This window comes from Ornithodoros turicata, chromosome 4, assembly GCF_037126465.1.
Source record: "Ornithodoros turicata isolate Travis chromosome 4, ASM3712646v1, whole genome shotgun sequence".
Lineage (NCBI taxonomy): Eukaryota > Metazoa > Arthropoda > Arachnida > Ixodida > Argasidae > Ornithodoros > Ornithodoros turicata.
The window spans coordinates 62,664,079-62,736,167 of NC_088204.1; the positions used below are offsets into that span (position 1 = coordinate 62,664,079).

Sequence of the window (72,089 nt, forward strand, 5' to 3'; positions counted from 1 at the left end):
TGAAAACCAAAACCAAACTTCGAGGGACGTACATCATAGCGGCAATTTCACCTTTAGCCTCTTCCCAGCTAGGTATTCATATTTCAGTTAAGCACATTTGATATGATAGTAGTCCCTTTCCTTTACGGTCTATTCATTCTCAAGGCTCCTTTACGTTCCCGATGATCTCAGTATCTACGGCCAACGTCCCTTTGTGGAAGAAGAAGAAGCATCATTCCAATTCGATGCTGTCGATTCTAGGCTTCATTACACCTGTGTTCTGTAACTGCTTGTACCGCTTCACGATGACTGGTGAGTTTCTGTACGCCACACTGCCTCTAATTATATATATGGGTGAAACGTGGTCAGATTATATCTAACACCCATAAACGCAGAGCAGCCGAATTCTGCGGCCAGTGAACCGGCACCACAGAGCGCCCTCCTCACACCCCCGGTGTTGTCCTCCGGGAATGCGAGCAGTCAGCACACGATGACATCTGTCCGATGGGGAACATCTAGCGCGAAATATAGTCTAGCACGCTGTCCTGTCTACCTGCCTTGGCATCTGCTTGTGCTCATAGGAGCTCTCGTGGTATTGTCGATCCTGCTCGCTCTCTTGTTTCCACGGTCCCCGGAGAATGCACCTGGACCCATAGTCATAGATTGGTAAGACTTGCACAAAGATGTAGATGGGTAGAAATCCAGCGAACCGGTAGAGATGTAGGAAGGGAGTTGCCTCAGGACAGAAGCCGCCGATATTTCGAACAGAGACTGTTCTTCTTCTGGGCACCGTCCTCATCATTGGCATGGTATTTAAAGGGTTAGGTGTGACGTGTTTAAAGGTTCATGCGAATTGTGGGTCAACAGCCCGGAGGGAAGTACGGGTTTTTACGGCGGGAGTGAATGGCTGCTTTGTTAGAGTGTGGAGGGGATTATGTGAACGTAGTGATCTATAGGCTACAGACCGGTTGCAGAAAAATGGAAGGTTCACGAACACGTGGACGAAACGGGACAACAGGCAAGAATTCGCAAGCATAGCGAAAGATAAGGAGGTTAGTGGTTACGTGGGGAAACGTGAGGGTTACGTGGGGGTTACGGTGGGGGTTACGTGGGGCACGAAGATGTGGTTTTTATGGGAATCAGGCAGGCTGTGTCATGTGCCGTTGTTTCCATGCTCTTCTTTCTCTTGCCCTGCTCTTTTGCCATGAAGGCAACACTGGACAAGGTGTTTCTCTTGTACGCTGCAGACTGATGTCGACGCGACGCTGGCAGTTGTTCTGTGGCTGCGTCGCAATGAAGCCAAAATAGGCGCATACACCTTGTGTTTAAGCAAAGGACAGATATTCCTGCGATTAGAGTGCCGATACGAACAAAAAAAAAAGTATTTCGTATAATGGACCAACGCCGCTCAAAGCTTCTGTACGCAAAAATATAAACCCCATCTGTGAACATTACGCGCTTGCACGAATCCTCGAAGAAGCTGCAACGGTCCATAGATTCAGGCTCTTCAGGAGTGGGTGATGTCGTCAAGCGCTGGCATATATGTCGCCGAGTCAACCGGACCACCTTCTCCTCTGTTCACCCAACATTGGAGCTCCGCAAGCAACTGTGGTGAAGGGACGGAAATTGTCTTTTCACTAGTAACGTTGCCAGGCGTGTTACAGATTGTGAATCCTGTAACGTCACACTTCTCAAAAATAGAAAACTTTATGGTAATTCTGCTTCACATAGAGAAGCAATATTGTTGAGATAATGCAGTGTGAGGCACATGGATTGAAATAGCATGCGTTCGGTAAGATTCTGAAGACAGGAGATTTAGCCGGTAGTGGCGCGATAGTCTTCGCTGATAGCTCTTCTTCATCCGGGACACATGTAACCCCCGGGCTCGAATGTACTGTCCCTTTTTCGACTGGGGCGGACGCAGGCGAGGCGGTGGTTCATCGCGTTCATCCCAGTAAAGGCGCGGGTAGTGAAGTTATACCCCTGTCACACGGGGAAACTGAATGTCATTCCCAACGAACGACATTCGTAAGAATGTGATTTGTTCAGTGCTACACGGTTACGCAGAATGACATTGCACGCGACTGACATTCGCTAAGCGAATGTGTTCCAGGAACACGTTCACTCTTCCCCCTCGCGCGAACTGCATACCCTGGACGGCAGAGAAGCAGTGAGAAACAACAACATCAAGCATTCAGAACGACAGAAATGCGACCGAAAAAAATAATCATTAAATAATTCAATCATTAATTTTTGTAAAAATGGTGACATCTGAGAGGAGGAAAGCAGATGTAAAGTAATGTTGACCGGATACTACCGAACTACTCTTGTCCGCTGTCAACACGGACGCCATGCTCAGCGCTATGGCGGACATCATGGCAGGAGTTTCGTCTACAGCCACTGTAGTTCCAGCCATATCAGCTGTTGCGTGTGCGGAAAAAGGACGGACCCAGTGGACAGATCACGAGACAGATCAGCTGTTGCACGTGGCATTGTTCATCGCGAGCCGCAAAATCGTTCTCGGCGCGATCAGCCATCTTGTTTTGTGTAACCTCCTCCGTCTAGATGCATTCTCGACTTGGCTTCGGCCTTGTACGACATGCAAAGCACGGACTCAAAGCAAAGCGCAATCTCGAAGGGGCGATGCTGAACGCAGTTTTCAGAAGCACGCAAAAGTATATAAAGATTGAGTTCATGCACAGTCGTATAAAGCTGTCCAACTATTTCACGAATCGCCATTATCATCAGCACGGAATGTCATTTCTCTTTGCCGTGTAGCTACGCATAGCCTTCGCGAATGACATTCATACGAATGTCGTTCGTTGAGAATGACGTTCACTTTCCCCGTGTGACTGGGGTATTAGTCGGAAGTTTTAGGAACCCTCGTAGAGCGTGTTTGGAAGTTTTGGTTCCTCGCGCTGTCTGCTCTTTGAGACTTGCATAAGTTTCCAGGTTTAGCGAATGGAGCGGCGGAGCTTTGTCCGTGACTCAAACTATGTGCCGGTAAGCGGCACTGCGAAAGGGCAATTATGCCATTGTGGAAGTGAACTCGGAATTTTCACTCTGTATCCTTACACTGTGCAGCCCGACCGGCGTCCTACTTGGTATCGAGGCTGTGGCTGGAGACTACGGCTCGGTGTACGCCTTTCTCGGTATCTCTTATGCTGTTGCACCCGAAAGGGCACTAAGGTTCAGAGCACCCATCACCAAGCCCCGTGAGGTGAAACCTGTGGATGCCGCAAAGATAAAACTACCGTGCGTGCAAGCGCCATCGATTCACGGACCTCCAGTACATGGTAAAACCATTTCGCATTTGCCTAAAAATATCACGGTAAGAGGATCACTTGAAACAACGCTTAATTCACCGTGTGGTCTCATAGGTGCGCCCATACAAAATATTTTCAGTGTACACTCTTAGCCCGGTTACTTCTAGTAAAGGTAAAACAATTGCAATATTGTTACCTGTACACTAGATGGGTACAGCGTTACCTCTGCCGAGGTTACCTCTCTAAAAGTAACCAGATGCATCGTGCATTTAGAAGTAACACCGTTCCCGGGGCTCCGGGGCTGCACCCGCCCGTTCCTCGCGTCCGTGCATGCATGCAGCAAATTGCATGCAGGCACACACGAAACACGACACAGGTGACATACCAAAATACAATGACCATGGCCTTTCCTGGGCACGTATTTTATTGTGAATATCAGGAAAACACAACCGAGCATTGGCAACGTAAGATAACGAAGATGTCGTTTCTCAATGTGGTGGCATATGTGAGACTATGTATAACGAACACAGCTCCAAAGGGGCTTTGATGTGTTCACAGAATCGCGTGCAATATTGTGTTGCAAAAATTGCAGGGGCGGCATGCATGCATACGGACCTTGTCCTCATTCTTGCTTGTTGCTGTGGGGACGGTGCCGCTTTCCCCACCATAAATATCTAAAATGGAATGGGCACTCCTTATTTATCATTCTCACGTTGTTTGGGTACATCATTAATAGCAAAAGCAGACCTTAATTACACTTGTGCAAGCACGAGTAATGAATGCAAAAAATGTAGATACCTGATATGTTGGAAGACTCGGTGTTCGGTATCGTAGCGTGGTGGTGGTCGGTAAAATAACAAGGGTAGGTTGACTTCGCGCAAGCGTCGTTTGCCGAGAACGGGGGATTTTCCAATTCACGAGCTTCCATATTTGTACATGTAGCGGCAGTGATGAAACCAGCCACAGTATGGAGTTTACATTGAACATCCTCAAGGCAAGGTGTAATGCAGCATAATTGTGAGGCCAGCGATACATGCACATAAAAAGAAGAGTACTGAAATGTTAACTTCCAACAAACACAGATGGCAAAATATCTTGTGGATGGCAGGTCGTTATGTAAGAAAATAAATACCATGGAAAACGTTACAGCTATGTCCTGTTTCCTCTGGCTGGAAGTTCACGTCCTGAACATGTTCTTCACCACCTGAGGAAAACCAGTCGACATTAGTTTGCAGGCCCTTGACATATTAATTACCACCAGCCCACCCGCTCCTCCGCTGCCTGACTCATCGGGATGGCGATTTAGGTTGCCTGGTAGATAAATTCATCTGAATGTAATTTAGTAGCAGATGTGATCGATTTCTTATTTTTTAGCATTGATTGATTGATTGTCTTGACTTTCTTCATTGGTATAATTCGCGAGATGCTATCTGGTGGTCAGTTGTACTAGCAAACCACTGATAACAACCAATTAAGGCATCAATGTGGGCAACCATTCCGGTCAATTAACCACATAGACCAATCACAGTGTCTCAAGTCATACCGTGCAATCAGTCGACCCATTCACCACGAAGTCAGTGAAATTTACGAAGGCAATCAGACAGAAAATGACTGAGTCAATTCATCAACCAGCCAGTAAGACGACGAAATAACCTGTCATTGACAACCCGACCCTGAACAAGTCAAAATCAAGCCGTATCAAGAAGTAGAGAAAATAGTAATCGCCCACGCACCCACACACCTGGGCATAAAGAAACGCAATCATAAAATTACTGTAGTGGTCAATCAGTTGCCTATTCATGAGGAACTACATATCGCGCATCGTTTCATTAGTGAGTCGACTAGGCTTTAGTTTTTTAGCAGTTAGCCCATACACCAAAATAGATTAAGTCCGTCAGAAAAACACGAAATGAAAAGTATAACCCCACGATAAGAGAACTAAATACTTCTCAGAACAATGTAACTACGAAAAATCCAGTTTCTTTTCGTTGTCATTGCTACGACACACAGACTATAGCGCTTATCACTCTTCTTCAACGCTGAATGAAAACAATTTGCTCGTAGTTAAATTTCATTACACAAAACCCAATGTCAAAATGGCTCTATAGGTATCGTATATCTTTCAGCGTATGAAAGATGCTGGGACAAGAAGGCGACACGGAGAGATACAAAGTAAAGTCGATGTAGAGAGCAAACCTGGCAAGAGAAAGCAGAATGCGCTAAGGCCGAGCGTTATCACTGCGACCAACAGCTTACACGTGCGCAGACAGCACATCATGTATGACTTGCCATAAGACAGAAATCAACAGCGAATCTACCTAGAACGATCCTGATGAAATACGCACTTACCTATTTCACGTATCCTGTTACGTGAAACCGGGCTGTGCGCACAGTATTCATATTTTAGATGACGACTGCCGGACTCCACCATGTATTTCTTGCAGTCCTTGCACTCTTTGCATCTGCCTCTCGGCACACCCCAGAAGTCCTTGTTTGTAAACACCATTTGGAAGCAGTTCACAACACATCTACAACCACGAGCGTGATTTAACTTGTCAGCCACAGAGGTGTCACATTTCAAAAGATGCAACCGACAAAACACGAGGACGCGATGTAGCGTCCCTTCTCGTGTGATACTGTAAACTGTTGCCAGATGAGCGACCAAAAAAGCGATCAAAAGCGGCTGTGATTGTTTGCGAACGCATTACGACGTAGAAGTAACGGACTCCCACTACAAGTAACACGTACAAGTAACCAGGAGAAGACAGGGGTTTTCCCCACAGGTTACCTCTACCCCAGCTCTTCGAGACCCAATTTACTTCTAAAATTCGCAATTTCCTGTGTTACCTCTTCCTTTGAGCCGATGTTACTTCTAAATACACGTAACAACGGTCTAAAAGTAACAATAGAAGTAACTCCGGTAAGAGTGTAGTGTGTCCCATTATATTGAACAAAGATATGCGAAAATTGGCATTGCATAGAGCACCGAAATGTGAGGCTTGGGGTGGGGGAGGAGAGATCAGCTCCGATTTCCACTAAAAATTCGTCTACTAGAAGGATCCTGAGCGATGCGACTCCATGTTAAGCAGCTTAAAGGGAAAGTGCAAGCCACTCTGCAAATATTTCGGTCATAGCTACGCCAGGTCCTGCGGAGCCAGCAGTCGCGCAAGCAGCCATTGCTTGGACGGTGCAGGAAACCGGGCCACCAGTCAACACTGAGTGACTTTCTGCCGTTACGGGCGCTGTTGCGGAAGCTCGACAGGTAGAGGGAACGTGGCTTGATGCTCCGAGGCGCCTTACACAGTGGCGCAGTGGCTTCTAGAGCCGTGAGCATGAAAGATATCTCTCACGGGCTACAGTTCCGCTACGGGGCATCTATTTGTCGCACAACCTGCCGTAGCTAAAACCGAAGGGGACTTGCACTGTCCCTTTACGCTTCTTGTAAGGTTCCACTTTTATCAATAAGCGGGTAAACGCTCTGAATTCCCCAAAGCCATCAAATTGTTCCCAGTCTCTCACTCGAACGTCCTTGCTTCTTCTTTTTCCTCCCCTTCCTATTCTTCCTCGTCCCTGTCCTTTCCCGGTCTCTTACACTTCTTGACATCAATTCGCATCGCTCAGGATTCTTCTCGATGGATAGGGATGGATTGCTAGGTCTAATATGTGGACACTCTGCACTAGGGCTCAGCCGTGAGGTGCACAATACTACGTCTTAATGGTGCCGCAGCCTATCTTTCAATTTACTTACGCAACTTTCAGAACTTGCAGACAGCCAGCAGAGTGAAGATTGCCTGCACCTGAACGTATGGACGCCGACGCTTTCTTGTTCTGGCCGCGGCGAGAAGGCCGCTTGCGCCACTAAGACCATACTAGTACTTTTCTTCGGGCAAGACTTCGAATACGGAGGCAATGACGAGCCTATGACCAACGGTCGCTTCCTCTCTGCCATAGGAGACATGGTCGTCGTTGTGCCGAATTACAGGTCAATTTCGGATTCATTTTAAAATCAGTCTTTGAAACTTTGGTGATATCCGTACGAACCCACACAATACTGACTGAAGCTCAGTGTATACCGTTAGACTTCTAAACTGTATGAGGACGCCGACACGTAGCTGAATTGCAAATTTTGCGACTTACAGACATGGTCCCTTCGGGTTCTTGAGCACGGGCAACACCCAACGTGCTCCGGGCAACGTGGGTCTCATGGATCAAGTAGCTGCTTTCGAATGGACGCTACGGAATGCGCCCAGCTTCGGAGGGAACGTGTCCCGTATTGCGCTGGCCGGTTACAACGACGGCGCTGCATCCGTAGGGTACATGTTGACGGGGCATGCCAGTAATGTCCGAAGGGCAGTGCTGTTGGGCGCCACGCCTTTCACGCGGTTCTTTGAGAACACGGCAAGTTGCAAGTTCTTTCAGTCAACAAGAGAATATAGCGCAGATGTGGTCCGGCACGTGAATTGTCATACCTTGGAAGTATTTGCCAGTTGTTCGTTGAATGAGCTTTTTTTAGTTGAGAGTCTGCACCGCGTAGTTTCTGCTTTGTAGGCCGCTACCTTCCTAGCTTGTGCTGTTTACCTCTGAAACTCTGTCAGAGCACGTTTCTAAATGAATCAGCTCTGTAAGACTCAACAGTGTTACACTGCAACTTGGTAGATAGCTCGTGGAAACTGTAGACAGGATATTATAGGATATATTGGGACTCTGTATTTGGAGGAAGCCGGGGTTCCATTTATCTTTCGTATATTTTAATTTTCATCATTATTTTCATTCATTATTGCACTTTGTCCTATAAGACATTCTACGCCACTGGTAATAGTCCGAAGCAATTTGCAGTAATTTGCAGTTTGACGCGTCTTTATTTTTGTAGAATTTAGTCCACTGATAAGCATCCTATACCTTCCTGCTCCTGTGATGGCTTTCTCATTTCCTGTTTACGTCATGTTCTTTTTGTTCTCTCCCGTGTAGATTAATCCGTTGCTCAACGCCAAGCACTTGGCACAAGAGCTGTGCTGCGAGCGCTGGAACAGCTGTTTAGCACGGGGCAACACATCCTTCGAAGCCTCTCCAGACGACATCATCGATTGTCTTCGCGATGTCCCTGCCCGCGACCTGAGTAACCAGGCTGCTGTTCGGGTGCAGCTTTCGTGGAAAGGATTTGGACCCACTTTCTCCAGAGACCCGGTGTTAGAGGATCCTTTTGTTCATGTGGGCTACGCAGCCCCGACAGGGGTACACATTCTTCTAGGGATCACAGCTGACGTAGGTACGTGGAGGCCTATACATGGCGAAATGTCACATCTCGTCAATATGTCGTCTGTCTGTCAATGTGTATCTCTCCAATTCCATGGTGGCACCAGCATACCGAAGGCATGAGTAGTGAAAGGGAAAAGTGAAGGAACTAACAACCCTACTACATGATCTGGAGCCATCTACTAATTAAGGCGAATATAGAATTTAAACAGTGTCTTTCGCAACGTGAATTAAGGTCGTAATAGACAGACCTCTGTCGAAGAAATGTCACCATGACGTAATGATGACGTTGGTATAGGCATGTCGAAACTGAAACAGCGCTCGTGGAGGACATCGCCGTTTCACAAAGCCGTATTCCTCCACGAAGGTCACGGGTGGCTTCTTTCTAGTAGTGGTACACTCTATATCCGGCACCCAATATGTACGCATGAAAGAGGACCTGCACCTGGGCCAAGCGGTACACATCAGGTACAGCCCTCAACGAGCAGGTACAGTTCGCGACCACTGCGTATTTCCGGCGCATGAGTACGAACGCCTTCTCACGATCTCCATGCGCTGCAAAAATATTTCGCGTGATTCTGAATACCAGTCAATAAATTCCCTTATGCAAGAATGATGTAATGGATCAGCACTATCTTTCTATCAAAGAAGTGAATGACTAGAACCCGTGACCGTGAGGGATCGCACGTTTGAGAAGAATGCGTTTCTTGCAAGCGCTGGCAAATCTGTTTGTTTTGAAACTGGAGCGAGGACGAATCTGCTAGGTCTTTGAAGAAACCCGTTCGACGCTTCCAAGATTGGAGTCATTTAAGGTGCGTACTATATCTATGAAGTAATTATTCGTCCGCACGACGCATTTTCGTTCATCTTCGCTCTGATTCCCAGTGGTCCTCCTGATCACCAGCAGGTTGGACGCAACGACTGAGGGACGGAGACAACGAAATTTGCGCTTCATGCACGAACGTTGACGCGTGAACTACAGAAGCCTAGATTGTGCTTTATACATGGATTACACAAGCAAGTAGGCATGTTTTTCAGGCAAGCTATTTCGTTTGTTGGATTTTTTTTTTACATTGTATTTTCTCCTAGGTTACGTCCATGCGATGTCGTAAATGGGTGAGTCAATCATCTTCTGTGGTTGGTGTTACGTTCTGCGTAAGGAACGGAAGTTTGGGGAAGAACAGCGATCCAAAGGTGTGGAAGAGATAAAGAAGCCTGACCACAGAGCAGCTGCAATGGCGAAGGAGAGATGCAGTGGTCAGCGTTCATCCATATACGTTGTGCCCCGTGTGGTCGGCGTTTGCGCATCATGACAATGCACGCTCGCGATGGACAAGCATCACCCCTGAAATGGATGTAATTTTCGAATAAAGGTATTTGTTTGTGATATTTATCGTACAGCGTAGCTTCCTGGGGCTGTTAATATATCGTCGAGAAGGAGAACCACCCCGACGGGTAGGCCTAGATCGCTGCGCGCTATCCGTTGCATGTACCGCATGTGAGGGAGCGTCTACCTCTTAAATTTAAGAGGTATATTTAAAAAAAATGTACCTCTTGGCCAAACTGTACTTAACCGTTACATATGCGTTACCTGGTTTAGAGTGTACACACAAATGAGGTAACGTTTTGATGTCAATGTCGTAATGTTGTTTGGAATGTGGTTGGTTATTACGACTTACTTCGTGCTTGCTTTATATAGAGACACCACGTGCACTCCGGAAGAAATTCGTGCCCTTCAGGCTCCCGAAGATGGAAGAGCCCGGTAGCCATCTTTTGAAAGGGCTACAGAAAAGATAGGGCTACCGGTAGAATGGAGTAGAGGAAGGCCATACAACTAATAATATATGAGGAATCAAAATAAAATACAATATGAGAAGCCGCATTTAAACATGGCTTCCTTGTGACTTATAGATTTTTTGATATAGTAGTTCCAACAGTCTACCAAGTAGGCGGCGCTGCTGTACCATCTGAAGTCATTTGTTTGTAAACGGGGAGAGGCCCGTTCTCTACTTTCTCAGCGCACTTCAAAGTGTAATGTTGTGAAACAATTAATGTTATATTGAAATGCTATCGAAAGAGTTCACTGTCATGAAGAGCAAACAGAAAGGCTTTAGAGACAATACACAGTTCGTCCTATAAAGGAACGCACCATGCGCGTTGATGACATTACTTCTGAAGTTGTCTCCTACGGTGATGTAGTGTACACGCCATATGGCAGTCACAAATTGGCCATACCGTTGGACAGGCTTCGACTTCGGCATGACGTGAACATTATAAATCCTCGTGTGTACCACGGGTAGTCTGTAAGGTCAGCAACGGTTTTGGAAACTTTAGTCTCTGATGAAATGGCATAAAGGCATGCGAGCTGGTGCAGGAACTCCATGCTGCAAAACAAACCGGAGTTTGTGCACAAAAGAGACTGACGACACAGAAGGACTTTTGTCTCCCGGCTGAGGTAACGACATTTCACAGGGTAAATACAAGGAACTGTGTAGCAGCATGACGGAATAAATCCACTGGCACCACAATGAAAATATTTCCTGAGATCTCTATTCAAAGGTTTGCTATGGCAGACCGCTGAAATTCACTTGGTCCTCGTGTAAAGCTCTCTTTGAGCATTCTGAACGACTCCTGAGGCATCGAAAGTAATATTTGCGCGAAAATGAATCAGCGTTTCTGCTTTGGTTTCCAATTAGGGCTGTCAGTTGTACCTTCAGTGCCAGTTGTTATAACCTTCTGTGGAGACACCAGCCTACATCAGCTGTTCAGACACCATGTTCTTATACTACAATACAAACACGGTAAAAACATGCTATGAACAACGAAAAATAATCAATGAGGGATGTAGGCTGATAACGCAGTGGTTGCGCCTATTTTTCGTACAGCAACGCCACTCTGTTGCTGTTAGGCAGGTATTCCTCCAGTTATCAGGTCTTCTATACCTTGCTCTCTCCGCTTCTGTTTGTTATACGTGACGTCATTTATTATGCGCAGGAGCATACGCTCTGTACCGTCTGAACTCTTTGCTGAACACCACAGATCGACCGCAAGAGCTGCTCCATTTCCTAGGCAAGTTTCTGGAAAAACAGTACGGCTTCTGGTGTGGGTCTGGAATCGTGAAGCATTTCCTTCGCTCTCACGGAGACCAGCCCAACCCCATATCGGAAGGCTTTCTTAAAGAGCTTCTTTCCTGTGTCTTCTACATCTGCCCTATGCAATACTACAGGGAGTAAGTGCATCCTGTTTTTGTATGCTTTGTTTCAACTGAATGAGTCCCGTATCGCGTTAACCCTTGCTCTCCTGTCTCCAGCGCTCTGCAGAAGCGACAGAGTCGCTCATCGATTTACGTCTTCTGGCCGAAGCTTTCCTACCGTGTCTCATCCATTTCGAGCGCCAAAGCAGCCACCCGATTGGAGGACCTGGGCTACTTCATGGGCGACGTCTTAAAAGGGTCTCATGGAGCCTCCACAGAGGAAAGGGCGCTCGGTCTTAGGCTGGTGCGTGCACTCGCCAGCTTCGTTGCCAACGGGTGCGAACTCGTTCACTACCTCCTTTAATCAATCATTCAGATTTGGATAGAGTTAAAGATAACTGCCATGACCTACGTGCCTCACTTGAACCGCCTTCGGTTTCACTTTTCTCGGCAGCGTCGGGACTGTTGCCGAGATCTGCTGAAAACGTATTAGGGTCGAAGTTAGATGGACACTGGCGCGTCGGAACTGCAATTACGCACCTAACTGCCGTCGGAACTCCTAATCAGTGCGTCCTGTGGTGAACAACGTAGTTCAGGGGATACAATCACTTTTTGGGGTGGTTATTCTTTGTTTTTTTTGTTTTTTTTTGCGAATGTCAATGTCAACACGTTTTGGAGTAAGGTTGCGACTATAGAGAAGAGACACGTGAAGAAACAATTTCTCTGTAGTGACTCCCTTAGCTCGTCGTTGCCCGACGCGATGACGCTTAGTATGGTGGAGTACAGTTGGTGTCATTTTATAACCTCTTAGAAATGAACTTCACGGCGTAGCACGCTCCTAACCAACCATCACCTCGAATGATATCGTTATCTGTCCCCAATTGTTGAAAGCTGTAGGTTTACGCCTTTTTGTGACAATTATGATTATAATTATGATTATTATATAAATTATGATTTATAATTATTTAGTGTCACAAAAAAGGCGTATGCCTCAAGTTTTCAAGAAATCAGGACAGATAGCTATAGCATTCGAGATTATGGCTGACTAGGAGCGTGCTATGCGGCGAAGTTCATTTCGAAGAGTGCAGTTTCCGAAGTATTTCTAGAAAGTCATCGCTATTCCTCTAAATATCAAAGCCAACACGCAGCTGCCTTGAGGTTCGCGTCTAAGGCCGTGCCGAAATGTTTGGACCAAGTTTTCAAGGCTGCAAAGAGAAGCGATCATAATTAATCTTAATTATTTTCTAGAAGTTGAATTCATGCAGTTTCATTGCTGGCTTTCTGAAGACTTGCGACGCGAAAGTTGGGCAACGCATAGCTCAAATATGCTTCTATCCCGAACTGTGCATGCGTCTGCAGATAAGTTCAGGTATTTATTAGTTACGCGTTCAGCTTAGGTTCCTTTAAGAAAGGCTGCACATGGTAGCTTAACACGTCTCAAACACGATCCTAGCGGACATCATATCTCCTAACACAGTATCTCTCAAACCAACCCAGGACACTTCCTCCAGTCGAAGGACAACCATGGCCGACAGGTAATGGAGAACGATCCACAGTCCACATCCATCTGGACACCTTAACTCTGGGTTCCCTCCCAGGCAGCAACCACTGTGACGCACTCTACAGACATGTCACCGGACACCCCTCTCCATTGCTAGAGATCTATTGAATATTGAATGTCACTACTTTTGATAGTACAGGCAAAACATAATCAGGTTTCACTTCTAATAAACATATGGTAATTGAATGCGAAATAGCAAGAGCTGGGTAGTGCTATCATTATGGCAAGAATTGTGTCGAGAGCCACTTGGGTGTTTACACATGAGTTGCGTACACAAATATTGAAAATCGGGATGTCTTTCGATCTACCTCAGAGGAGCAATGACGTGACACTTAACATGGCTCGAAACCCTGCCTCATCTGTGAAGCTGTCCACCAGGAGTGACCATGCAAAATATTTTCGCTGTGCGGTGTGTCGTCACGGCGCCATAGTATTTCTAAAGTGACTTGAAAAAGCAGCCGTGGCCGACGGACACGATCGTCTCATGACGTAGAAACGGCTCTGTGCCTTTTTGTTTGTTTTGTTTTTATTCTCAGCCCGCACGTGGCTTATACATGTTGCAGTGGTAATGGCATGGACTATCGTTTATCTGACGTCAGAACACTACGCCAACTACGCTACGTGGAAATATAGTTCTTGTCCGTTTACGTTACAACCGTATTAGTGATTGTTCTGCTGTGTTAGGAGATGTTGCGCTTGTTGACAATTCGAAGGCAAATAATATAGAAAAGTTGTGCAGTACATTACGCCGCTAATTGTATTCAACGCGGATGCTTCTGTATTCCTGAGGTGCCAAAAATATGCGCATCATAGGGTGACATTGTTAGCAATGCGTGCCAAAGTTCATCGTTGCTGCAAGTTGCCCAGCTGGTATCAAATCGGTCATGTCACGATCCTGCCTGCTAGCGACAGAAGATGCTTCTTCTCAGCAACCGACCTCCTCCTCCGGCCGTAACCATGGTACCCGATTTTGTCCTGCGGGGCCTTTTCTTTTTGCTTTTCTTCATTGAGCGTGTCAGCCAGAGCATGGACATGGCAAGTGGCCAAGTTACAACCGCCGCCTTGTTTTCCTACTTGTGAGTTGGCACACCTGTGACCTATACTACACACAACCTAACCTATAAAATTAGTTCTTTTTGCTCAGAAAGATTTCACACTGTTTCTTATTGTAAGGTACTTCCGTTTTTATATTTTTTGTTTGTTTTTGTTTGTTGTTCGGTTTTCGTGTGGTATTCCGCGGTTCTCGTTCGTTATTGCGTGGTTTGGTGTTGTATGGTTCTCGTTTGACTTTTTCCATTATGGTATTATGTTCTACGAGTGTATCTGTGTGTGTTCTACAATAAGACCTCGATCCTTATTGTGAAGGGGCTCATTATTTTATTCACCACATCACTACCAGCAATGGGGTGGAGTATAGCCCCTGGCGATCAAACTCCCCAGGTAGCACGAAATGTCAGAACAACGTTGCCTGAATGTTCCCGAGAAACGTTGCCAGAATGTTGATAATGTCCGCCATTTTAACGTTGCTGCAACATTGTGTGTAACATTATGTCAACAGCAATTTTTGTAAATGCAATGTTGTCACAACATTCATTTTGCAATGTTGCATCGTCATCCACACTGAACATTTCATACACGTTGCATTCCTAATATCCCCCAGGTGTTACTTTGCAACATTCCATTGCTGATGTCAACATGTACTGGAAGCCTACAGAGCACGCAAATTTTGCATTTAAATTCTCGCAGCCACCCTGGCAGCTTTACGGGAAGAGTAGTTGAACAGATTGTGTGAGCTGATGAACGGTTCTGTTCAACATACATTCCCCTAAGGCCGTCAGGGTAACTGGGAGAACTGAAATACAAGATTTACGTGTTCTGCAGTCTTCTGGCACAAGCTGAACCCATGACGGTGCCTCCACGTTTTTGGTGTGGGCTTTGCCTCATCTGCTGCAATGAGAAAGTTACCAATACGAGCATCACGATGTCCAACGAAATAAAGCTTTTGTGCCATGAACAAAAGCCGTTCAGTAAGCTAAGGTACTCGGTCGCTGGCAGCTGCCCAGGCCATGACAAAGATGGAAAGGTTGCCATGTTGTGCCCAATTTTTCCTGGGACTTCCCCCGAAACAATCCTGAGAAATGTTGGGAATTCTGCATGAACTTTGTGCAGGACACACACTGGCCCCTTTATGTGGTGCCCAACATGGAATTTCAAAAACCTCATAGTCAAATGCCCACTATTAAGTGGGCTGTCTTCTGTCATATCTCTAAAGCAATACCATGCCCTCGGCTGGTTTGTAGTAGTGGTCAGGGGTAGGCAAATCGTAGTAGGCAAATATTTAATAACTTATGAAGAACAGAATATCACAGTCTTGTGTGCTTCGTTGTAGCAAAATAGTATGAACAGCAGCTTGCTTGTATGCTTGGACTGAGGTGGGCTCTATGCCGCTGGGTCGTCTTCGTGGTGCCTATAAATTGAAAAGCAAACAAAAAAGCATCTAAGCATTCCGTCTGTCAGCAATGGCCATTTTGTACACAGGACAGGACAAATTTGCGTCGCTTCTGCAATGCGAGCCATTAGATCGGCATTACTGTAGTTAAAGTAACCACCTTGTACACATGGAAGTATTGCAAAACTGAAGTAAGAACATGAAGGGAAGTTCTCATGATGCCGAATATCTAGCAGGGCACACACAAGCCAGGTCTGAGTACCGTCATTGCGTTTGCAGGGCAGCAGTGTACAGCTTATACCAAAGGTCCACAGAACATCGGCAATCTGCATTTATATTCTCCCAGACGCAGCAACGAACCTTGCGGAGCGCTTGTTGAACACTAGGGTTCGGTTCAACAAGCATTCCTCAAGGGTCGTTGGTGCAGCTAGGACAATGTAGATGCGGAGTTTCCGTGTTCCATGGAGCCTCGGCGCAGGTCGTACAAAACACTCACTTTACAGCGGAGGCATAAGTGCACGTTCCTTGTTGGGCCTAACATTACGGCACAATGCACAACATAGCCTTGAAGATTTGCTACGTTTAACAAAGGTGAACAGGTACAGCTTCCATCAAAAGTCCGCGGAACACGGGAACTCTTCATTTACACCCTCCGAGACGCACTAACGGCCCTTGGGAAACGCTTGTTGAACGGAATCCTTGAGTTGAATTATTCCAAGGGTTCTGTTCAACAAGCAATCCACAATGGCCGTTGGTATGGCTGGGAGGATGTAAATGCGGAGTTCACGTGTTTCGCGGACTTTTGATGCAAGCTGTACGTGTGTTTCAACATGACTGGCCCAAGGTACACAGTCCCATGTAGAAGATTTCTCTTCCATAAGCAAGGGATGCCACATACCGTCTCTTTATACGAGTTGGGGCGTGCCTCAACCAATCAGCAATAAGGCCGTTTATGGACACGTCTGTTGCCGAGGGGAAGGACTTGCGGAGTGCTCCTGTGAACAATAATGACAGTGAGGCAAACTACAGAGCTGAATATGGCAATACTGCATGGAAAAGAGCAGGAAATAATTTGGTCGGAATGGTAACATATCAAGGCAAACCTGAAGTGGAATAAAACGTGAACTTGTGAGGGCAAGCAACCAACTTTTTTTTTCAAAAACTCTGGAAAATTCAGCTATTCCGACTGAACCTGATCTAACCTAGAATGACTGGGGGGGGGGGGGGGGATATGCAAGTTTATCAAAAGGAAGGTGCGCGGCTATCCCAATGAGTCCCAAGTACTCGTTCTCATTCTCAATACCTTTGCCAGCGCATTATGTGCGCGCTAACCGCACATGCACTAAGCACTACCAAAGCTACTGAGAATGAGAACAAGTACATGCTCAAAGTTTTATGCACACGGGCCCAGGCCCAAAGTGTGTTATGCAAGACTGGAAATGGGGGCAGCATACCAATAATGACAGACAGCAGCCTAAATCCCGAAAATGGCAACTTCCCCTTTCTGCCCGTCATGGAGTAGCAGCTGGCAATGTTGTCATCCACGCATCGATTCATGATGTGGCGCACAGCATCCTTTAGTGACGAACCGCCAATTAAAGAAAGTTGCATGGTCTGAAAAGGTATAGTGTAAGGTGGATGAATGGAAGGAGATGCAAAGACCGCAACCATTATGGAAAACTTCAGCGATACGCACACTCACATGAAAGGCTTTATCTCATGCTACATTATTTTTAGATATACTTTCCGCATCACCGCGCATTATCCGGCATGCGGGGAAATCCCATATTTCCCGGCATGCTGAGAACTGTAGCTGAAACCAGGCGGCCAGGTGATAAAATCTGGTCAACCTCGGAATATGCAGCGTGCTGGATAATGCGCAGTAACGCGTGACCTACTTTGGCAATCCATGTCATAGACATCCAAGGCATCCAACTCAGCATAATTTGTGGTACATTTGGGCAAACCACGAAGTGCGTTCTGCTTTTGTAGACGAAAAGTGAGCCTTTCTTGGCAATTCCTAGTACAAAACTCAAGAAATTAGTTGTCCCCACAAAGATAAGTGTGGCAATGCTTAGCCTTGTAAGTATTTCTTGTCTTTCTTACACGTTAGGTGGGACAGTGCAGTTGTGACACTCTGTCCCACAATCACCCATGGATGATACTCAGACGCCGAAGTTATGGGGTTTGACTCTATTTTTCCCGGAAATGAGGCTCCCCCATTAAGGTTTAAACCCAATTACTGGCCATAAGACCGCACCCAAGTATGGTGCCTCAAGTCTACAACATACTAATCTTTCACAAAATATGCAGTTTACCTCAACTTCTGGTACTTTTAAAGCTCCTTATGGCAAACATTACTTCTACCATAGATCCTGATTTCTTCTTGAATTAAGTGTAATGATAATTTTTCCACCTGAATTTTCATGAATTGTTCGCATCCAGTGATTTGCCAGATTTTTACCCACTGAGTTTGAAAATACATAAATTAGGAAATCATGAGAACTTCAGGGTCTGACTGGCTGGGTTAGTCATTGTGAGAAAGAACGAAACATGTCTTTTCATCACACTTCTGTAAACTGCATGCACCCCCAAGTGCAAAGTTTACAGCAAGCCAGCATGCACAGTGTGGATAAGTTACCAGCGCAGTTTTTTTCTGGGGGCACTCCAGCAAACGCTCGAGCTCCTGAAGTGCTGTTTGAGAGGTCACAGGAAGAAGCGCAATTAAAGCCTCAGTATCCCCAGAAACTGATGAAGTAGGATCCGTGCGCAAATGCTTCAGAATCTTCATCTGGTCATCCAGCTTCGTTGACACACGTTCCAAAAGGTCCAACAGTTTGATCTGCAATGCTGGTGAAAGAGAAAAGTGCATTTGAAAACAACTATATTGAGACCTGGTGTGCTTTTTCTACGGTACTGTATGCCGTGCAATGGATGCAAATTATTGCTTGTAAAATCATCCGATGACAGTGAAAATGATGCTTTTGTCTGTACTGTTAATGGCAAGAGACACAACTAAGCTGGTCTTCAGGTGGCGGCTGCGGCGTAACAAGACAGACAGACTATTCTAAGATGCACCATGTGCTGCCACCAAATCTGATGCATTAGTATTCACCTCACCTCTGCACTCATCATGAGGATCATCTCTGCGGGCAACATGCAGTTGTGATGCCGGCTGTGATGTCAGCTGTTCACGGTATGTAGCTTGTGGTGGAGTAGGCTGAAGGTCTCGACACGCAAGCTTTCTTGGCGGTGGAGGTCTGACAAAGGCAGCAGTTGATCCTCCAGCCACGGTGTCACTGAAGTAATCAATTTCCACTTCATCTGTGGTATCATCCTCTGAGGACGACAGCAGCCGTTGGGGTATCCTTTTTGTTCGTTTCTGGGCAGTCTCTTCATCAGTTGTGAGGTCCGACATTTCTTCAGCCTTTCTCTCTTTCTTCTTCGCTTCCTCGTATGTGTCTACATGAATAACAATTTGGCGGTATACCGTTATGGGTGGATACGGGGCGGCTGAAAGGGGGGGGGGGGCAGATTGTCCTCTCCTGAATTGCTTAAGGAGGTTGCAAAATTCGCAAGAAGGTAGTTCGCCAGTCCATTGGTTCAAACGGTCTCAGGCCATATCATGTCGAATATGCTTCCGAATGACCAATTCAGTGTTTTACTTGGGACTTATATACAGAATATTTTTTTATTACAAAAAACCTCTATTGCCTAAAGAAGACACCCTGTATAGTACATAGTCAGTGGGAATTGATTATTCAGGTTGTGACTGAAATTGGTGAGTTATGTCAGACGGTCTCAAATCAATCCACCTTGCCAATGTGTCAGCCCCTTTCCCACCGGTTTGAGCCAAAAGGTGATTGATGTTTACTCAGGGGCAAGTGGTGATAAAAACAGGAACTATGTAATTCACATTTCCCAAATGAGTACAGCTCTGTCATGTCGGGTGAACTTACCTGCATAGGAAAGCACTCTGCACCTGTATCGAGGCCAGTTTGGCCCTGGAGCTAACCTGTGCTTGATGGCCTTTGTGATTTTTTCAGTACTCTTGAAGGGCGGCCATGCTGAGGTTCCATTGGATATCCACTCACGGGGAATTGCAGCAACATTGTTTCTCTCAGTGTAATGCACGATACCATACATGCTGGGAACCTGCAATCAGAACAGCAGATTCAGTAAACTGCCATAAAGATATATAATGGACATGAACAGCGCAGGACTACTCTTACCTTTGGTTCATGCACTGAGCCTCTCAGGTTCATTAAATATTTACAGTATATACAACTGCAGCATGCGTGCGTCATGTACTAAGGCATCTCAGGAGGTCGAAGATGCAGCAAAGGAAATACTGCACAACACCCACGGCGGCCGTACGGTAGGCAGATGCATTTATGCTGAATGTCCTCGACCCTCCACAGAGATATGTTTGCAGACAGTCTTGCAGCTTTGTATATGTCTAGTTCTGATGATGGTAATGTGCTTCTGAAGAAATCTTGCAACGTTAGGAAGAATCTTCCACATATCATCACAGTACCATGTTCCTGAAGAATGTTTTTTTATGATGACAATGTTGCCGTCCTTGACTTGCACGCAGTAGTCAGATGGTTGGAGAGAAAGGAACATTTTCTTGATAATAAGGGTGTCATATTGGGTACCTTCAAAACCGTCTGGTGACGGCCCCCTACTGTGCTCGTTCAACAGCTGGATTTGGTTCTCCTGGCTTGGTTCTGCTGGGCGCGTTGGTTCAGCTTCTGAGAGCAGTCTGATGACCTGTTGCAATGGAAGAGCCCGAGATCTTAGAAGCCTTTTGAGGTGACCGAGAAAGCTTTCAAACGGAAAGGCTGCAAAGTTGTCCACAGGTCCCTATAGGCGGACGTCTTCAGCCAAGTGCACGAGGGAATGAACACTGTAAACGTAAATTCCTTCGCCATACAAAGCTCCAGCTGCACGAACGAACTGCGTCAACAGGCGCTCTGCTAGAGCCCAGTGTGTCGTGGAAAACAGCGGACTGGCCAAGATAGTCATGGCAGTGCTGAACATCATGAAGTGATCGTACAAGTGCCTCCGCATGCGATTTTTCAGTGCGACGGGACCAAAATACAGCAGGAAATTCCGAAATTCTGTAGCTTTCCAATACTCCAATACTTCCAATACTCAGTAAGGGCACTGGGCTGACGGTTGATGTCACATGGAGTTCGTGGCCGGAAACTTGTTAAGCTTTCCGAGATATCTGTCCTGCACTGAACAGGTAGCTTGCAAGGAGAGGGCTTGCTGCCAGCCCAATAACTTACAAGGAGCCTTCTCATTACTCCAAGGCACACCAGGTGCATGTATTCAACTGGGAATTGGCTAACAAGGCCAATGTTCAGTGGAAGCAAGGGCGATGTGCTGTGGTGATGACCTGGTTGATCCTGCCTAACAAAGCTTTCGTCCGTGCGGAGAGGGCAGTCTGTATCAAGAAACAGCACCTTCCTGTGCTCTGTGGAGTACGTACCATGCACAGTACATTTCTCACATCCGAGAGGGGCATTGTGCCCCTTTATACATTTCACGTACGCCCTCGCTGGGGCATCACAAATAAAGGCGTTGATTTTCACACGGTACCTCACATCGCCATACACCAGTCCTTCGGTAGTTAACGCAGTCATCTCCTCGACAAAGTCCTTGAGGTAATCCGTAACACTTTCAGGCTTGCTGTTTCCAACGTATAACGCGGCTACCAATGGCTTCTTCGCTGCGCTCTCCTTCACCAGAACAAGTATTGGCCAAAATTGAGATCTCGAGCTTCGGCATATAGGCAGCCCGTCGATATTCACTGACAACGTGATTGTCCTGCATCCGTCCGAGAAACATCCTTCTGAGGCGAGACTTAGCAACGAAAGGGTCACACCAAAATAAATGTACAAACCGGTGCCCATTTTTTTCGCATCAGTAACCCTCACAGTGTGCAGCAGTGTCCGTGCGTCGACCGGCAGCTCCGGGTGATACGGTTTTAAAACCTTCAGGAGCTTCGTCACGTGCGACGCGCAGTTCTTTGTCTCCAGGGCCCACCTACGGAGCTTACTACGCAACTGAGCGCCCTGTAGTTCCGAGCTCTGTGCTACAGATGAATTTGACTCCTCAGCGTGCACATCATCCGACTGCGCTTCCAGATTCAAGATGGCTCCCTCGGGCAGAAGGAGATGTGAGCCGGTACCACTGGCGCCAAAAAGCACGTCACCCGATGCATCAAAACTTTCATCGGAATCAGTACACGCAGGCGAACGTGTCGATTCTAGGAGTGCTGCACCAACGTCGTCAGCCCTGTCACGTTGTTCCTCATCGAAGAAACTGTCTGAACTGTCCTCATGTGTATCACTGAGCACAGACGCGAGATGCGAACGCACGTTTTCGGCTATAGGCCAGTTGCAAAATGTGGTCGGCAACACTGTGGTAGCCTCGGGAATTCGAGCAACACTGTGCAGATGCCGCCATTGTGGATGAATGGTGTACTCGAGACGCTTCACTCACAACCCAACGCAGTGGTGCGAGCAGTTTTGGTGTCGCGATGGCGTGTCCACTACCTTTGCGACCTTTGCAGAATGCTGTTTTCCCAATAACGGGATGGAGCAGGGACCTTTCCGTCATACCGACGTTGTCCCACAAAAGCATCCGAGACTTCTATGTCCGCAGATCGGGCACCGAGAGGAGTTTTGATCGTGGATACAACTTTCACGTGGAATCGTACGTCGACCTCAGTTCACTGAAGATGAACACTTGTCAAAGAAGGTAAAGTAGCTCATATTGCTTTTTCCTGGCTTATCCTGCGTAAGCCTCTGCTTGAAGTGTTCTTGGCTGCGCTAAGTAGATATTTACATCGCCTAATTACGTGTGAAAAAGACTCCTGCTTGCAATCACTTTTATGTAGCAGAGCACGTTTAATGAGGGGGAGGGGGAACACAATCGTAAGGCTCTTTATTGTCCTCTGCTTTGTTAATGCTAGCAAAGATTCCACAGCAAATGATTGTTTGCAGCTAAGTTTAATTAAAGATTGTAACTTATTTCATGCAACGGGCTTGTCTTCGTCAAGGCAGCGTGCTCCCGAAGTAAGAAGAAGAATGCACCGCCGTACAGCATCATGATTGCATTGGACAAGGACAGTGGGATCACTGATGGGAACTGTGACTGCCCTGTTGGGAAAGTGGCCTGCAATCACCTTGTAGGGGTACTGAAAACACTATTGCTCCTGCAGTCAAAGGGGTTTTCAGAGGCACCGAACCAACTTTCATGTACAGATTTACCACAACAGTGGAGGGTTCCTCGTGGCAAAAAGATAACAGGCACCTCCATTCAATCCGTCGATTGGAGGAAGGTGAAAGAGGGTGGTGCAGTCCTTCCAAAAGTTGCGAGACCTAGGGAGCGGCGTGTGTACCCTAGAGACGAGCACGAACAAGAAAATACAAAGCAAATGCTTGCAACTCGCTTGCTCTCAATTGACCCTGAAAATCAGTTTGCAAAGGCCCTTCTAATGACACCTGCACATGAGCACACAAAAACGAGATTTGGCTCGGCATCAGTCCTATCACCCCTGAGCTACCAGCAGTCAATTTTACCACAAAATTTTGATGCACTAGTGTCTGGTATCGTTTCTGCTTGCCAAACCACAACGACCATCCCACCCATTAAATTTTTTGAAACTGCCACAGCTTGGGACCCTCCACTTTTCCCTTGCCTCAGGGAAAGCCTTGTTGTGCAGGTAACTTTAATATTTCATAGCTTCAAGCAAATTGGCACATGAAGCACTAATTTCTCCAGAATACTTGCATGTTTCACAATTATTTATTACAAACATTGCATGGTGTCTGTGTTCCAGAAGCTACTGAAAACACGTGAAGCAGCAGGGGCTCTTGAAAAAGACACCCGGCAACAGTCTAAAAGCTCGATGTGGCACCACGAGAGGATGCACCGTGTGACATCTTCGCAGTTTGGTGTTGTCTTGAAGCGCAGAGAGTGGACCCTGAAAGGGCTCCAAAACTTCACAAGTCAGAAGGACCTCTCCAGAGTACCTGCAATCAAGTAATGATTCATTTGTTTATAATTTGGCTTTATTTTTGCTTACTTAGAAATAATGTACATAACCTTAAAATACTCTCATAATTTGCTCACTGCTTTGATAAAATAAAATTTGCCCCTGCAACTGACACCTATCTGAATTTGTACATGTTTTGCAGGTATGGAATCTCTAACGAACCGCTAGCCGCACAACGGTATGGAGAAGTGCTACACAAGATGGGCCACAATGCTGTGGTCAGTGGTTGTGGACTCCTCGTTAACCCCCGCTTTCCATGGCTTGGGGCATCACCAGACCGTGTCATATGCGATCCAGTTGAGGGCTCCTATGGTGTGGTTGAGATTAAGTGTCCATATTCGCTACGTGAGCACCAGGCTTGTGACCTCGCAGGGCTAGACTTTTGCTGCCGTGTGAATGACAGTGTGCCAGAACTGAAGCGAGACCACCAATACTACTTTCAGTTGGCTGGACAGATGGGTGTCTCAGGTATGAGTTGGGGTGACTTTGTTGTTTATGGAAAAGACTTTATTCTTATAGAAAGGGTGAGGTTTAATCCCAGCGAGTGGGAAGGCATTCGAGAAGTGCTCGACAATTTTTATTTCGAACTTTGCTGCCATACTTGGAAGGCACTACACGGGCCTCTTCTACGTCATAACTGCAATGGATGAAGGGTACTACCGCTTAAGACTCTTGATGAGTAGAAATGTCAATAAATGTTTTTGCTACTGTTTAGCTGTTCACATGTTTCCTTCATCAGTTAACTGATCACTTTTGTTCCGCACACTTCACTTCTGGTCAATTCTAACATAGTACTATGCCCACTTACAAAAGAAGTCCTTACCAACACAGCCGTTTAGTCTCCACAACACACATCCTTTAGAAGTGGTGCTTGAAAATTGGTAAGGATGGTACATATTGTCCACATCTGATTTGCCAGTGGCACCAGGGAAATTGGAATTGGGCGGTCAAATACATGGTATCCCTTGATTCGTTGAATTCTTCTCTCCACATGTATTCGCAGTGCAGCAATGTTTTGTGTTTCCTGCACCTCTTCTGGGGTGAACTGGTCACGCACAAGGAAAGGTGGAATGTTCAGTGCCACGCCTTTGCTGTGTAGCAGGTCAGCTATCCTAAATCCTTTGTCTGCCATTATAGAATCACCCACATCGAACGGCAGCCTCAAAAAGCCACTTTTCAGCACACACTCTCTGTCTGACGTACTTCCTGTGAACAGTTCAGAAACAAAAGTGACCGTTCCATTTGGAGAAATGCCAACAAGCCCCTTGAATGTGTGTGCAGACTTGTAATGAGAGTAGAGTCCTGACTGCGTGACAAATGATGTGGGCACGTCACATTTAATTTCTGTGGCGTCCAAAATGACACGTGTTGATGGGTACATGTCCTGAAAGGCAAGTGGCATGCTCTCGTCCACTGCCTGTCGTGAGAGACAAAGTGGCAACTGCCCCAGTTGCAAGTAGATAAAATCAACCCATGTCGAAAAAATTCTTGAAACAGTGCTGACAGACACACCAAATAGGTGCCCAAGGTGCCGGTGAAACACACCAAGCCTAAGCTTCACGAGCACAAGAAACAGTCTGTTCTCCACGCTGACCTTTTGAGGTCTGCCAGCCTGTTCACTGTTTGGAAGGCTGCTTGCACCTTCATTTCTCCTTACATTCTTCCCATTTTCCCCTGGGTCAAGAAACTCCAGTAGAGACAGAAAGTGGTTATAACTTGGAAGGCCTGTGTAAAACTGAATGTCTTCATCATTTTCTTTGAACTGTTCAATCCCAAAAGGACTCACTTCTTCACGCTGTAGCAGGTTAGCCTGTGCTGTGGCGAGCTCACAACGGAGCATATTAATTTCACTTGTCTGATCCTTCAATTTGAGTTCAAGGTGGTCGAGCTCCACTTTCATTGCCATCTCCGATGCCTTAGCTGCTGCAAGCTCTTTCTCTAGCTGGGCTATTTTTTCCGTGCATGCACATTCTTTGACTGACTCTGTCGCAGCAACAGTTGGCAGTTCTTCCAACGTGCCCGGGAATGACCCAATAGGTTCATCCTCTTTGTTGCTTTCCGTTGCCCCATGCTCCTCGCTTGGCTCCTGAGTCTCTGCAGTGCCTTGCCTCTCAACTCCTTCAACAACCTCCTGCGTACTGGCCATGTCGCGCTTTCTCCTTTTTGATGCTGACATGGGTGGCGATGTCCTTTGGCGAGGTGGCTTTCTTGCTGGCTTTGTTTCACCAAATGAAAACACAGACGGCACAGCAAACTGCTGAGATGCCGGTGACCATTTGCCACATTTGCTAGGAAATCTGTTTCCAGGAAGTGGTGGGAGCAGACCTTAGTTGCATCTGGAGACAGCAAAAAATGGCCCTTCATCACGCTTGATCGCAACAATCCACTTCTTCCGCAGGTCTGCGTCCTTGGGAAAACGGTGGTAGGATACCTGCATGTAAGAGAACTTAATCGTAGGTTCACATTTATTGATAGTTATGTCAATCAGGTAAATAAAGCAACCGTTCGTAATCATAAGTTAACTAGTAACCTAGATCACTACCATGCACATCCCTGCACTAACGCCGGCACACAGCAGCGCATCATACACATTACGATGGTTCAAGTTCATCATATACAGTCATTGCCATGCATACATCTCTTCTACTATGCCTGTAACTCGTGTAGGAAGTACCACGTACTACTTCGAGGCTGCAAGACATCTACTGCGAATGCTTTAGGCTGCACGAAAGCAAGAATGCATTTCTTACCTTGCATCCGGCTTTGTCGACGCGGCCGTGCTGCGTGCACAGCGGCACACAGCAATTCACGGGCATCGTGACAGACTTATAAAAGCCACATGTAGTAGAAGCAAGTCGAAGGTTTTAACATCGATAGGCGCGGGACGAGTCCACGAAGCAACTATAGCGTCTCTCAAACGTTACCGCGCTATAAGACTCATCAACAATGGCGGCTCTGAGAAGCTTCAGTTGGACTCCTCCAGATGGCGCTGCTCGGAAGGCAAATCTGCAAAGCGCCTATACGTCGACGCTTCTGTCTGTCACCAACATCAGATATTGCACGCCTTACTCGCCTCATTGAGAGGTCCACGGACAGCCAGATAAATAAATTCAAGAGTTCAACTTACTTTTGAACGGAAAACGTTCGAATTGTCGCGGTTTCATCCAATGAGCACAGCGTGTACCTGCGTCCGACGACCGTTGACCATGATGATGATGATGACAGCTGCCTGTGATAGTGATGGCGCTCGTCACTGCCTGTAGGAGCGATGGCAGTTCTACAAACATGCTCGTAGTTGTGTATGCAAACGCCACCTGCTTTTACAAATCGTATTATTAGTATGAAGCACGAAATTTAAAGTATCCGTGCAGTTTTTGCCTTGCATATTATATGTACCGCCACATGGCGCACGATGTCCCGGAGTCGTCTGCTATTCATGCGATCGTCATCTACGCAGGTCAGCCGCATTTCTCACTGTGAAATCGGCCTAGAAATGCCTTTTCTGTCCAGCGGATGCTTCATGTAAGCTTAAGGTGCGGTCAACGGAAGGACAGCCAGGCAAATGTGGCTGCGTCTGTCCGTAGGCACGCGAATCCATGAGTCTCACTGAACCGGATATGCTTCGGAAGTGAAAGGTCAATCCCGACACGTTTTTTCGGTTTCTGTGTTCCAAGGACGCGTCTTTTAAAGCATAAACTGAATAAACTTACGACATTCCGAGATGTCACATGTGAAACGTCGCAGCGATGTTGCGGAACAATTCTAGACACAACATTTCAGGGAAAACATCATTACAACGTTTCCATGTGTTGAATTCGTAACGTTTCAGAGGGAACGTTGAGGGTACAGTGGTTTTTTGTTGACAACGTTGTGCTCACACTGTGTACGTTGCGGCAACTTTTGGTGCTACCTGGGTCCACATTCCTCATCTTAAAATAACGTTATTGTCACGAGTGCGTTGCAGTTGTTCAGCTCTCAGCGTATTTCATTACAGAAATTCGAAGCGCTGTGCACGAAGAGCATGCACACGCGTGACTTATCACACACGCTGTAGGAGCGACTGCACATACGAGGTTAACACAGCAGTTTATTTACTTCCACCGTGCCTCACAAATTACAAGAACAGTGGAACAAATTGGCATATTGGCGCAGGTTCTGCATCCGCTTCTTCAGCACAGCTGAGCGACTATGAGGGGAATTTGTATATAGCACGAACGCATTGTTTATAGAAAATTCATGGTTTTCAGATTTATAGGAGCAGCCGCGCATACTTTCTTAGTACGTAATGGCACCAGCGAAGTAGCAATGCAAGCAAGTCCGAGTTGTCAGATGCATGCGATACGAATAAACAGATTTTTCCTCAAAACAAAGAGCTTACTTGTGAAAAATTATCACTCTTCCTCTGTCCGTGTGAGGTGTACTCAAAGTTGCAACAAACTGGCATGACATGCCCTTTAATTTAAAGGAAATTTTAAAAAATACGGGCAGCCCGGCTTGAACTCAATGCAGACGACAGGACGCGTTGGGCCCACCAATATGACGGCCGGTGACCACGCTGTCGGGCACCCTATGCGCGATCCAGCCTATACTATAGAGATCAGTGTTCGTACAATCTCAGAACTCACAGCAGCAGAGAACAAGCAATGACCGTGGTATTGTGGCGCCATCTGTTAGCCAGTGAACCGACTAACTGTGCGGTGAAAACTGTCAGAGAGGCTGCACGGCTGCACACTGTCGGGAAGCGCTGGGGTATCGCTGTACAATATACAGTTAATTTCTTGCTGCACTCGTTCTTCTCGTGGTATCAGCGGTCTCAAGAAATCGTGGTCGTGTCGTTGACAGCCTTCAAATCCTCCGTTTCGGCGGGCATCACGCAGCCAGAGAATGCATGGCGTCTTCGAAGCAGTAGCAGACGCTTCGGCCCGCGTGGTGCACTTGGCCTTCGGGAGAGGAAAATTAGTTGCGCTGCGCATGCGCTACAAGTGATGTCACGTGTCTTTCTTTGTCGCCGCCTTGCAGTCTGCTCGCTTCGCGTACGCATGCGCTAGCAGACAGCGGTTTGTTTGCTTGAGCCCTTGAGCTGCTTGAGCCCTTGAGCTGCTTGAGCATGGCTTGAGGATGAGATTTGTTGTGGTGGTGAAGCAACTTTGCCAAATATTGCGTTCAAGTTCCTCGCTGGATGTCCCGCTCGTCCGTCGATGTTCAACAGGTGAGGGAACATTTCAGCAACGCCTGCGAGTTTCATGCTCGCGGTTCAAAAGGTGAGGGCGTCTGTACAAAATTGTAAAATGGGCCGCTCTGTTACTACAGATGCAACAAGTGCCAGTCCACTTTTTCTCAGCTGCACCTTCTCAGTCCAGGCAGCAGCAGCACCAGGTGAATGTAGGTACACAACTTCCAAGTGAATTAAGACGTACGAGTGCAATTCTGAAGCTGGTAAGTACGTCTCATGCTACACACCATTCGCGTTCAACGCTCTTATTTTGCATGTGTGGCAGCAAATGATTCAGTGGCATAAACCGGCAGACTGGTGCGTAATGTACACCCATAGTGCCAAGTTGGACTAATTCTGATGACGTGTTCGTAAAATCTGTGTAATCGGGCTGTCTAATTGTCACCTGTTCTTTCTTAACACCGAAGTCTGTATATGAGTAAGAAATATCGTGGTTTCGGCAATTATCAGTAATCTTTCGTTGTGCTTAATGATTCCTATTATTTTGTATTTGTGTTTTTACTCAGATTTATCATACTGTATTCTTAACTGGAGCAACAAAATTACGAAACACATGAGGATTGTGTTGAAACTGAGGACATTGCTTATTTTTACTGATTTCAGATTTTCAGGCATGGAGAGAAGAAATGCGCAGAAGGCAGCCAAGAGTCACTAAAGGCACAGGGGTAAAAAGATTGAAAGATGGATGTTTAAAGTGTTATTATATTTGTAACTGATCGGGTGCTTTTACAGAGAACATCATCAAAGGAAAAAGGTCCATAAAATCATAAGGTTCCGTCAGGCGTGGGGTAACCTGCATTGATGATTCTTCTGCAACGTTCCAGACTGGCAAGGTTCCAGGACATAACGGGATGTATGCTCCGGGGTCCCCTACCATCTCGCTCATGATCAGAGCTGACAATTAAGGCATAATGGTTTCAAATTTACAAATATTCTCTAAGGAGTGGCATCCAGTTCAGAATTTGTATGAGTACAACACAACAGCGTGTACAGCCCGAGACAAAAGTTCACGGCACTGCGCTTTTCTTCATCGGAGCGGTCCCCTGCCAGCTACCAGCAAAAGATCGAATAAGAAACGGGTGACTGTCTATCAGTATGTGTGCCTGCTCTTGTTTGGTGCTAGGGTATCACTCCAATGGAGAAATGTGACACCATGGTGATCCGTAAAGGTTTGTACCAAGCTGTACATTGTACAACCCCAACAACTAACAAACACTGCTCGGTAAGGCTGGTGTTCCAAATTGAGATTTTGCTGCCTATTTCTTCCCAAAAGGCTGCTCTTGCAAAAATGCTTAAGAAAGTCATTTGGGTGAACTCCAGTGTACCAAGACAAGTGTAGAACAAAAAATTTATAGTTAGACTTTGGAGGCAGTAGTCAACATAAATAAGTTTTACCTCTGAGCGATGATTGCCCATTCCAGGCAACAACAAACTCATAGGTTCACCACATCATCTAAACGTCCTCAGTCTGTTACAGCTTGTTTCTGTCCACAGCGACATCTTCAAAGTGCATATCCTGTGCCATGCAGACAGAGGAGTGGTTACATGAACTATCATTCATCGAGCATTTGTGAGGAGATTGTTAGAGGAATCAATCAGACAGATGTGTTTCAGATTTTTTTTTTTCAGTTTTCAGGTTTTTATTGTTATTCCATGACAGTATACACTGATACTGGACAAGCCCTGTTGAACAGTCCAAGACACAGTCAATGCAAATGTCCACACAGTTTGAGGGGAACAGAACTACCAAGAACACATGACAAGTATAAGAAACAAATAGCAAAGATATTGCACAGCAGAGAAATGCACATAAGCAAAAAGTAATTGCATGTCGCCCTACGTATCAGCAGAAAAGTCCTGTTTGATGGTGTTTTTGAAGGATGCCAGATTATTGTTGGAACAAATGCGTAGAGCAGTGTTTCTCAAACTGTGGGTCATGAGCTGTTGAAAGATTCATTGTTTCACGCCCAACCAGAGGGTAAAGCTCCATTCATGTTCAAAGCATTAATGGACTGTCATGTGTTGTCACATGACAGTGCTGCATTCATGAGTAAATGATGTAGACGTGAAGGTCCTTAAGCATGAATTCAACAGAAATCCTCTGGCTGGGTGTATTTCCTGCTGCTTGGCACACTCTTGGAATCTGGTTGAAAAGCTGCTTCTGAAAACTGCCCTGCTGCTATGGCTTTCTTCACACCATCTGTGCATCAATATTCGAACAGATTGTGACAAAAGTTTACGGAGCACCGGGGTGTTGTATTTCTTTGTGGGAGTGACACCCTAGCAAACAGGAGTGGCCACACACACTGAGAGGTGCACAGAACAACCAGTCACCTGTTTCTTATTCGATATCTTCGTGGTAGCCAGCAGGGAGTGTGCCGCTCCGATGAGGTGCAAGGCAACAGGCTCATTGATATGGTGTCCAGCTGGAATTTGTGGTATTTTGGAATGATGTATTGCTAACGGGACCAGTAAAAATATCCAAAACTGGACCTGGACTGCGTGTTTGGCTCACTGAGATTACTGAAGAGCTAAGTTTCCTTGAGGTGTGAAACAAAGCTTGATAAAATGAATCAACCAAGTTGTGTGTTCTAACTGGCCAATACTGAGTAGATTTACAATATAGATTTGCAATATCTTGGACTTTTGCCTCTCTTGTAACAAATGCTAAATAAATGCAATCAAGCATACATTGGAACTCAGTTGCTGAGGCAAGACACATGAACATACAAACATATGTGATTGTGCTAGTTATTTTCATGCATATAGTATGATCTTCTGAATTCCCAGTAGCTGTTCGAACATCAGGTTCCAGAACTGTTGTTCTTATTTGCATTTCTGCAGTGGTTGGCTTTCACATAGCTGCACCCGTTTTAACTCCTTGCATCTTTGTTGAGACAAAGCGGAGTTGTTTGGCATTTTTGTTCAGTAGTGTCACAGCAGGTTTAGCATAGCATAGCCAGGGGGGCTCAAACCCCGAAGATCGTACCTTTGGTAGTGCATAATATTTTCTGGCTACCGCACGTATAGCCAACACTAGCATGAGACAAGATAGAAGCCAATTTGAATATACAAGACGTACTGATGCGCATGAAAAATTTAAAAATGACTGAGCATTGTATGCAAATTAGATTATCAGAATGTTGATGAGAGTCATGTACCCCGGCCACCATATTTTTGATGATAACGAAAGACTGCAATTGAGCTGGAGTGATGGCAATATATTTTTTCTTTAATCTAATTAAATAATTATGCATTATATATAGTCATGAAGAGTTTTGCTGATGGTTGTTGGAAGGGTGTACATTTCCTTAGCTAAATCGTTCACAAGAATACACACAGCGGCTTTGAGCTCACAAAGGCTTTATCCGTGCAATGCCAGGGGCAGTTGTCTCATTATATTTGCAAGAGAGTACTCAGTACCAGCGGCATGGCCGAGTGGGCTAAGGCGCCCGCTTGTTGGCGGTAACCAAGGTCGTGCTGTAGACTGGGAGGTTGTGGGTTCGAATCCTACCGCCGGCTGCGCTGTCTGAGGTTTTCCCTGGGTTTTCCGAAGACTTTCCAGACGAATGTCGGCACAGTTCCCCCTGAAGTCGGCCCAGGACGCATACTAATCCCCCTGTCCCCCACTCCTTCCTGCTGTCCTCTCTCCGTCTGTCCACCGCTCATAGCCACAGTTGCTTCGCGGCGCTAACACCCAATAAAAAAAAAGAGTACTCAGTACTGGAGAGATAAAAACACACAGAATAAAACAAACTGCCTAGTGCAGTGAGTGGAAAGTTTATTCCATCACTTCTTATTGGCAGAATACTTACCAAATAATAAATAATAAAATAATAAATACCAAATTTTTTCTACAAGATTTCTCAGGTCAGAGCACTTTATAGGATATACAAATTGCCAATTATGTGTATGTATGTCACCACACTTAAATGTATTTACCTGCTGTAATATACCCCAGACCAAGCTCAAAATGGGGCATATTGTCTTCAGTTGAAAAGTCAATGCAGGAGAGCATGCATTGCTGTAAAGTGTTTCACCTGAACCATTACCCAAAATGTATGAAGTGGCAGTACACAACTATCACATTGAATGACCCATCTGTGGTGCTATGTGTAGAATCTATGCACACTTTTCTTTTGATGTTAACATTGCCTTGAGTTTGAGGGAAAACACAGGACGAACACGGGACGAGACGAACACATAGACACACGAACCAGCAATGAAGATTTAATACACAAAGTGCAAGCGAGACAGGGTAAAAAGAAAGTGTACACTTCGGCATTAACATCAAGTCAACACTAGCTAGCTTTCCTGCTCCTCCTATGTTCATCCCACTTTTGTTGGTGCCCAAATGCCTTAACAGCTGTTTTTGCATGCCTGTCATGAGAACTAGCAAGAAATCCTCATCTTGCAACAAGTCAGCATTTCCTCGTTGAAAGACAGTAGGATCATCCTTCTTGCCTTTGTGTGTGAGGGAAAGCACTGGACTGTTTGTTTGGGCTCTGATAGAACTGACCAACAGGGCAACACTGCTTTGACTGTGGTATAGTCCCTCATGGTGGTGTACAAGCACTGGCTTGTAGTGAGGTGAATTGGATCCTTTGAAACGTGCCATCCAGCCCACCCCGAATACTGGAATACTGAGCTGCATAGTACGCTGAGTGCAATGCCATCACGTAGCTTCCCTAACATAAACAAATAGTTTCTTGAAGGCAAAAAACGGATATTCCAGTACAACATAGTGTTTTACAAGTGCCTGCACGGGCCGCTTCTATTGCATCTTCCTCTGTTTTTGTCAGTGGGGTGTGCGACAGCCCCAAAATCATGTGCATAATAGGAAGCTTAGAAGACAAACGAGACCTTGCCAGTTTGGAACATTGCCGACATATCAGCAAGGCAGGTGTCCCCACGCCTGACAGAACCTTATGATTTTATGGACCTTTTTCCTTTGATGATGTTCTCTGTAAAAGCACCCGATCAGTTACAAATATAATAACACTTTAAACATCCATCTTTCAATCTTTTTACCCCTGTGCCTTTAGTGACTCTTGGCTGCCTTCTGCGCATTTCTTCTCTCCATGCCTGAAAATCTGAAATCAGTAAAAATAAGCAATGTCCTCAGTTTCAACACGATCCTCATGTGTTTCGTAATTTTGTTGCTCCAGTTAAGAATACAGTATGACAATTCTGAGTAAAAACACAAATACAAATAATAGGAATCATTAAGCACAACGAAAGATTACTGATAATTGCCGAAACCACGATATTTCTTACTCATATACAGACTTCGGTGTTAAGAAAGAACAGGTGACAATTAGACAGTCCGATTACACAGATTTTACGAACACGTCATCAGAATTAGTCCAACTTGGTACTATGGGTGTACATTACGCACCAGTCTGCCGGTTTATGACACTGAATCATTTGCTGCCACACATGCAAAATAAGAGCGTTGAACACGAATGGTGTGTAGCATGAGACGTACTTACCAGCTTCAGAATTGCACTCGTACATTCACCTGGTGCTGCTGCTGCCTGGACTGAGAAGGTGCAGCTGAGAAAAAGTGGACTGGCACTTGTTGCATCTGTAGTAACAGAGCGGCCCATTTTACAATTTTGTACAGACGCCCTCACCTTTTGAACCGCGAGCGTGAAACTCGCAGGCGTTGCTGAAATGTTCCCTCACCTGTTGAACATCGACGGACGAGCGGGACATCCAGCGAGGAGCTTGAACGGAATATTTGACAAAGCTGCTTCACCACTACAACAAATCTCATCCTCAAGCCATGCTCAAGCAGCTCAACGAAATTGCAAAATTCCCATATCGGACCCCCCTCCTGGGAACAAGGCTAACCGGAAGTCGCGCGTCGCTAGTAATAAATTGCGCTGTAATGTGCAAATTCTGTAGTGAGGTTAGGTTAGGTTAGGTCAGTACATTTTACACGCGCGGGGGGGGGGGGGGGTCCGGGGGGGTTCCCCCCCCGCAGTTGTTCAAGACTGTGCTCACTTCCGTCTAAGCCTCGTTCCCAGGGTTATATCAGAGGGGGTCCAATGTGGGATTTCTGGCTCACTCAGCAGCTCAAGGGCTCAAGCAAACAAACCGCTGTCTGCTAGCGCATGCGTACGCGAAGCGAGCAGACTGCAAGGCGGCGGCCACGGAGGCGGCAAATAAAGACACGTGACATCACTTGTAGCGCATGCGCAGCGCAACTCGTTTTCCTCTCCCGAAGGCCAAGTGCGTGGTGCTGCTCACCTCGGTCATGTGATCCCAGGTCCAATGTGGAGCGTCCCCTACCACTCACATCACATAGTGACGCGCGTGGCGGCGCTCATCACGTGTCTATCGTGAAGGCGAAGGAGGATGTTTCGTGCACGACAGGTTCAGGGGGCTATTGCAGGCGTCCCAATTTCGCTACGGTTGCACTAATTGTGGGAAAACTGTGTTCAGCCACCAAACATATCCCATACCGACCAAAAACAGAAACAAAGTTTTGTGCCTCTAGGCTGCTCCTCTAAGGGTAGAATTGTGGGGGGACGTAGTTTGATTTGTTTTAGGACAGATCACTGATCTCTATGTATAAAGGCTGGATCGCGCATGGGAGAGGAGTTCGTGGGGGAGAGGCGTGCATTCGGGACGCCATGTTGGGAGGCCCTAAAACGCAGTGTGCGCCCATAGAAAACAATGGGAGGCAACGGAGATTGTGAGTATTTATTGCGCTGCAGGCGTTGATCGTTGTTTGTCATCACACAATTTTGTAAGGTGCCAGTATACTGATGTATCCTAACAGTGTTTCACAGGTGTCCTATCGTTCGATTCTTAATTACGTTATGTTTTGCATTCCGAAACTAGACCGTCACGGCAGTGCAGCGCTGGGGATTGTACTACAGTACGTTTTCCAGCCAATATTTCAATAAGAAACGATGTGAGGTTAACAACAACCATGTATCCCGTGCTGCGTTCTGGACAAAAATTGTTCCATAAAGAACGGTCCGGGAAAAGGTATACTCGCATGGCAGAAAGAGATCGTACTGTAGAATCACAGCCGTTGTCTTAGTCGTGTATGGGTTTAGTATGATTTATATCAAGCATCGCCGCAGAAACAGTCTTTTAGTAAACGACAGTGGTGCTTTGCCTCGCAAATATGGACACACGGAAGCAGCCCTAAATACTTCACGCAATTAGATCACGCTCGTTAGGACAGTTAATCAGGTAGTGATGTAAGCTTAATCAATTAAGTTACTTAGAAAGTGGTAACACCTCCTTGAGACACAGGACTTATCTCTTTTTGAAGTACAGTCCCTCTATGTTTGTTTGCTTCTTCCTTTATTTGTTCTGATTATTTGCAGGCACGGTTGTGCCAAACTGAATGTCCTTCTCCAGCACTCACATGCTTTTGTTGAATACAACTGCAGCGTGAGAAAAGCTGCTTGGGGACGGGGTCCTGGTATCCAGTGCTGACTTTGTCATGCTTGTTATGTGGAGCATGTTCCAAACAATGCAGCTCCACGTATGGTCTTCAAATTGCAACAGGACTATTTGGAGGTTGAAACAGTTGTGATTTTGTCATTTTGGCCCTCGTGTACCCAGTCTGTGAAATGCAAACAAAAAAGTCTAACACGATATGCTTTTGTAATGAAGATCACTGATGATGAGTAAAGAGAATATACGAGTTCAAGTATATTCAATATTTTATATCATTCATTATATTATTCAACATTTTATGTCAAGTTTATACAACATCAAGTTTATTCAAGTTCAAGATTTATTTCTTGCACTTTTGCGTTTCAGGATACAATGAACGTGCAGGGAGGTCGCAAAAGGCTACATTTATTGTTTTGTGACCTTGCTACAATGGCAATATATATTTTAGGAATGACAATGGTCAGGTACGCTCTCTAAATTTGTAGCACTCAATTTTAGGTTGGAATGAGCAATGAATAGAAACTTCCCCACTGATATTTTCTCATATATGCTAAATTTTAAATTTAATATGATCGAATATGTGATAATATAATAATATATAAGAATATAATATGTGATAAATGAATGTGATCAACAGTAGATGTAAACAGCATGAGTAGCCAGAGAAGTGCATTCTCAATAAATAATTGTCTTCTTATAGCGTATATGTGTAGAGGACGGTGGTCTTCCTCTACATGAGCCCCGACCGGCGATGATGGTATGCCACGGAGAGGCGGTGACGGTGGCCTATCTCCATGGCCGCGCCGGTGGAACTGAAGCCGGTGCTCCACGCGCGTGGCCATCGTTGTCGTCGTTGTCGTCGTCCGCTACAGGGGTCCCCCGGCTGTCAGATGCGTTGCGGACGCATCGCAAGAACAGGGAACAGCGGGAACAGGGGCACGGCACACGTTGGCGGCGTTTCAGAGGGGATGAAGACGGGAACAGCATCCGTGTGTAGGTAGTCAGCCTTGTGGTAGGTGTGGACGGGAACAGCGATCCGTCGCAGAGAGGGTGAGGCGCTCGGTGTCGTGGTCCTGGGGTGCCGCGACCGGCACGGGAGCCGAAGCTCGATAGTCCCAGGTGGAGTGAGTGAGGTGCCGAGACGGGCTTAAGTGTGCCGAGGCGTCGGCTGCCGCGACTGCCGCAACCGGCAGGTTAGCGCAAGGCTCGAGTGTCGCGGCCGGCAGTGAGAAGCGTGAGAAGACTTGAGCGAAGAGAGAAGCGTAGGTGAGAGAGAGCGAAGAGTGCGGTAGGAGTGAAGGTGGGCCGTGTGTGCCGGAGGTAGTGGTGCTCGATGGCGTGGTCAGAAATTTGGGATGGTGAAGGGCCGAATTGCTGCGGACGTGATGTTCTTTGTCCGGGTCACCAAATGTAGAGGACGGTGGTCTTCCTCTACATGAGCCCCGACCGGCGATGATGGTATGCCACGGAAAGGCGGTGACGGTGGTCTATCTCCATGGACGCGCCGGTGGAACTGAAGCCGGTGCTCCACGCGCGTGGCCATCCTTGTCGTCGTTGTCGTCGTCCGCTACATATGTGCATGCCTATTAACTGAAACAATTATCACAGTTCCCTGACAAGTTTTAATTTCTGAGAGTGTACTGTGGAAGCTGCTTAGATCTACAACAGTTCATACAAGGTATTATATACTGTGAATGCCTTTAAAAGTCCCATGTGACACATATCCCTTTACTTTCTGGAGATGCTGTGATAGTCAAAGTTTGCGGGCATTACGCAGGTTCTGCACCCATTTCTTGAGTATGTCGAGGCAGCTGTGAAGTAACCTGCATTGATGATGATTATTCCAACTTTTATGGCGCATCGACAACAAAGGAAATAATACATCAGAACATTGGTTTGGGTGCAACCAGTTAAAAATGAATATGTTGTTTAATAAATGCATTGGACAAATGTTAAAACATCAGTTTAAAACATGGTTTACAATCCCTGTATCTTCTAAAAATTAAAAAGATTAAAAACTATTCTAAAAAGAATATGGGGAACTCTTCTAAAAAGAATTATAATCTCTAATTATTATATTGCTGGGTTAAGGAGCCTAAAGTGTAAGGTGTGTTTCTGATGTGAACATGTAAGAAAATATGCAAAACTGAGAGAGGCTAACCACAGTGCGTGCACTGAGGTTGTTCCTTCCTGTAAAGTAGAAACCAGTGGATGAGGAACGTGATACTTACCTGTACACCCAGCCGTATCACACTGCACAGATTATTCACTGGGCAGCCCTCATGACGAAACCTGTATTGAGAGACCACTTTTGCCTTAAAACTGCTACAAATAGCACGACACGCTACAAATTATTACTATCGTAACAAGCTGACGATACAGCTCAGACACAAAGGCGTTATTCAAGTCGCGCCACACCACCGTTACGTAGGATTCTTTGTCACAAATCAAAACCAGGCACAAAACAATACCAATACATGACAAAATGTGACAATCGTGGTCTTATTATGACGTAATACCGAACTTGTGCGCGAAGGTAATTCAAAGAAATGAATGTGGCACTTGCTTCCGCAGAGAACACCGTGTACCATGCTAGCAATGCATGCAAAAAAGCGCTCGAGTGTTCGCACATATATTGATGACAACACTACCTGTGTAGTGTAACATGTTCTTTCAAGCATATTATGCACTCAAACTGTATTTGCCGCCGGGTAAAATGCAAGTGTGCTCGATTGAATGTCGGAAGAGCGATCAAGCAACCTGCATCCAGTGCTCGTTTTGGGCAAAAAAACACTTCATAATGGTCAAATAAATGTACAGAATGGACGCCTATTTATTCCTCGATGAAGAGTCACTCACCTGTATAAGTTTAGGACCTGTAACCTTGCCAGTACGGTTGGTACGACCGTAATTGCAAGAAGTTGCCATGATCGCTGCGGCGGCTGTTGTGGGCACCGTAAGACGGCGGCCGGTTTCTTCACGCTCGCGCTCCCTATCCGCGATCCAGCCTTTTACAATCTCGATCAGTGGGACCACTGATCTCTATGTATAAAGGCTGGATCGCGCGTGGGAGAGGGGCTCGTGGGGGAGAGGCGTGCCTTCGGGCCGCCATGTTGGTGGGCCTTAAGTGCTGTGTGTGCCCATAGAAAACAATGGGAGGCAACAGAGATTGTGAGTATTTATTGCGCTGCAAGCATTGGTCGTTGTTTGTCATCACACAATTTTGTAAGGTGCCAGTATACTGATCTATCCTAACTGTGTTTCACAGGTGTCCTGCCGTTCGATTCTTAATTACGTTATGTTTTGCATTCCAAAACTAGACCGTCACTGCAGTGCAGCGCTGGGGATTGTACTACAGCACGTTTCCCAGCCAATATTTCAATAAGAAACGACTTGAGCTTAACAACAACCATGTATATAATATCCCGTACTGCGTTCTGGACAAAAATTGGTCCATAAAGAACGGTCCGGGAAAAGGTATACTCGCATGGCAGAAAGAGATCGTTCTGTAGAATCACAGCCGTTGTTTTTGCCGTGTATGCGTTTAGTATGATTTATATCAAGCATCGCCTTAGTAAGAGTCTTTTAGTAAACGACAGCGATGCTTTGCCTCGCAAATATGGACACACCGAAGCAGCCCAAATAATTACTTTACGCAATTAGTTCACACTCGTTAGGACAGTTAATCAGGTAGTGATGTAAGCTTAATCAATTAAGTTACTTAGAAAGTGGTAACACCTCCTTGAGACACAGGACTTATCTCTTTTTGAAGTACAGCCCTTCTATGTTTGTTTGCTTCTTCCTTTATTTGTTCTGATTATTTGCAGGCGCGGTTGTGCCAAACTGAATGTCCTTCTCCAGCACTCACATGCTTTTGTTGAATACAACTGCAGCGTGAGAAAAGCTGCTTGGGGACGGGGTCCTGCTATCCAGTGCTGACTTTGTCATGCTTGTTATGTGGAGCATGTTCCAAAAAATGCAGCTCCACGTATGGTCTTCAAATTGCAACAGGACTATTTGGAGCTTGAAACAGTTGTGATTTTGTCATTTTGGCCCTCGTGTACCCAGTCTGTGAAACGCAAACAAAAAAAGTCTAACACGATATGCTTTTGTAATGAAGATCACTGATGATGAGTAAAGAGAAATAAACGAGTTCAAGTTTATTCAATATTTTATACCATTCATTATATTATTCAACACTTTATGTCAAGTTTATTCAAGTTCAAGATTTATTTCTTGCACTTATGCGTTTCAGGATACAATGAACGTGCAGGGAGGTCGCAAAAGACTACATTTATTGCTTTGTGACCTTGCTACAATGGCAATATATACTTTAGGAATGACAATGGTCAGGTACGCTCTCTCAATTTTAGGTTGGAATGAGCAATGAATAGCAACTCCCCTCCTGATATTTTCTCATATATGCTAAATTTTAAATTTAATGTGATCGAATATGTGATAATATAATAATAATATATAAGAATATAATATGTGATAAATGAATGTGATCAACAGTAGATGTAAACAACATGAGTAGCCAGAGAAGTGCATTCTCAATAAATAATTTTCTTCTTATAGCATATATGTGCATGCCTATTAACTGAAACAATTATCACAATTCCCTGACAAGTTTTAATTTCTGAGAGTGTACTGTAGAGGCTGCTTAGATCTACAACAGTTCATACAAGGTATTATATACTGTGAATGCCTTTAAAAATCCCATGTGACACATATGCCTTTACTTTCTGGAGGTGCTGTGCTAGTCAAAGTTTGTGGGCATTATGCAGGTTCTGCACCCATTTCTTGAGTATGTCGAGGCAGCTGTGAAGTAACCTGCATTGATGATGATTATTCCAATTTTTATGGTGCATCGACAACAAAGGAAATAATACATCAGAACATTGGTTTGGGTGCAACCAGTTAAAAATGAATATGTTGTTTAATAAATGCATTGGACAAATGTTAAAACATCAGTTTAAAACATGGTTTACAATCCCTGTATCTTCTAAAAATTAAAAAGATTAAAAACTATTCTAAAAAGAATATGGGGAACTCTTCTAAAAAGAATTATAATCTCTAATTATTATATTGCTGGGTTAAGGAGCCTAAAGCCTAAGGTGTGTTTCTGATGTGAACATGTAAGAAAATATGCAAAACTGAGAGAGGCTAACCACAGTGCGTGCACTGAGGTTGTTCCTTCCTGTAAAGTAGAAACCATTGGATGAGGAACGTGATACTTACGTGTACACCCAGCCGTATCACACTGCACAGATTATTCACTGGGTAGCCCTCATGACGAAACCTGTATTGAGAGACCACTTTTGCCTTAAAAACTGCTACAAATAGCACGACACGCTACAAATTATTACTATCGTAACAAGCTGACGATACAGCTCAGACACAAAGGCGTTATTCAAGTGGCGCCACACCACAGTTACGTAGGATGCTTTGTCACAAATCAAACCAAGGCACAAAACAATACCAATACATGAAAAAAGGTGACAATCGTGGTCTCATTATGACGTAATACCGAACTTGTGCGCGAAGGTAATTCAAAGAAATGAATGTGGCACTGCAGAGAGCACCGTGTACCATGCTAGCAATGCATGCAAAAAAGCGCTCGAGTGCTTGCACATATATTGATGACAACACTACCTGTGTAGTGTAACATGTTCTTTCAAGCATATTATGCACTCAAACTGTATTTGACGCCGGGTAAAATGCAAGTGTGCTCGATTGAACGTCGGAAGAGCGATCAAGCAACCTGCATCCAATGCTCGTTTTGGGCAAAAAAACACTTCATAATGGTCAACTAAATATGCAGAATGGACGGCTATTTATTCCTTGATGAAGAGTGACTCACCTGTATAAATTTAGGCCCTGTAACCTTGCCAGTACGCTTGGTACGACCGTAATTGCAAGAAGTTGCCATGATCGCTGCGGCGACTGTTGTGGGTACAGTAAGATGGCGGCCGGTTTCTTCACGCTCGCGCTCCCTATCCGCGATCCAGCCTTTTACAATCGAGATCAGTGAGTGGGACAGATGGCCCATAGAGGTGTGCGCCGTGGGCATTTTTTTCGGCGGCGGCGTAGAGCACGTTGAAGGCCCAGCGGCGGCGGCGTCAGCGGCGTCACGCCGATGCTGTCATATCGGCGTGCGCCCCGTGGGCTGTCAATATGTTCTCTTCTCCAACGGGGACGCACGAACACCTCAGAGCGGGGGTATTTTCCCCATCATAGTCAACGCGACGGTGGCAGTATTTACTGTACCTTGCACCAAACAAGTGCGTCAGCACTGGGTAGTATTATGAAAGAAAACCGAACACACAAAGGAGCATTAGGAGAAGTAAAGCACTTCAAGAAGGTCGTCGCGCAAGAACTTCGACTGGGCGCGTTAAGTGCGCGTTAAGCGCTGGAGAAAACAACATAGCTAGATAATCAGAACAACGAGCCATCCCTTTAATGGCAACTACACGTAACAGTTATAGCGAGTGCTGATCGAATGTTCACAGGACGGCGACGCGTGAAAGCTCTGTCCACTGATCCAGTTGGCTCTTTTTGGGAAACCATATAAATATGCGAACGTTAGCAAACGATATGCCATAAGGCGCACCCACCACGTCATTGAACAGTATTTTTGCAGAGGCTGTAGTTATCATGAATAAATACTGTAAAATCATTTAATTTCGCAGGCATAAATTTTCGCGAATCGAGTAGGGATATATTCGCAACAACTAAATTTCGCGCACTCCACGAGTTCCTGGAATTTTCTCGATTCGCAAAATTCGCGAAAATTAAGGTCTCGTGAAATTAAAGGGTTTTGCAGTATAAACTTGTCCAGAACGAGTGGGTTGAGTCTGCCATGCTTCGCGCGCATTATAAGCCCCGCAATGCCGCGATTGAAAACACCCTCCCTGACTGTGTGCTTTTCGCCGGCACACACAAAATGCACTATTTGCTACGCACTTTTCAAGCGCAGAAAGAGCGACGGGCAATACACGTGAGAGGACCAAGTGCTTTGGAGCGATCGAGCTGATTGGTGTAGGCGCTAATCTGTTGGTCAGATAGACCGCTTTCCAACCCAGATAAGGCGAAAGTCGCGTCATTTCTGCGCTCGGAAATGGCGTACTTCTTGTTTCGGCTCATTTGCATAGCGACATTCAGCGTCGGATATTTCAACACACGTGCGCGTTTAAGAATTTCTTAAACATGGAATGGCTTTCAACGATGAGTATATTCCGTTCTGCTATCCCGTTTTTACGCGAAATTCCTTAATCAAGGAATTAATGAATTTGAAGTAATTAATGATCTTATAGTTACATACTTTCTTCGAGATAATATTCTCATGACCAACTCAAAAGCGGCATGTATTTCGTCCCGCTACTTTTTAAACAAAAATTCTGTGACGAATAAAAAACAAAACACCCTGTATATGGATAATGACCAGTGCTATGGTGTTGGTGGATGACCGACAAACAACCTGCAAGAATTGAATGACAAGTTTTCCTGGAGTTGTGTTCCTCCAGGGTCGACTATGAAACGAAACTCTAAAGCATAAACAGCATATCAGGAGATGAAATTGTTACTGCTAAAAACACCACAAATAAAGCCTGGAACCTAAGATGAAAGAAAAACCAACAAAATATTAGGTATGGGAGATATTCGTTTATAGAAAGTGGATCAAAATGGGTACATTACACAGCCGCGCCGATTTTTCAACATCGGCGGCGGCGGCGCGCCGATAGTTTTGGTACGGCGGCGACGGCGAGGCCCCAACCTCCGGCGGCGGCGCTTCGGCGCAGCGGCGCACACCTCTAGGCCCACCTAGAGGTGTGCGCCGTGGGCATTTTTTTCGGCGGCGGCGTAGGGCAGGTTGAAGGCCCGGCGGCGTCAGCGGCGTCACGCCGATGCTGTCATATCGGCGTGCGCCCCGTGGGCTGTCAATATGTTCTCTTCTCCAACGGGGACGCACGAACACCTCAGAACGAGGGTATTTTCTCCATCATAGACACCGCGACGGTGGCAGTATTTACTGTACCTTGCACCAAACAAGTGCGTCTGCACTGAATAGTATTATGAAAGAAACCCGAACACACAAAGGGACATTAGGAGAAGTAAAGCACTTCAAGAAGGTCGTCGCCCAAGAACTTCGACTGGGCGCGTTAAGCGCTGGAGAGAACAACATAGCTAGATAATCAGAACGACGAGCCATCGCTTTAATGGCAACTACACGTCCGTCACGTCACACACGTCAGTGCCGAATGTCCAAAGGACAGCGACGCGTGAAAGCTCTGTCCACTGATCCAGTGGCTTTTTTTGGGGGGGAAACCATATAAATATGCGAACGTTAGCAAACGATATGACATAAGGCGCACCCACAACGTCATTGAACAGTATTTTGCAGAGGCTGTAGTTATCATGAATAAATACTGTAAAATCAATTAATTTCGCAGCCCCAAATTTTCTCGATTCGCAAAATTCGCGAAAATTAAGGTCTCGCGAAATTAAAGAGTTTTACAGTATAAACTTGTCCAGAACGAGTGGGTTGAGTCTGCCATGCTTCGCGCGCATTATAAGCCCCGCAATTCCGCGATTGAAAACACCCTCTCTGACTGGGTGCTTTTCGCCGGCACACACAAAATGCACTATCTGCTACGCACTTTTCGAGCGCTGAAAGAGCGACGGTCAATCCACGTGAGAAGACCAAGTGCTTTGGAGCGATCGAGCTGATTGGTGTAGGCGCTAATCTGTTGGCCAGATAGATCGCTTTCCAATCCAGATAAGGCGAAGCTCGCGTCATTTCTGCGCTCGGAAATTCCGTACTTCTTGTTTCGGCTCATTTGCACAGCGACATTCAGCGTCGGATATTTCAACACACGTGCGCGTTTAAGAATTTCTTAAACATGGAATGGCTTTCAACGGTGAATATCTTCCGTTCTGCTATCCCGTTTTTACGCGAAATCCCTTAATTAAAAAATTAATGTATTTGAGGTAATTAATGATCTTATAGTTACATACTTTCTTCGAGATAATATTCGCCTGACCAACTCAAAAGCGGCATCTATTTCGTTCCGCTATTTTTTAAACAAAAATTATGTGACGAATAAAAAACAAAACACCCTGTATATGGATAATGACCCGTGCTATGGTGTTGGTGGATGACTGACAAACAACCTGCAAGAATCGAATGACAAGTTTTCCTGGAGTTGTGCCTCCAGGGTCGGCTATGAAACAAAACTCTAAAGCATAAACAGCATATCAGGAGATGAAATTGTTACTGCTAAAAACATCACAAATGAAGCCTGGAACCTAAGATAAAAGAAAAACAAACAAAATATTTGGTATGGGAAATATTCGTTTATAGAAAGTGGATCAAAATGGGCACATTACAAAGCGCGCCGATTATTCAACATCGGCGGCGGCGGCGGCGGCGCGCCGACAGTTTTGGTACGGCGGCGACGGCGAGGCCCCGACCTCCGGCGGCGGCGCCTCGGCGCGGCGGCGCACACCTCTCCCCCACCACGAGTTCATTTAATAACATTTTCAAGAGATGGCACCACGTCCGCCAAATTTTAAATTTACCGCTGAAGTTTTCCCTTGGTGTAGTTCCTGTTCAACAGACGGCGCTACTTCCGCCCGAATTTTAAATTCCCCGCCCGTTTGACTTCGCTCCGGCTTTTAAAGAGGTCCTCACAATCATAATGTTTTCATTTCAGAAAAGAAAAACAATGGCAAACCAGTTCTTTGTCAATTTACTGTCAAACGCCTCGAGTAATGTGTTTCCTACTAACACAATGAGCAACTTCTGAATTAAACTAGCTCAGCCAGTGCAATTAGATGGGAAGTGGGAGGTTGCTTTAGCTGAGGTGAATATCCTATTTCCAATTAATAATGTCACGGATATTGTTAATGATATATCGGAGACTAACCTCTTCGGTGGTGTAACCACAACAGAGCAAGTTAAGTTTCTCGCGGGAGAAAATATTATTGTAGCTTTTCCTCAGCTGCTAACGAAAGACTTCCAGAACCGAGTCAGAATAATACGAGTCAGAGGTCGTTATGCAATACAACTTCCACTCAATACTGGTCTGGAATTAAGTTCAACCCTCCCTGCTAAGCTTGGCCTTCCTGAAAAGATTATTGGTTCTTCCGAATTGGATGAAGGTCATCCATTAAAAGTACTGAAATATCAAGTTGACACTGAAGAGAAATTCACCCTAGCCACATATCGTTCACATACATCCAAATACGAGGTTCCAGAAGGGCACAACGGGTCAGCGAAGGACCTTGCCTATGTGATATAAATCATGCATATCGAGTAAACTTGCACCTACCACAAGGTGCTCATCTCATATTTTACAATCACTACAATAGAGTATGTCAACTGGAACGTCGCAATGAGGGCTATGGTACATTTCACCCATATTTAGCTCTGATACTTGGATTTGGAAAACGAAGAACCTTCTTGGCTTTCACAGTTGCTCAGCGTGATGTCTGCCTCTTCCTAGCACAAAACTACATTTTGGTTTGCAGTGATATCATCGAGAGTGAAGCTGTAGGTGATATAACTGCACCCCTCCTTCGTCTTCTCCCATTAGGGTGCAGAGTCGGAATGAGGTTATGCCCTTATAGTAACACAAAATGTTACCGGAACATTGTTGCAATGTTGCCCCTAAACGTTGTAAAATTGCGGCTAATGTCCTTTTGAAGCCACATCATCCTAGTAACGTTACATGCGCACATTGCTCCAACATTGCCACAATGTTTAAATTAACTTAATTTGCAACGTTGCTGCAATGGTACTGCCGCGTAATGACAATATGTTTTCAACATTGTTCCAACGTTGCTGCACCCTGGTAGCACACTATGTTGCCGAAACGTTGCCCCAAAGTTTTCTTCAAACGTTACATAAACGTCGCTAATGTCCTCTTCAGGCCACGTTCTAGCAACTTTGCTAGAAAATGTTATTAAAACATTGCTGCAACATTCCACATATGGGCAACTTTCCGAAAACATTTAGGTAATATTGGCAAGAGGTTGGCGGAGGTTTTGTGCGCTATTTATTTCTTCTTCTTCTTTCCCTTTTTTTTTTTTTTTTGCGTCAGATCACAGATGCGTACTGACTGCAAGCACTTGCACGCCGCTGGCAGCCGACTTGAGCTCCGCAAATCTCCGCTTCACTTGCTGCGATGGGGCTATGGGAGACCGCTTGGGTTTCCCGTTTGGATATAGAGGTACTCTTATCAACGAGTGGGCTCTATTTGCGAACAGGATGGAGCATATACTAAATGTGAAGTGTTGGGAGGCATGCTCATTAAGTGTAGCAGTGCGTACAATGTTTGCAAGAGTGACCAGGATGTATCCTTGAAGTTAGGCCTTGCATCTGAAAGAGTCAAGTGTACTCAACAACATTTTTGACATCTCTCCCAGTCATATACTGTGCTTTTAATTCAGGCTTTCGTCTCTAATGCGATTACCAGCTGTTTGGAGCTGTAAAACCAGTAGGTTTCCTCTCTGGGCAAGAGTGTTACGGTGCTGGCAAGAGTGTTACGCAGTTTTTCGCTACTGGAAAGTCAATACACAACGTTCAGGAAACGTAGCGCCACAATGTTCCTCCAACGTTGCTCTGTAATGTTGCATTTATATTGGTGAATGTCAAGTAACGTTGTTCCACTTGTGACAATGCTGCAGGAACGTTCGGTTGCAATGTTCCTCAAACGTCGCCCTGCCGTGTTCCTTGAGCATTGCTGAATGCCAAGTAATGTTAATCCACATTTGATAACGTTGCAGGAACGTTGTGAAATGTTGAGAAACGTTGTCCCACATTGGACAACGTTCGCAACATTGCTACAACATCGAGGACACAATATGTCTCACTAGGGGTCCTACTCGTTCACAAATCTTTACTATAAATATGTGACTGTCAAGGAGCTGGCTACCACTCAAATCGAACTGGCAAACGACATAGGTGATTTCATTCCCTTCATTGCCGGTTCAGGTTGTGTGGGAGTAACTCTACATTTTCAAAAGTGCATATAACACAGACACCCTATTGTATATTGAATTTTGATAGCCGTAAACGGGATGAACCACTGCCACATTAGTCAGCTCCTCTTTATCAAGTTGGATCTGGCTTTTTCTCTGAGTTGATGCAGTGATTTATACCTATACTGACTAAATAAGTAGTGCCGTACGTAGGTGAGAAACTTCTTGACACACTATGCCACATAGCAGAGGAAGTGAAACGGGGAACAACATTTGGAGAGGCACTACAGAAAAGGGTTGGTCGCACGATTCATTCGACTCGTGACAAGTTGCTTCATAGACTCAGAGGGAAGGGCACAAAACGTAATAAAAGTAAGTGCAACAGAACTGATTGATTAGTAAAGCCAATGTGGAAATGAAGAAAGTTTGACTTTTTTACCTGAGGAAAAAAAGATGTGTACCATCACCTTAGTGCAAAAAAATCTTGATTCTGCACTACAAATCAGTTGGAACTGTTTTCTGTTGCACCAACAAACTTTTCTCTCGAGAAATCAGAATATGTGGAGTTTTTCCACATTTCTGCACCTCCCTTGAACGGTGGGATTGAATATAATGTTCCAGGTCTTGGTGGCGGCTTCTTTGATCTCCAGTCGAGCTTTTTACACATCCAATGCAGCGTTGTGCGTAACAATGGAGGTGCAACATCAACTACAACAGGAAATACGGTGACAACTGACAACGTTATTCCTAAGCGAGCATTTGCATCTCCTCTCTTTCACCATGTCCACATTATCTTAATTCTACACTGGTATCTAATTTCGAGCAATATGCCTGTCGTTCCTACTTATACATTGTTAGAAATGCCAACAATGTAACTCAAACTCACACCCTGTCACAATGCTTTACGAACCAGATCCAGTGGGAGAATCTGAAAATTTTGCTATTCCCAGCGAAGGAAAACGACTTTTCGCCCGCTATAAACGCACCAAAGGATCCACTCTCTGCGACCTTTATTCTCCTAGCTTTAGTGACATCTGTGAACAGGAAAAATTTCTCCTCAATAATGTCGCCATCCGAGTGGTGCTCCGACACGCCAGTGACGAATTTAGATTACTCTCTGCTCCCACCCTATCAAAAATTCCAGCAGGCCAGAAGCTGATGGACCAGTAGACATGTAATTGGGGACCTGGACCAGCAAAAATGCTGCTGGAGCAGTGGACCAGCAGAAATCCTGCTGGAGCAATGGACCAGTAGAAATCCTGCTGGAACAGTTGACCAGCAGAAATCGTGCTGGAGCAGTGGGCCACTATACGGCCTGCGCTACACTACTGAACCAGAGTCGCCACTGTTTGTCCAGCAGGGGCGCAAACTGTACGTGCCAATGGCGTACAGAAAAATAGTTGGTGGCTAAAAGTATGCGAATTGAACGACTGAATATGTAAATATTATAGATACCTTTATTTCTCATCAGTTACATACAAGCTCTTCTGCAGTCTTCTGATGTCCGAAATTTTTTTGCAAAAGGTAGTGTCGGACGTCATACAACGTTCCATGGATAATGTAGTCCCATGGGTGAAGTGTATGCCCTACCTGTTTCGGAATAAATACAAGTCAGTAAAGAGGTCTGCAACGCACTTCAGCTTAACTTACTTGATCCTTGGATAGTTTCATTTTAAATCGAAAAACCTGTGAAAGTCGTATTTTTTAATTCGCCTAGAAAAAATATATGTTAGATGACAGCTCAAACGACGCAAATCGCGCCACGTGCGACGTCGTGCGTGGAGTAGTTTCCGCGTGGGAGAGGAGGAAAGTCTGAGACTGCTTGAGAGCGCTTTCTTCTGGACCGACTTTGATGGGATCTGGCACCGCTGATTTTTTGGAACTGGAACCTAGGAACTAGAGGTTTCTTGTGATTGTAGGCTGCACCATAGACACTGTCGACAGCCACCCACAGAATTCTGAGGGCCACAGATTTTCTGTTAAAAAATGTCAAACTTGGCGTAAACGTTCAAAAAGCCCAAACTTTGTTAACAATTTGCTTCATGGCGGAACGTCTGAGGACATCGAGCTTAGTGCCATTCGATAGGACGTTGAAAGAACTTTCGTGCTGTGTTCATTTTTTTCAGTCCAGCGCTTTCTACATTATTAGCTTGAGAATCGCACATGGTAGTCGAAAATTGCCAATGTTGCATCTCAATTTTCTCAAAAATGCCATCTTCGATTTCCTTGATTATTTTTGAAAAGGTGGCATCATGTCTCTACTTTAGACCCCAAGTGAGACAATCTTTTATTTTTACCTGAGAGACACGCAGCGATTTTTTTGGTCAGGCATGGTCCACGAGACTGCAGCCTTGCACGCCCCATCCACGAGCACGCGACCTTCAACCGCTTCTTTGCTACAGTTCTCCCGCTGACGGAGTAATCAATGACCGCACTTCGTGAGCTTGTTGTAGTATCCCCAGAGCATTACTTTACGTTTACCCAATGGTCCCCCAGTTCCGTCAGGCTCATTCAAACCGTGGGAGAGTACATGAGTTGCCTGTGCGCCTTTGACGAGAAGCCTCAGTCCGCGAACATACCGACAAAGTAGTGAGAAGAAACGACGCGCTTCGTAAAGAACTTTATCCAGTGGAAAGATCGTAGCTTTTGTTTCAGGTTGCCGTCAGTCCCCCAGGCAGTGTGAAATTCACATCATTTTCATTGGTAAAAGAACGTTGTGGAAGTTTCAAAAAACATAAAATGTGCCCATTGCGAGACCCCTACAGATGATGGCAGCCAATAAATTGCAACTAGGTAGTCACTTGTTTCTGTGTTCCATCGCCCAGCGATGGTCAGCGGCCGCTCCGGACCGCTTTCTTCAAGATGGTGTCATTGATCTTCAACTAAACCCCTTCTCTCCACTCTATCTCTATCTATTTTTTTCTTTTTTATGGATACTGGTTGCCGCCAACACACGGCGTGGCGGCAACACACATATTTTTATTCTGCTCATGCCGAGTGCTCGACCCAGCAGCAGCATGAGTGAAGCACAGCCAACAAAAGAACGCGCACAGAGCAAAGCAGGCAGCTTATCTACCTTCTGCGCGGAGTGGCGTGGCACATAACATACCGGTGCTAACTTTGACTGTTATCACACAACACTTTCCCCTCTCTAATGCAAAGCTACGGCTGGAAACGATCTGGTGGGCGACGTTCTCGAAGGGGGTATCGTCTAGGAAGGTCGCTTCCATCTGAGACACTTTGCTGAGGAGAAGTTTCTTGCGAAGGGTGTCCTCTGACTGTCGAGGATAACTGACTCTTCGTTGTGCCGTCGGGGTGAACCCTGGACCACTGCCTGCGAGGGGACTTCCGTTGAATCCTTGGTGGCGGGGCAATCGAACCAGGCGTGTCCACTTGCAACAGGAACTCTTCGTAGTTGGTCCAAATGTCGTCGCCACAGTAAAGTTCCGTACAGTGTGTTAACCTGCACTCTGTAACTGGTCCAGTCTGATTAAGGATCACACCACGTAACAACCTTTGCCCTCCAGGAAAATTACGCGCCATCACAATGTCACCAACGTTAAGGGTTCGATCGTTTCGGAGTACGCCGATGTGGAGACCACACGAACTGTTTATGTTGCACAGAACGTTCAACACAAGGTTTTACAAGATCTAGACGGGAATGTAAGTTCCGTCCGAACAACAGTCTAGCTGGCGTTTCTCCTCTCGTTGCGGGCGGCGTATTCCGATACTGAAGAAGGAAACGGTCCAAGGCAAGATTCAGTCGTGATTTATTTTCACACTTTCAAAGCACCGACATAAGCGATTGCGCAAACCTTTCGGCCAAACCGTTACTGCTCGGATGATAAGGAATAGGTTGCTAAATATCAATGCGAGGAGTGTTGTCAACAAGGTGGCGGAGCTGGAGTCAATATTACGTGCGGCAAGACGGTTCTGGTGTCACCTGGTTAAAAAGGACAATAAGATTAAAGAGATTAAACTCAATGGGGTGGCAGTTGTCGACGGCGCGAGAATCGCGGATGAATTCAACGGGTGGTTTGCCTCTGTGTACACCAACGACGACTGTACAGAACCACCTTTCTCTTCTACCTGCTTTGGTCTGAGCGATGTCGAAATGTTCACAGAGGGTTTCTTAGATAGGCTCCCCCGGCTGGACACGAAGAAGGCGTGTGGTCCAGACGGGATACCCAATGCTTTTTTACAGCGGTATGCAGAGTGGTGTTCAAAGTTTCTTTGTGTCATTTACCAATCCAGTTTAAGATCGGGTGAAATCCCGTCTGACTGGAAGGTAGCCAAAGTGGTACCAATATTTAAAAGCGGTGATAAATCAAACATTACTAACTACAGGCCGGTCTCACTACTAAGCACTAGTAGCAAAGTTCTGGAACATATTGTCTTTAAACACATAATTAGCGTTTTGGAAGAAAGCGATTTCTTGGTGAAAGAGCAGCACGGCTTTAGGCGAGGTTACTCGACAGCTACGCAACTTGTACACATAGTTCATGACTTTGCCTCTGTTGTAGACAAAGGTGGTCAAACGGACGTTGTGTTTTTAGATTTATCAAAGGCATTCGACAGAGTTTCACACACTAAGCTGTTGTATAAATTGAAAAACATAATAAGTAATGATCGTATACTGCAATGGTTTCACTCCTATCTTACTAATCGTAAGCAGTTCGTGAGTGTTGGTGGAGCCCATTCGCATTCCTTGGCAGTTCTCTCCGGAGTACCACAGGGGTCCGTGCTTGGACCGTTGCTGTTTCTAATTTTTATAAATGACCTTTGCATCGCCATTCCAGAAATCCAGTGTCGTTTCTTTGCTGATGATTGCATTTTGTATTCTAGTACAAACACTACTAACGACCAAGTCAAATTAAACAACTGTCTGCAATCTATTGTTACGTGGTGCGAAATGTGGCAGGTGGAGCTCAATGTGAAAAAGGGCGTGTTCATGTGTGTTACAACGAAGAAAACGTCGTTGTCCTTTCCGTATAGTATTAACACTATTGTGTTGAGTAAAGTGGAGAATCAAATATACCTTGGTGTATCAATAGCATCAAACCTAAGCTGGGTCGAGAATGTTGAACAAGTTGCTACCAAAGCATCCCGTAAACTTTGGTCACTGAGGAGGACGATGCGCCACTGTACGTCTGCAACGAAGCTGACGGCTTACACTACGTTAGTGCGGCCAATTTTAGAGTACGCGGATATTCTTTGGGATCCCTACGTACAGACACATACTAACATGCTAGAATCTGTGCAGAAAAAAGCCCTTCGATTTATATATAATGCATATGGTCAGCACACATCTTCGATTTCACTCTATGCTAAATATGGTTTGCCAACCTTGGCTCAACGAAGGAAAATTCGGCGTCTCAAGCTTTTGCACGATATAGTTAGCGGTACTAATGGGCTCAAGTTCTGCGATTACTTAACTTACAATTCGAGCCGATCCACAAGACTGAAACATAGTAAATTAATCCGTGAGTTTCGTTGCAATAAAGATGTGTTTAAATTTTCTTTTTTTCCTCGTACTGTACGAGAATGGAACAAATTGCCCTCTTGTCTTACACAAATTTCATCACCAACCCGGTTTTTACAAGGTCTTGTCGGCTAACTTTCTTTCTTGACTTCAGATGTTTAACACTTGACATTTTGCACTGTGTATAGCCGTATGTTGTATGTGTTGTATGTAGTGTACTCACCTCATCTGCCATGGCCATCAAGAGATGGCCGGCAGTATCTTTCAAATAAAAAATAAAAATAAGGAGCTGTGGTTACCGATCTCACTCCTATTTGTTCCAAAAAGTCTTTAAATTCCCGAAAAACAAAGGCTTGACCATTATCAGTAACAAACGAATCTGGAATCCCGAATCTGCAGAACGGGTTATGCAACTTGTCAATGGCACACTCAGCAGTTGTTTTCTGCATAACAAAAACCACACGCCACTTCGAATGGGCGTCTACAATAACGAAAAACATGCGCTCTCTAAAGAGTCCTGCGAAGTCCGTGTGAAGTCTTCGCCATGGGGCTGTTGGACAAGACCACGGGTGAAGCGGGGCTCTCGGCGGAGCGTGTTGCACTTGTTGGCACTCAGGACATGCAAACACTTTTAACGCTATGTCAGAGTCTATGGTAGGCCACCACGCGTAACTGCGGGCTGGCTCTTTGGTTCTGACTATCCCTTGATGGCCGTCATGTAGCTCGTCGAAGATGGTCCCATCCTCGTCGCCAATATGTTGTGTCTACTCCACGAGACGGTGCGTAGTAGCAGAACATACTTTTATTCTGCTCATACCGAGCGCTCGACCCAGCAGCAGCATGAGTGAAGCACAGCCAACAAAAGAACGCGGACACTGCATAACATACTGGTGCTGCATGGCATACCGGGCGTGCCACATAACATACCGGTGCTAACTTTGACTGTTATCACACAACAACTACTTATCTCACCAACGCCGCTACCGAAAAAAAAAGTGCTTGTCTTTTTATGTCACAATTCTATAAATGACGGTTCTCCTGTTCTAGGGGAATCGCGAAATCGCAAATTTTATGTACATTTCTTTGCCTTCGCGCTTGTTGACAACTGGGAGCTGAATAATACCGACAAGTTGTCCAGTACATTACACGGCTAATCATTGTGTTCAACGCAGACGCTTCTGTATTTCTGAGGTGCAAAAAATATGTGCATTATAGGGTGACATTGTAAGCGATGTTGTTAGCATAGTTATAGGGTGACGTTGTTAGTGTAGTACCCTGGCGATAAAACTCCCCATCCATCATCCCACCATAAAGTTGTTGTTTTATTAGTAATGTGTGCAACAGTTTGTTCTTGCTGCAAGTTGTCCAGCTGGTATAAAACCAGTTAGGTCGCGATTCTGCCGGCCATGAGCGATAGAAGATGCTTCTTCTCAGCAACCGATCTCCTCCTCCGGCCGTATCTGTTCATTTTGTCCACCGGGGCCTTCTCTTTTTGACCATGAACGTTTTCTTGGTTGATCCTGTCAGGCAAGACTTGGTAGGCGCAAGTACCAGTTTTACAACCGCTGCCTGGCTTTCCGGTATTTGGGTCAGCAGCCCAAGTCCTGTTAAAAACAACAGAGGACGGTTACAATATGTTCAATGCAGAGCAGAGCCCTGTTGGAGTCACTGAATAGCTTCGCTGAGAGTATTGCATTCCTTTTTGTCGGTACCATGCTGCAGTCGTGTAGTAATAATGAGAGCGCCGCTGTCTGATTGGGCGAAATCTGCAAGTGCGCGGCATTTTGTTCACACGTCAGTGGAACCGCGCACATTTAAAACTGAACATCACCGCATAGCAGGGTCTTAGTCAACTATCATCTCTGGTGACACTGCTCTGGCCCCTGGTTTCTTGAACCGGAGATGTACGCCTTTTTTTACCAATTATGTACTGCATAAGCGGTACAAAAAAGGCGTACGCCTCCCATTTTCAACAAATCAAGCGAGAGACAGATGTCATTCGGGATAATAGTTCGCTAGGAGCGTGCTATACTGTGAAGTTCATTTTTAAGAGTGCAGTTTTTTTTTGCGGCCAGGAAAAACGACAGTATGCTGCGGCAAACTTAAAGGACAACAGAAGCGAAATTTGTCAATTGCAAGAACCGATCCGAACAAGGTGTAAATCTTGCGTAGAATTATGGTGCCACCAGTATTTTGTGAGTACGCTGCACAGATAGGCATATTTTTGACGATTATGAGCCCGCTTTGCCGCCCACCCGACACGATCGCCCATGGAGCACGCCCGCTGCCGCAAAGCATTGCGGGAAATCTGAGGAGCGCGTGACGTCAAATATACATTGAGATCCATGTGAGGCTGTCAGGTGAATGGGATAAACACCGCGCATTACGAACAACCCCTCAAGATGTTCGATTCGGAGATCTTGCAGAAGTCTGAAGGCGATATATTCGATGAGAGATGAGTTCGTACCTATGTTTCTTCTTTTTCCCCCGCAACAGGAATCAGACGTACGCTGATACGCAGAGTGAAGATAAAGATTTGTGCGTTCCGTCTCCATGAAAATACAGAAGGGGCCACTCCGTCTTTCAGCCTTTCTGTCTCTCTCAGCCTGATGTACTTCATTGACAAGCCATGGCTAGTGAGGACCTCCAGATTTGTTTTGAACCATTCGTCAACACTATGTCTGTGCACTACTTGTCTTGTTTCAACTATCTCTAAGTACGCATAGACGGATTCGAGGCAACTATAAGTTTCCTCTCTTTCGAAAACAATTGAATATGAGTCATACAAAAAGTCAGACATCGGCGGAATTTGAACTACGCATCTCTTGATTGCCAGTCCAGCGCCAATGGCCAATACGGCTACGTAAGCAACCACACACTAGTAGAGAGTGTTTGTTCTGAAACAAATCCTGGGCGAACTCAAGGTAAGACAGCCAGAAATGTAAGCAGCAAGACGCTCAGCCCTAGACAGAATAAGGTCACCTTCCTTCGGAAGGAGTTTGGGGGTCAGCCTCGGTAGTGTTGTCTTTGTACTAAACATCAGTCGATGTTTCATGACATCAGTCGTCCAAGGAACACTCTGTCCTCGCGTTGCAGAAAGGAAGTCGGCAACATCCTGTAGCACCACTAGGAAACACGAAACACTCGCGAAAAGCAACCTCCGATCGCAAAACAACCGCGAAATGAAAGTCGGGAACTCCAACAGGAGAGACAACGTGCGTCACTTCCCTGGGGGCTTAATCGCTTCACCGTCGTTACGGTCGTTACAAGCTAACGAGTGGCGGGAAATGCAAAAAGGCGGGCGGAAAATTTAAAAAGGTGAGCACGTGATAAAACACGTGCACGGCGCTCTTCGCGCTATAAGTGAAGGCCGTGGTACACGTCACGCGCAATGTGACACGTTCCCACCGTTTTGAATTTCCCGCCACTCGTTAGCTTGTAACGACCGTAACGACGATGAAGCGATTAAGCCCCCTGGTCTGGTACGGCGGCGCTGCGACGCTCACCAGCGGGTCAGAGTGCTCTGCGGCCGAATTTTATATCGCGATTATGGCGGCATTTCAACTAATATACGTAAATCTCAGTCGAATTTGGCATTGTTTTGGTACACACCACAATGTGAGGTAAATAACTTTGCAGCTTATTTTCGCTTCCGTCGTCCTTCAATTCACGTCGCGAACTGCAGCGCGTTGACCGTAACCACGTGCAATATTATTTAGAGGGTGTTTAGAGTGTGGTTTGATCTATTGCTGGCAAGGGAGACGCAAAACCGTGGTCGAATCAAGAAGAAAGAACGAACGTCTACAGACGGGGACCGTCATTAACATAACAAACGAACTTAACGGAGCCAAAGTGGCATCGCCACACGGCGCCCCTGGCGTGGAACTTGCAGTTGTATATCAGTTTCAGTACTCTGGAGCTACTCAGTGACGCTAAGCCGCGTATTAGAAGGAAGTGCGCCCATTAATGGGACCTGCCTATACCATAAGCTCTAGCCACCTTTTTTTCTCTCTGTTTCTCTGACCAATGACGTCTTAAAATAGTGGACATTATCAATCAACCCATCCACATATTATGTCCCCCTATCCTACGTAAGCAGTGCCATTTTGGATGACGAGTCGATTGGCAATTTTTGTGGTTTGCAATACTAGTGAACCTTTCCGCCAATCTGAGGAACGTCACATACAAGGCGCAAGGCACGTCGGCAATTGCCATCTACTACACTCTTAAACAAAATAGGCTCCTCTTCCCGTTTTCAACAAATCTAGGGCGAGAACGTTGTCATTCGGGGTGATGGTTGGCTAGGAGCGTGCTATGTGGTGAAGTTCATTTTTAAGAGCGTACCATCCCTCGTTGTAGGTCTGCCAGCAGAACCCCCTGCTTTTCTCTCTGTCGGAGCAATTTTTCAAATAAAACATTACAAACTGGCCTGAAGAAAAAAAAACTTATGCTGTTCATAATTATCACAAAAAAGGCGTACGCCTACCGTTTTCAACAAATCAGGGCAGGGAATGATATCATTTGAGATGATGGTTGGCCAGGAGTGTGCTATGCAGTGAAGTTCATTTCTAAGACGTACGTGAGAGGACTGGGAGGTACCCGGGTTCGAATCCCGGTGCGGCTGTGCTGTCTGGGGTTTTTTCTGGGTTTTCCTCAGATGCTTTCAGACATATGTCGGCACAGTTCCCTTAGAAGTCGGCCCAGGACGCACATTCCCCCAGGGCGTCAGTCGTGACGTTGCCCGCCTCTGTGAGGCCGACAACGGCGAGCCCTTTCACCAGCACCACCACCACCACCATCATTTCTAAGAGTGTACCAAAAGAATCGTAATATGTCGCGGCCTTCCTCTGAGAGTATGGTGAGCTATTGAGAGTGATACCTGAAGAAATGCCTTTTGAATGTGTCCTAGGACGGCGACCTGATGTATTGGAAATTTGAGCAGTAGATCGATGAGACTCGGATTCAAGTTTGGCCCCGCTGACTATGTATCGTTGAGAGAAAGGCATCCTGGTGCACTAGATAACGCGTCAAAGACGATGCGTAGTTCCGCTGTCGTGCTGTCTCATCTCACCACGCACTGATGAGATATGTAGTATACCAGGCTTGGTGGCATGATTACCGTTTCCTGAGCCTTTTCGGCGAAACCGTTTTCCATGAACTCTAGTATTCCCGTGTCGTATTCCTTCATCGTCTGTTGATCTCTCAGAAGGTGCTTTGTGAGTGATCCGAGCCTCTTTAATGCTGTCGCGAAGTCGGGTCACCTTCTCGTTCCATGGGAATGACAATTGGTAACGTTCATTCTCAAAACTTCACTGTGACTTCAAACTTTTTATGATCGCATTTTCGTTGTTTACAAGTGTCTGTTCCTCCTTAATGCCACTATGTTCCAATTCCCAGCATTTGAAATAGTTGGGCGGATATTTCCCGGTTTACTGCGTCAGTTACGGCTACTCTCATCACACCAGTACACTCTAAATTGTTTCACACCTTTAAAGGTGTAAAATAGGTGTATTAACAAAGATCACACCCCTTTCACAACCCCTACAACTTTGTTTTGGAAGTTCCTGAGGGTGTAACGTTGGTGTACTCCACCCTCAGGTGAAATATGGTGATAGTGTGTCGCCCGGGTGTAGAAAGGGAGTGTGTTTGTTTTCGTTCACATGAACAAAAGTAAATATATACAACAACAGGAAACAGGAAATTACATTACAACAGTGCATGGCCTGGATTTACAACAAGTCTACCATCTGGTAATGCATGCAGATTTAGAAGATCTGTTGAGATAGTGCTTAAAGTTCTTAAAACACGTTGCTCCTCATTGCAAGACAGAACAAATACATGATAGTGCTCATCATACTCAACTGTAGTTAATGTTTGTATGAGAAAAATGGTATCAGAGTTAATAACATGTATGTAACACCGGTAAGTCCTCCTCTGAAGATTCCTTGGCAACAACAGCCAACAGCAAATGTGTTATCATTATCAACTGCACTTTTCACATAAACTAAAGATTCTGCGTGAATCTCCTTGGAACCATCAGTAGATGTGGCATTTCTGATGAAGCGCTGCGACCACACATACATTTGATAAAACTGATGTTTTCTTGCTAATGAAAGGGTTATGTTCTTAAAATGTCGAGTTTTTCTGCAAACATCTTTAAAATGCTGGTGTTTCCCTTCGAAACGCGTACAGCCATACAGATAGGAAAGGACCAAACATCATGATGAGTCGCGGATCATAAACAACGTAATGCGTTTTACAGGGGTTAGATATTTGTGGGTACAACACTGCAAAGCCTTGAAGAAACGAATAAATGCAGCGTTCTAAGTAATGAACATGCATACTGCGCATGAGAAGGTCTACAGTTTCACGAAAAGCTATATACAGCTGCCATGCTTGATTGCCATGCACAGCTGCCACGCCATATACATGATTGTCTGTATGTCGGCTGTGCATGTTTATACACATATTTAATCACCTTGATGGGCATACATATGTGGACCTCAATGTGATTATACGCAATATACTGGTAATTGTGAATACACAGTTACCAGCTTATTGCCATAAACCCAGCAGTTTTTTCGACGTTACACCCTTTACACCCCAATTGCCATGAGGGTGTTAAAATACACCTTAAAAGGTGTGCGCCATGAACATTTTGATTTACACCCTTTAAGGTGTAAAATGATTTAGAGTGTAGTTGATGAACGTGTTGCAGATGAGTTACTCATTGTGGGACCCTGCAGCATCCACCCAAACATGGTCTCTACGGCAACAATGGTTTTGTTCAAGCGTTTGAGACCTCCTGTTTCCATTGCACAATAATTGGCGCCCCAGTGAGGACGCTGATTCCATCTTCGCACTGTATGCCATGAAGTGATCATCAGCGATGACGATCCCCTGAGCGTGCAGTTGATCTCGACGAGTCTCGTCTGGGGCTTTCATGATGTCAGAGCAGATCATCAGAACCTCTAATGCTTCGACGCGAACATCCTTCAGGTCATGCTCACTTCCCTCAAGACACAGCTCGACTCTTCGGCACGTTGTTCTTCTATCGCATCCTGAACAAATGTGAAGATTGTGACATCTTCCTCACCGAGTACCATCAGTCGGAGATGTTTTGACAGGTCGCTTCTGATGAAGGTACGCTGGACTCCGCCATCGAGAAGTAGATGCCTCTAGGGCACGTTACTCCTTCCTTCCGCCGAAACCTGAACTCTCAGCAGTAATATTTCATTCGAAGAGCATCCAGTACCTTGATCTGTACTCTTTAGGGACGATTGCAACGCCGCCTGCGTCCTCGTTACGTCTGCGCCTGCACGACCCCAAGAACACTCGCGATCTTCAGGACGTCCTCAAAGTGTCATCACGTCCTCGTCCATGATGGGATGTCTGGAGGAAATCCAAAGAGTGTCATGATGAGATCTTTCAGTGATAGTCATTTGCGTACGTCCGGCGGCAGTCAGCAGGAGGACATATATAGGAGAAGCAAATTAGCAAATGCCTGCACCCATTAATTAGTGTTCCAGTTTGTTTGTCAGAAACAAATTCAACCGAACCAGCAGCGCTCATGCATAAACTACAAAAATACTACAAAGAGAAAATACAAAACATACAGTGGTACAAACACAAATGGAATTATTTCAATGGATACTCCATGCACTGTGTTCAATGTGCGATAATTTATTTATTTATTTATTTATTTATTTATTTATATGTGTCTACTAACAGCCTAAAGCCTTACCAGCAGATAATAGCTTGCTAGATCTTTCAGTCTGACCTTTTTGCCATGAACATCCCAGCATGGTCCCTGACTGGATGCTACGCAGAGCATTTCCGTGCAAGATACACAAAAGTGATGGCATAATACAGCGCGTGCTTGACTTTCGATGGATGTTTTAAATCAATTAACTAGGAAACACGGACGTTACCTTGGTTGTAACCTAATGCTCCAAGGAATTCGTCACTGCAGTGTCGATTATACATTAAATTGAATTAAACTTAGATACCTCACCCTTCGTTTTGACTGAGATGCTAGGAGACTTTCGCACATGCGGGAGATCGCAAGACAAGCAATATATAGTGTATGTTTTATCTGCGAAAGGAAATGCTTACGCTTGTCCCATCCTACGGTTTGCAATACGAGGAAATGCCACTGGCACATATTTCTTTCAGATTAGGCTGCCTTTGACTGAATGTCACAAGACCTTTATATTTTTGCTTTTTATACCGCAGCACCCATTCGTCGTCATCGGAAACAATCGAAGACGAGACACGGAAAATGACAAGCTGGTGGCCAAGGTTGATAAACTGCAAAAAAGATAATCGGTTTCTACTGTAAACGTCTGCTCACTTCTAAGGAGGCAAATGAAATATTATTCACTATAGCTACATGCAGAAGAACATGATCCTAAGTGCTCCTGAGACCATCCCATTTTTGTCCCCAGGTGTTGTCCCTAGGATCATCTCTCATTCTAACACTTTTCTAACAAATTGAGGATCCTATGGGGATATTCCCAGGATGTCATTTCTGTCCCACAGTGCCATCCTCAGGATGAGTGATGTCAGTGAGGGATGTCAGCATGCTCTTGGAGGAGCTACTGGAGTCTTCACTTTAGTTGATGTTTCTTCGTTACTCTTTGTCCAGTTTGGATTACATACTGGAGTAATATGTCTTGGGGAACACTTGGAGCACTTAACCACTCCACAATCTCTGCACTTGTGACTTCGTTTGGCATAGTGAAAGCATCTGTCGCTGCGTGCGAGAATGGTCTTTCTTGTATCGAGGCTGATCGGCTTGCTTGCATGGTTATTGGACACGCAGAACATGTACACTCAAGGCTTTCCCGTTCCATTCGAACCCAGGTACCTCCCAGTCTCGACGTGACATGGCCAGCACGATGCCATATGGCCCGCATGATGCCGGCTGTGCTGTCTTGTGTTTTTCCGGTGTTTTCCTCAGATGATTTCAGAGCTATGTCGGCTCAGTTCACTTGGAAGTCGTCCCAGGACGCACGTTCCCCCAGGGCGTTGGTCGTGACGTTGCCCACCTCTGTGAGGCCGACAACGGCGAGCTCTTTCACAAGCACCATCGCCATCATCACCCATTCCATTCCAAGTGTCTGGAGCGGCAGCTGGTGGTAGATATCTCTTTTGGCAGTTATCGTTGCGTCCTCCATCACCATCTGACGATTTCAAACACGCACTGGCTTCTTTCCCTACTTTCTACTTCGTTCTTGAGAAATTTCAAAAATGCTTCAAACCGGTTACCACTTTTGCTTTGACTGCTCGGCGTCATGTTTCCAATGGTACTCTAAGTTGAGCTCTGAAGGTACCACCTTCCTCAATACAGAAAGGAGTAAAACGCAGGAACTATCCGAGTTCACTCTGCCTGGACTTCATCTGTCATAGCTCGCACCCTTTTCACGTTTTTGGCATTTTGCACGATCGTGAAGACGTGCCATGTGCTCATCGCTTAAAAGTTCTGTTCTTCCGAACCTTTCACGCAGAAGCTCAACTGCGACGGCATAGTTTTCATTCGTGATATGTATTCCTTCGATAGCTGTTATCGCCTTGCCCGTAGGGTAACTCTTCAGGTATTTAAATTTGTGGACACTTGGTAATTCATTGTTCTGATGAATTGCTGAATCATATTGGTTCCAGAAGCTTTTCATTGACGTTATTCTCCATTAAGTTTTGCAATTTCCACTTTAGGAAGCTTGACGCTGACTAAATATCACTGACGTTTGTGGCAAAATTACGTTGTTTGTGCTTGAAGATACTACCGTTCGTTCGATTCCAGCATCGCTTCTTGATATCTTGCGGTTTAATTTCTTTTTGGCAATAATGACGTAGTCTTCGTATCCTCCTGATCCTGATCCTCGACTGTCACAGATTCGACACCCCTTGAGCCACGCTCGCCTACTCGAGCAGCGGTACACATACTTTTCTCTGGCCACTCTGCTCGGCCCAGTACGACACCACACGCAGCGGCCTGTGACCAAAGCTGTTTTGGCTTTCTTGAGCGATTCAGGTCTTATCAATAGCCTGTGAACTCCAGTTGTGCAATCTCCACTCTTCAGTGCCCCATTCTCACCCTCAAGACCTCATGCTTTTCTTTTAAAGCCATCTTCTGTAATCCATCTCATCATTCTTTCACTGTTTGTTAGTCATCTTTTCTGTTGTCATCTTTGTCTGTAATCTGTCTCATCCTTCTTTCACCCTTTGTTAGTCTATCCTTTACTACCCAGTTCTTTTCTTTTCTTTTATTTATTTCATTCTTCTTTCTTCACCTTCATTATTTCTTTTTGTTGCAGAATAGCAAGCCAACGTCACGTTTGGCCTACCTTTCCCCCGTTTTTTTCCTTTCGTCTAGTATTCCCCCCTAATCCTGCCAATTCCTCTTCTAGAGAGTCAACATCAGTAAACACTTCGATTTCGTTATTCAGCTCCCTCAGTGACTTTTCTTTTGACATTACAATATTGAGACAATCTTTCTTGAGACGTTCTCACCGATGAACGTTGTTTCCCTGACGACAAGAGCATCGATGTCACTCACAAGTTTCAGGCACTCATTGTGTACAGCCACGCACGATACTCCGTTTCTTCTTGAGTCGGTCGGGCTTCCTTGGGTTCATTTCGTCGAGAGTATCCCCGGCTTGATGAATGTTAGTAGTATGGGATAGACACTCCTTGCTCCCAACACTACAAGGCTTCTGGACATGTTTAATTAGCAATTAGAACTAACTAGGACCCTCACAGTAATCAGGATCATCAAGTGAGTAATCACATTAATTGAGGAGCATCTAACTCGTGTCCAGACCAGCCTGTCTGTTATGGGCAGCCAATGCCTATAAGAAGAAAAATATATAGAAATAGATTTGAGAGAGTGAGTTTAGTTCAAGATCAATGACAGCATCTTGAAGAAAGTGCTCCACAACGGACGCTGACCATCTCTGAGCGACGGAGCACAGCGGCAGGTGGCTACCTACTTGCAAAGCATCGCACTAGGTGGCGACACCGCCCTTCTTGTGACCTCCACATCTGGACATCCTGGAACGTCAGGTGTGACGTCATGATGGCATGTCGGGACAGGTTAGGACAGCTCTGGACATGCAAGGAGCAAAACACTCATAATCGAGACAGACGAATGCAAGCTGCTGTGAAAGCAAGAGTAAATATGCTAACAAGGGACATCATCAATAGCTAACAACAAAAGAATTAGTTACACAACAAATGGGCCCACCACAACAGCAGTCACAGGGAGTGCAGAACGATGCATCTGCTCCATCCGACAGCCAGGCACAGAACTGATTCGTAATGCTTTTTTCTTCTCTATAAAGTCACACTTCTACACACCTCTAGCGGTTACTTTCTCAACTAATTTCATGACAAAATTATTAAGAATCACGCCAGCGCTACTCTCGTTCCCAAAGTAGCTTTTGCGGAAGATAAAAAATGGCGGTGATGCCCTTACCGATGCAACAGCAACTAGTGCCCGGCATGCACAGGCACATCACTCCTAATCGCAAACAAAGCAGGGACAAAGTTATCACGTGCAAAAGAATTAGTTACACAACAAATCAGCCCACTGTCCACCACAACGGCAGTCATGAGCACAGCAGAACGAAGTGTCCATTCCATCCGACAACCAGGCGCAGAACTGAATCGTAATGCTTTTTTCTCCTCTGTAAAGACATGCGTCTCTCCCTCTTGGGGTTACTTTCTGAACTAATTGAATCGCAACATTATGAAGAATCGTTCTAGGACTATTCCATTCAAATCAAGGTTGCGGCCCTGCTAGCGTCATCACCAAGATAAGAACGATCAACAACAATCTTTCTTGTTGAAAAAAGAAAAAATTCAAAGCTAGATGCCTCAACAAAGGAAAGCATGCAGGTCAGGGCATGTCAGGATATTGCTGAACGAGCGCTGTTACATCAGAAAAAATCGCACGACTGCTGAGCGACAGGGGAAAGCAAACACAGGAAAACAGTAGAACAGAGTGAAAAAGACACTGACCATCATCAGAGTATTTTCAAGTCCACTGCATTCCGTCCTTGTAAATCCGCTCGACACAAAATCCACCTGAATCATCGCACACCATTCACTAGTGACGAACCACACTTCCGTACCCCATCAGAGGCAAACTGAATCCCACCGAGGCTATGCTTTTCCACTAATGGCCAACACAACTGCTAGGAACGGAATCAACACATGCCACGTCCACACTCCCCACTGGCTAGCTCCGGTTTATGCAGCCATAGCTATTCGAGCAAAAGTGCACTTACTTTTGCTTCTTCCACTGCTTCTACGCAGAAGCAAGCGGCTCCGTACAGCTGAATTCAGAAGAAGTATGCTTGTTTGTTCATTTGGTTTGTTGGTTATTTGATAGATGCTGTTGCTTGTGTATTCGCTTTGCTCGATATGTTGACGAAGTAAGCTGTTTGTAGGTTTGAGTATTTGAGCAGAAATGCTGGTATCCGAGCGCAGGGTATAAATTCTTATGAAGCACGCTACCCTCAGTGTAAATTCATTATTTTGAATGTGAGTCTGCTTTACTGCATGACAGGACGTGGCATCCTCAAATGGGGAGTGAAAAGAACATTGGTGCGCTTGATTGATAGTAATCTAAGTAATACCGAAATTATAGTTTCCATAATAAGAATAGTTTTAAGCCTCCTAAAATTATACTTGAGAGTAGTACGGGCTTTTTGTGATGGTTTTTCTAAACTGCAACACTACCCAGACAACACGAAACTTTGTAGGGACATCCCAAACAGGTCCCAACATCCGCAGTCCCACAGGCGATGTATCTAGTACATTGGTAGGATGTGCGTTTGAAACGCAGCATTTGAAATCCGCGAAATCGCCCTGTGGATGCCAAATTGGGACGTTCGGCGATGAGCAGTACCGAAAGCAGCGGGAAGGAGGCCGCTCGGGCGTCCATTGTGATGCGACTCTGCTACGGAACTGTCGTTAGCAATGGCAAGCAAAAGTAAGTATATTTAAACTTTCTGCACTCTTGAACTGCATTGTTATGTGACTACTATTGCGGGTGCAGACCCATCATGACCACGTCAGGCAGATGCAGCTGAAACACAAAGCGCGTCTCCCGGTTGCTTTGCTCTTTGCAGACGAGGTGACGTGTTAGGATTATGTGTGGTCTGCATAGTCTTGAGAGGTATTTCACTATGAAGAAATGTAGACAAATATTTCACCGTCACTTAGGGAAAGCGGTGCAAGGAAACTTATCAGCAATTAATGTGCCCTCATTTGCTGCTTTTACTTCCTCCAAAACGTGCCCTTCGAAGATATGAAATCCGTTCTGTGTCCGTTGAGAACACGGCTGTGCCAGCTAACATTTTCGCGGTTTCTAGTCTATTACCCTTTCACAAAGTTGACACCGTGTTGAGTGAAACATCCATGGAATCGAGTTGTCAGAACCAAGAATACGAGGGAGACGCTTCCCCATCCAGTGTTCCTCTGCATGCTAACTTTGAAGAGCAGCCGAGGTTGTGGGCGCTTGCATCGTCTGTGTGACATGTAGATCTGACAAAAGTGTTGAAATTGCTGAAGACGCAGCCGTCATTTATCGATCTCCCAGCTTGTGGTAGCAATGTCCTGCTACGAACCCCACGTTTTGCATCCGGTGTGGAAGGAATGGAAGATGGAAAACATTGCCATTTCGGTTTGGCAAGAGGTTCGCACTGGAGGGATTAAGTCATGCAAATACTATACGAAATTGCGATAATTATGAACGTCACTGGACTTCCGCTGACAAAAGATCAGTTTTGGCCTATACTCTGCCACATCATGTTTGAGAGCAAGTTTCACGTTCTTGTGATTAATCTCCCATTTTTGGCACCGTTGCATATTCACCTGTACATTTAACTCCCTTTGTATGGTTGTCTTGCAGTGAGCCGTATTCGCTCCATCTCTACTTCTGCTCTTCCTTCGGCTGCCCAGACCAGAAGCGCAATTGAACTGCCCCACATCCTGTACCAGGAACATTCCAGTTTGTGCTCTTTTGTTAGTTTCGTTTGGACAATTTCCTTGCACACTCACTGAATTTTTTGTATGGTCTACGGGCTTGTGGTATGTCTTGCATCTATACCATTGTTGCATATTCACCTGTACATTTCATTTCCTCTGTATAAATAGCGAGTTTTAGTGGATCGTACGTTAACGCATTTGCGTACGCAAGAGCTAGCGTTGCTGGTTCTGTGCACGACCACAACATAGAGAATGCTTCACGCATTGCGCAGAACCACCACGCTATTCCTTATATACGCAAAGGCGATAGCGTACGGTGCATTAAAACTCTCTATTGAATTGCAGTCAGCCGTATTCGCCATACCTCTGCCTCAGCTTCTGCTCTTTCCTCAGCTATCCAAGCCAGAAATGCGCCTCTACGAGGTAACATAATAAAATTTGAGGGAAAATATGTTCAGTACCTGTCGTTACTTACAACATCCTATATTTGAACTTTTGCACTGCCTTTTCTTGTTGCGAGTTGCATTATCAAAGTCCGACGCTGCGGTGTGATGCAGAAGGGATTTCATGAATGTTGCAGTTGCATATTATAATGCCTATACTTGCTTATAATGAGCTTAAACTTCTGCTACCTCACCATTTGACCCGTTTCGGGTTGGGAACCCTTTAGTGTTTTTACAGAGGGCAATTTAACAATCTACTTGGAGCTTTAAATTTCTTTAGAAGCGGCAGCTGCTATCCCCTCATTTGGATTCTTTAGTGTTTACAGGGAATAGTTATAACCCCGTACAAGTGTTAGTATTTGTTGGAACTGTGATATTTTATTAGCTTCATAGTATTAATGGTCAACGTGCTGGATGATGACAGATGTAACTCAAAGGAACAATAAAATGTCATGTTTACTCACGGTGTGTGCATGTTGCTTGCAGTGCTTATAATACATTATATGGCTTAAAAGGTGGAAAAGACATCACTAAAACGGGGACGGCACGAGAGGGAGGGGCTCCTCAGCGATATCCCATTCATGTCTGATGCACATCCCTCGAGGACATCCACAGGATCTCCCTGAAACATTTCTCGGTGTCTAATTTTTTCATTTTTGGGACAAGTTTAGGCTGTGTTTGGAACATCCCCGGGATGTCCGCAACATCCCCAATATGACATCCCAGTAACATTTATCGGACCATTTCGTGTTGTCTGAATTTTCCAACTGGGACCAGTTCAAAACCAGTTTGCAGCTGGTCCGAGCTTGAACTGGTCCCAGTTCAATAACACAGTTTGAGCTGGTCCCAGTTTGAACTGGGACCAGTTCAAAACCAGTTTGCAGCTGGTCCCAGTTCAATAACACAGTTTGAGCTGGTTCCAGTTTGAACTGGGACCAGTTGAAAACCAGTTTGCAGCTGGTCCCAGCTTGAACTGGTCCCAGTTCAATAACACAGCTTGAGCTGGTCCCAGTTTGAACTGGGACCAGTTCAAAACCAGTTGGCAGCTGGTCCCAGCTTGAACTGGTCCCAGTTCAAAATACCAGCTGCCAACTGGTCGCAGCCGAAGTAGCAACGTTTCTCCTCCAAGCGGAACTGAGCCACTCGGGAGCTCATTTGGATCTCCATGATGATACCCACAGATGCATGATACTGAAATAAACATGAATTATTTTATTGTGCACTTGTGAAACAGACATTTTGTATTTCACGATGCAGTTTCTCACTGACTTTACAGAAACGGTTGAGGAAAACAGGAAGCATTCCGGGCAGCCGTGGAAGTCATGTCATCAGTTGGTTTTCTACGTATAGAGCTGCAGAAGACTATCATTAATAATTCATTTAGTTCACTATACACACATATGTCACAGACACTCACCTTTACCTGTGTATCCCCCATTACAGGAGGCGCTTGTGGAGTTCGACATATTGCTTCCCAGTCGTCCTGTGAAGCACAATATTATCACCAAAACATGAATTGAAAGGCACAACTACTCCACAACAGACTCACATGCTTTTCCGATCCACGCCACGAGTACTCTGGTGAGCTATGCGGATTCTAGAGCAACCTGTGTTTTCCGTGTGAAGGATCTGAAACACGAGAATGACATGGATTAAAAGCGGGAACGCGCAGACTAACGGCACATGATGAATAAAAGAACGAGAAACCAAGAGACACTTTTCACAGCGTGTGGTGTGCAAAAAGTTGCTTTGTTAACGTTAACATCGCATTTGCATAAACCGGGCTTTGGTCGTGAAAGAAACGCGTCCAAATGTTCTCGTGCAACACACTGGGGAGACAAACTTTACGTGCAGCAGGACGGTACCATTATTTATATTCCTGCTTTGTTCGCAGGAAGCAAAAAACACTTGAGCATAGTACTCACGATGAAGCAGTCTTCGCAGCTGCAACAGAGCCGCAATCGCATGACACCTGTCTGGTCGTACTGAAGCCGATGACGCTCACTGTAATTTATATTGTCGCATGTCACGCTAATAACATTAAGAGCAAAAATGTCACTTGGGGCATGCTGAGACGAACGGGAAACGCCAAAACACGGCAGACAAGCGCGAACGCTGCATCTGGAAGCAGCAAGCGACCGTTACACCTTGTTCAAACGCATCATTCATCAGGGGAGCAGGAACGCGCAAAATATGCAAACATAATTCCAAATTAGCTTTTGTTAACATTAGCGCACCTTCAAAAAAATAGAAATATGATTTTTTTTACTATAAAGTTGCTTTCCGATCGTCCCCCAACCTTTCTTTCGTAATCTTCATATATGTTATTACAAACCTATCCCGGAACCCAAACCGAAACTTCTCCCAAACATGTCAGCTGGTCGAGCTTGAACTGGCACCACTTCACTTTCCAGTTGCCACCTGCCCAGCTTGAACTGGTACAAGGTCATGTCCAGTTGCCTCCAGCCCAGTTTGAACTGGTACCAGTTCATGTCCAGTTGCCACCAGCCCAGTTTGAACTGGCACCACTTCACTTTCCAGTTGCCACCCCCACCTTCAACTGGTACCAGGTCATGTCCAGTTGCCTCCAGCCCAGTTTGAACTGGTACCAGCTCATGTCCAGTTGCCATCAGCCCAGTTTGAACTGGTACCACTTCACTTTCTAGTTGTCACCTGCCCAGCTTGAACTGGTACCAGCTCATGTCCACTTGCCACCAGCCCAGTTTGAACTGGTACCAGTTCATGTCCAGTTGCCACCAGCCCAGCTTGAACTGGTACCACTTCACTTTCCAGTTGCCACCAGCCAAGCTTGAACTGGTACCACTTCACTTTCCAGTTGCCACCAGCCCAGCTTGAACTGGTACCACTTTAGTTTCCAGTTGCCGCCAGTTTGATCCCACTTGGTTCCAGTTCATGAGCAGTTGGAGGCAACTGGGAACAAACTGGTACTAGTTGACTTCCCAGTTCATTTTTTTGCCTGGGGTGAAAATCATTAATATAGTAGGAATGCAATGACATCATATGTCTGCTCCAGTAACGCATTCCATTTAGTCCTCCATCATGAGTGAACGGAACTTTGTCCCCCAGGCTTTCGCGCCTTTTTATTCGCAGTCGTGCAGGTGTAGCCTCAGACAATGAGTATATGACCATAGGAAAGGTTGAGCGCCATGCATTACATAATCCTGGTGATGACGTTGAGTGTTCTAGGGCCTCAGTTATTATTTTAAAGAGCAGTGGTAATTTACTGCTGCTGTGATTCTAATGATAGAAAGCACCAGGGGTGTTTTCTGATAAGTTGAGTTTCATGTATGAGTGAATATCATAAAGAGTAGGACAAAGGAAATAACCTTGAGATTCACTAAATAATAGAAGGGTTTGTCTTTGCTGCTGCGTAGAACCACTCTGCACCTCTTCACACAGGATGTGATGCTGTCATGCAGTGGCTCTATCTTTCAGGTGTCTGTAGCAATGCGTTGACTGTTACTGGAGAAAAAATGCAGCATCAGAAAACGGGAGATTGGTCGAACATGTGCATTGTCTTGGACGGATTTACAATGAGCACTGTTTTTTGAATAAGAGGAGTGTGTGTGTGTGTGTTTAGAAATAGTTTGCTGAAGAAGAGTGTGTTTTCCACTTTGTTCAACTTTTTTTCTGTGCTTTTTTTCCCGCATTGCCTGACAAACATGCGATTTTTCCTGGCATGACAGTGCTTGTTGAGCAATATCCTGACATGCCCAGACTTGTTCTGTCTCAT

General features: G+C 45.5%; 3 protein-coding genes across 7 annotated transcripts; 2 read left to right on the forward strand and 1 right to left on the reverse strand.

Annotated features, from left to right (window-relative positions):
* The first annotated feature begins 211 nt into the window (after positions 1-211).
* On the forward strand, positions 212-13,425 carry LOC135393298 (acetylcholinesterase-1-like). Of its 5 annotated transcripts, none has more exons than XM_064623768.1 (9): positions 212-291; positions 375-645; positions 3,064-3,275; positions 7,005-7,227; positions 7,385-7,643; positions 8,214-8,511; positions 11,493-11,727; positions 11,809-12,027; positions 13,189-13,425. In XM_064623768.1, exons 1-9 carry the CDS (start codon positions 225-227, stop codon positions 13,358-13,360), a joined length of 1,956 nt encoding a protein of 651 aa, XP_064479838.1. In that variant the 5' UTR covers positions 212-224; the 3' UTR covers positions 13,361-13,425. The 5 variants fall into 5 exon arrangements, with proteins under 5 accessions (XP_064479838.1, XP_064479841.1, XP_064479839.1 ...); XM_064623771.1 differs by having other exon boundaries at positions 11,538-11,727; XM_064623769.1 differs by having other exon boundaries at positions 7,014-7,227.
* A 9,335-nt stretch (positions 13,426-22,760) lies between these two features.
* Positions 22,761-24,484, forward strand: LOC135393299 (uncharacterized). The gene is made up of 3 exons (XM_064623774.1): positions 22,761-22,908; positions 23,557-23,759; positions 23,915-24,484. Exons 1-3 carry the CDS (start codon positions 22,822-22,824, stop codon positions 24,420-24,422), a joined length of 798 nt encoding a protein of 265 aa, XP_064479844.1. The 5' UTR covers positions 22,761-22,821; the 3' UTR covers positions 24,423-24,484.
* A 123-nt stretch (positions 24,485-24,607) lies between these two features.
* Positions 24,608-25,918, reverse strand: LOC135392506 (uncharacterized). The gene has a single exon (XM_064623213.1). The coding sequence runs from the start codon at positions 25,916-25,918 to the stop codon at positions 24,608-24,610; it is 1,311 nt and encodes a 436-aa protein (XP_064479283.1).
* Positions 25,919-72,089: the final 46,171 nt, after the last annotated feature.

What these genes read in the sequence shown, in the direction of transcription:
- LOC135393298 (XM_064623768.1), top strand. Translation starts at nt 225, where the DNA reads ATGCTGTCGATTCTAGGCTTCATTACACCTGTGTTCTGTAACTGCTTG. An exon ending in GTACCGCTTCACGATGACTG is followed by an intron (nt 292 to 374) that starts GTGAGTTTCTGT and finishes CCATAAACGCAG; the next exon opens with AGCAGCCGAATTCTGCGGCC. An exon ending in CGCGGTTCTTTGAGAACACG is followed by an intron (nt 7,644 to 8,213) that starts GCAAGTTGCAAG and finishes TCTCCCGTGTAG; the next exon opens with ATTAATCCGTTGCTCAACGC.
- LOC135393299 (XM_064623774.1), top strand. Translation starts at nt 22,822, where the DNA reads ATGATTGCATTGGACAAGGACAGTGGGATCACTGATGGGAACTGTGAC. An exon ending in CCTGCAATCACCTTGTAGGG is followed by an intron (nt 22,909 to 23,556) that starts GTACTGAAAACA and finishes TCTGTGTTCCAG; the next exon opens with AAGCTACTGAAAACACGTGA. An exon ending in TCCAGAGTACCTGCAATCAA is followed by an intron (nt 23,760 to 23,914) that starts GTAATGATTCAT and finishes CATGTTTTGCAG; the next exon opens with GTATGGAATCTCTAACGAAC.
- LOC135392506 (XM_064623213.1), bottom strand. Translation starts at nt 25,918, where the DNA reads ATGGCCAGTACGCAGGAGGTTGTTGAAGGAGTTGAGAGGCAAGGCACT.